Raw genomic sequence first — 72,089 nt, forward strand, 5'->3', positions numbered from 1 at the left:
TTTACAAGGACTATATTTCGACTCTAGGCGTAGAACCGCCTAAGTTGCGCCACGTTCCGTGGGTTTGGCTCCTCCACCTGTCTTCTTGTCCTTTATCCTGTATGCTCCTCCTCCGATTACTTCCGTGACGATGTAAGGGCCAAGCCACGGTGACTCGAGTTTTTCATGACTTTTTTGCGTGAGCCGAAGAACTAAGTCGCCCACCTGAAAAGATCTTGGCCGCAAACGTCGACTGTGGTAATTCTTCAAGTCCTGTTGATATTTGGTTACCCGAGATAATACTTCATCTCGAGCTTCATCAAGTGCGTCGACGTCGTCCTCTAGCGCTCTTCTCGATGTTTCTTCATCATATTCAGCGACACGTGGAGAATTGTGCTCTATCTCGATTGGTAGTACTGCTTCTGCTCCATGAACCAGAAAAAACGGAGTTTCTGCGTTCTTTGTGTTTGGTGTTGTTCGGATGCTCCACAACACGCTTGGTAGTTCTTCTGGCCAGGTATGTCGAGCTTTTTCCAGTGGTCCTAACAAGCGCTTCTTGATGCCATTGCAGATGATACCATTGGCTTTCTCGACTTGCCCATTGGTTTGAGGATGTGCTACTGACGCAAAGTTCAGCTTGATACCCACCTCTTCGCAATAATCTTTGAATTCATGGGATGTGAAGTTACTGCCGTTGTCTGTGACGATGCTATGGGGCACTCCAAATCTGAAGACGAGGCCTTTTACGAATTTTACTGCGGATGCTCCATCTCGGTGAATTTATCGGCTTCGCTTCTATCCACTTTGTAAACTTATCGACAGCTACTAGCATGTACTCCTTTCCTCCTGGCCAGGATTTGTGTAACTTACCCACCATATCAAGTCCCCATTGAGCAAAGGGCCATGACAATGGTATTGGTGCTAGCTCTGCTGCTGGAGAGTGAGGTTTTGCGGCAAATCTTTGACATGCGTCGCAAGTTCTTACTATGTCCTTAGCGTCCTCGATTGCTGTCAACCAGTAGAATCCTGCCCAAAAAACCTTGGCTGCGATAGCTCGACTACTTGCGTGGTGGCCACATATTCCTTCGTGTACATCCTTCAGAATTATTCTTCCTTCTTCGGGTGTGACGCATCTTTGCAAGACGCCTGAAATACTTCGCTTATACAGTTCTCCCTTGACCACCGTAAAAGCTTTGGAGCGTCGAATTACTCGCCTTGCCTCAACTGGATCGTCGGGTATTTCTTTCCTCAGGATGTATGATATGTACGGCTGCATCCACGGTATCTGTATCACCATGACCAGGTCCTGATCTTCTTCTTCGTCCTCTTGCTTTTCCTTGGTAGCCCCCGAGGGTTTCTTCTCCTTCTTTTTTGATTTTGTCGACTTAGTGGATCTCTCTGTTATTTATTCCCAGAATACACCTGGCGGGACTGCAAGGCATTGCGACCCGATGTTTGCAAGAACATCGGCTTCGTCGTTGCTCAATCTGCTAATATGGTTTACTTCGCATCCATCGAACAACTTCTCGAGTTCGTTGTATACCTCCTTGTATGCCATCATGCTATCATTGATCGCGTCACATTGGTTCATAACTTGCCGTGCCACCAGCTGTGAGTCGCCAAAGATTTTTAGTCGAGTTGCACCGCAGGCTTTCGCCATCTTCATCCCGTGTATGAGAGCCTCATATTCTGCTTCATTGTTAGATGCGTTAGGGAACGTCATCCGAAGGATGTACTTCAACTTGTCGCCTTCAGGTGATATGAGTACTACTCCTGCGCCAGCCCCTTCTAGTCTCTTGGACCCATCAAAGTTCATGGTCCAGGTTCTCGATAAGTCTGGAGGTCCTGTATTTTGCAACTCCATCCACTCTGCGATGAAGTCCGGCAGTATTTGCGATTTTATTGCTTTTCTTTTTTCATACGTGATGTCCCGAGGGGAAAGTTCTATTCCCCAAAGGGAGACACGACCCGTAGCTTCTGGGTTGTTCAGTATATTTGACAAGGGAGCTTCATTGACCACTATGATTGGATGTGCCGAAAAATAGTGGCGCAATTTTCGTGCTGTCGTGAACACTCCATATGCTATCTTTTGGTACTGCGGATACCTTTGTTTTGATGGCGATAAAACTTCGCTGACGAAGTATACTGGCCTCTGCACGCCGTGGAGTTTTCCTTCTTCTTCCCTTTCGACAACTAGCACCGTGCTCACCACTTGGGGCGTGGCTGCGATATATAGCAGGAGAGGTTCCCTTTCTTTTGGTGCCACCAGAATTGGCGGTGTCGAAATTGTGCGCTTCAAATCCTCGAAAGCTCTGTCGGCTTCTTCGTTCCACTGGAATTTATCTCCTTGTTTTATCAAAGCGTAGAACGGCAGTGCTTTTTCTCCCAGCCTAGCGACGAATCTGCTCAGAGCTGCGACTCGCCCCGTTAGCTGTTGTATCTCCTTCAACTTTGTTGGCTTCCTCATTGTTACGATAGCTTGTATTTTGTCGGGATTTGCTTCAATCCCTCTTGCTGAGACTAGAAACCCCAAAAGTTCTCCTGCTGGGACGCCAAAGGAACACTTCGTCGGGTTCAGTTTGAGGCAGAACTTATCAAGGTTGTCGAAGGTTTCCTTGAGATCCTCGATCAGCATTGCCCCCTTTTTTGATGTTATGACGACATCATCAATGTATACTTGCACGTTCTTCCCAATCTGTGTCGCCAAACACTTCTGCATCATCCTTTGATATGTTGCTCCCGCATTTTTTAGACCAAAGGGCATTGTTCTGTAGCAAAACACACCGTAAGGTGTAATAAACGCGGTCTTTACTTCATCTTCTTCTTTCAATCTGATCTGATTATAACCAGAATATGCATCCAGGAAGGAAAGACGTTCACATCCAGCCGTGGAGTCGATAATTTGATCGATCCTCGGGAGGGGAAAGTGATCCTTTGGACAATGTTTATTGAGACACGTAAAGTCGACGCACATGCGAAGGACCTTAGTGTTTTTCTTCGGCACCAGCACAGGATTTGCTACCCATGTGGCTTCTGTGAATATCTCTTTGATAAAACCAGCTTCTTGTAGTCGATTGATTTCTGACAGCATGGCTTTGCGGTTTGGTTCCGAAAAACGCCGCAAAGGTTGTTTGATTGGTCTCGCTAGTGGATCCAAGTTTAGGTGGTGCTCGGCAAGTTCCCTGGGTACTCCTGGCATGTCGGCTGGACACCATGCGAAGATTTTCCAGTGCTCATGGAGGAACTCGACGAGCGCGCTTTCCTATGCGATATCCATGTCGTTTGCGATAGATGTCGTCTTTTTTGGATCTGTCGGATGAATCTGCACCTCTTTTGAATTTTTCTCGGTACTGAAAGTTGATTCTTTGTTTGGCCTTCCAACGTCTGGCAGTACGTCGTAATCAGTCATGCTTTTTGACGCCAAGTACTCAGCTTGCATCCCGAAAGTTTCTGACAACCGGTGGAAATCCTTGTCGCATTTATCGGCTAAGGCAAAGCTTCCTTTAACTGTGATTGGTCCCTTTGGTCCAGGCAACCTCCACAATAAGTATGTATAGTGTGGCACTGCCATAAATCTAGCATATGCTGGTCGTCCCAACAGAGCGTGATATTGCGACGGAAAATCCACGACTTCAAACTCGAGCCTCTCGATTCTATAATTTTCTCGGGTCCCAAACTGAACGTCGAGATTGATCTTTCCCAATGGATAACTTGGTTTCTCCGGTGTGATGCCGTGGAACCTTGTGTCTGTTGGTTTCAAGTTTGCTAAGGATATGTTCATCTTCCTCAATGTATCTGCATACATAAGGTTTAAGCTGCTGCCGCCGTCTATGAACACTCGAGAGACATCAAATCCCGCGATAGCTTCTTTGGCAGAATAAGTGCTGATCGCCCTGGTCGAGGAACTTGCTGCGGATGATCTGCTATTGTGAAGCCGATATCTTGTCCTCGACCAATTAAGGTACTCAATCGTTGGTGGAGGCATTTTCTCTGCCATAAACACCTGTCGTGAGATTACTTTCTGAGCTCTATTAGACGGCCTTCCTTTCGAATCATCGACACTTTGCCTCCGTTGGAGTTAGGATCAACATAAGGTGGTGGTGGAGGTGCTGCCGCTATTCTGAGCTGATGCCGATTGTCGTCTGTAATCGCGGGAGGAGGCGGCAAGTGAATCTCGCTTCGGGTTCTCGAGGATTTCTTTGTGCTGCCCGCGCATTAGCGTTCTCTCGCATACCGCAACATTGCTTGAAAATTTCGACAATCTTTCTGCAAGTGCCCTGACTGTCTTTTACCGTTGCTGTCGAGGAAAAAATGCATCTGGCACGGTCCATTCATCATCTCCTCAGGGGAGACAAAAGGTCTTGGGAACCTAGGCCCGCTATTTTGCCTGTTGCGTGAATCATCCCTGTTATCACCTCGCTGTTCACTGCTTCTTTGGTAATCATCTCTGTTGCTTCCTCCTGTGTTTGTCCGAAAACCTGCCGTAATTTGTCCTGGAGCGTCGTACTGCATCGCCGAGGAAATCTTCGCCTCGGTTGATAGTTTCGACCGCGGTCCTCCTCTGGCGACCTGTGTCGTTTGTTGTGGACAGCGTCTTCTCCATCTGCCCATTTATTTGCTATCTCCATTAACGTGGATACTGTCTTTGGATTGGTCCTTCCCAAGTCCTCGACAAAATCTCCACGCCTGACTCCTGCGACAAACGCATCTATTGCTCTCTCGTCAGATATATTTTCTGCCGAATTTTTGATGATATTCCACCTCTGGATGTACTTCCTCATTGGCTCATCTGGCTTTTGTCGACACGCTCTCAACTCCTCTAACGACGCGGGTTTTTTGCACGTGGACCTGAAGTTCTTGACGAACACATCCTCGAAACTTTCCCACTTGTCGATGGATCCCGGAGCGAGTTTCTTTATCCAAGATCGTGCGGCTCCACTCAAATGCACCTGGATGCTTTGCATGGCTGTTGCCCTAGTTCCTCCTGTCAGCTTCACCGTCTCTAGATAGTCGACTAGCCAGTCCTCTGGATCTTGAAGGCCGTCGAACTTCTTGAAATTATCGGGTAACTTGAATCCTGAGGGGACTCGAGTTTTCCGGACTCTCCTCGTGAAGCATGGCAAGCCACACATATCTTCGTCGGTCAGCTCCGGAGATTGTCGATGATCCCTTCTGCTCTGCCGCGCTCTGTCGACTCTTGCTTGTGCTGCTGTGTCTCTTGCTCCACTTGGTCCTTCAGGTGCTGCCGCTGTTGCTGCTGCGGGTCGTGGACTATTTTGTCTTGCCGCTCCTTCGGGAGGCGTTGATACAAACGCTGTCCCCATAGCTCCAACTCCTGCTACCGCCATATTGTATAGTGTTTCCCTTGGGTCTCCTGGAGGTGGTTTAGATGCAAGGATAAAAGCATGTGTCGCCATATACCCAGCCTCTGGTGTCTTAGGGATGATATTTCCTCTTGTATCTATCGACATAAAGGACATGTCGAGGTTTTGGACCAAGTGCTCTCTTTCTGCTTCGGGTATATGTTGCAGCCTTGATCTTGCTCTGTTCCGCGCCTCCCGGTGGCTATCACCCGTAGTTCTAGATTGTCGACTTAGATCTGTCCTTCTCCTGCTGGATGCAGAAGCTGCCTCCTTCCTCCTGTTCAATTCAGCTGTCTGTTTTTCCAATTCCCTGGCAGCTCGTGCGAGCCTATATTGATATGCTTGCAATTCTTCTGGTGTGGCTGTGGTAGCCATTGGTTCTGTGCCGTTCATAGCTCTCGCGGCTCTGTCCCACGCTGCTTGTGAAAGTTGAACTCTATCTCGCGGCTCTAGCCCGACGTATTTGTTGCCCAGGCCTTGCCGCAGATTGGAGGGATCGACGTATGGATTTCCCAGACTGTCGAAAGCCTCGGATGTCTCCTCTTGATCTTCAATGGCGTAAATCTGATGATACTTTGTACTCAGATCTACGTTGGGTTTGGTGACATCATCGTTGAGATTGATGAAGACCTTGCCCATTGTGAGAGATTTGTCGATAAAGTCGTAACTATCGACATCGCTTGAGCCATCGCTTATATATGAGTCCGCAGATGACTCAAACGACATGTCGTTGAAGATCTTGGCGAGTTTCTCTCTTGTTCTGGTGCTGACGTAACGTGTCGCCGAGGTTTCTTCTTCTCCTGACTCGGTTGACGATGCATAGCTTGAAAAATCTGAATCGACCACCGACGATCCCGACGAAATCGGAATCTCGACACGATACGATCCTTCCTTCTCGACGCGAAAGTGAAACCTTCCGAACGTCATCTCCATGGGCTCCGCCAGATACGCATATGCATCCAAACGGGAGGGTGGGTGAGGAACAAAATCGACAAGACCAGCAGCGATCTGTTTACCTCGATCCATTGTGTTGCTTGCGGTTGACGATGTCGAAGATCTTGAGCGTGCCATCGAGATCAGCTCCTTACGCCTCTAGTTCCCACAGACGGCGCCAATTGACAAGGTATCAACTTGTCAATGCCTATGGATTGTAGGCTAGGGTTTAGTTGGAAGTAGAGGGTAAGTAGATCTCGAAGGTTTCAGCCGAAAAGTACTCGACGATTATGAAAACTGAGGTTTGCAGACAATGATTCGATTGATTCTTCGTCCCTCGACTCCCCCTTTATATAGGAGGTGGAGCTGAGGGATTCGTGCTATACAAGTTTACAGAGTCCGGGACGGTTTCTAACTCATCCCGCCAGATTACAAACAACACTTCCTATTACAACTCTATCTTTCCTTAGTAAATCTTGGGCTCCCGAATCTTCTTATTCTTCGGGTATTGGGCCTCCAGTAAACCCCGGGTACCATCTTCGGCAGGCCCATTTGGGATGCCTATGTCACCAGCATGCATCTATGCCTAAAAATTCCACCTTCAGGTTATCATCCGAACCCCCTCCAGTATTAAGTTGCTAACAACAGACAATTGCATTAAGTATTGTGCGTAATGTAATCAGTAACTACATCCTCGAACATAGCACCAATGTTTTATCCCTAGTGGCAACAACACATCCATAATCTTAGAGATTTCTGTCACTTCCCCAGATTCACGGAGACATGAACCCACTATCGAGCATAAATACTCCCTCTTGGAGTTACAAGCATCTACTTGGCCAAAGCATCTACTAGTAACGGAGAGCATGCAAGATCATAAACAACACATAGACATGAATTGATAATCAACATAACAAGTATTCTCTATTCATCGGATCCCAACAAACGCAACATATAGAATTACAGATAGATGATCTTGATCATGTTAGGCAGCTCACAAGACCCGACAATTAAGCACAATGGGGAGAAGACAACCATCTAGCTACTGCTATGGACCCATAGTCCAGGGATAGACTACTCACACATCACTCCGGAGGCGACCATGGCGGCGTAGAGTCCTCCGGGAGATGATTCCCCTCTCCGGCAGGGTGCCGGAGGCGATCTCCTGAATCCCCCGAGATGGGATTGGAGGCGGCGGCGTCTCAGTAAGGTTTTCCGTATCGTGGCTCTCGGTACTGGGGGTTTTGCGACGAAGGCTATTTGTAGGCGGAAGGGCAGGTCAGGGGGCCACACGAGGGGCCCACACTATAGGTCGGCGCGGCCAGGGCTTGGGCCGCGCCGCCCTATGGTTTGGCCACCTCGTGGCCCCACTTCGTCTCCTCTTCGGTCTTCTGGAAGCTTCGTGGCAAAATAGGACCCTGGGCGTTGATTTCGTCCAATTCTGAGAATATTTCTTTACTAGGATTTCTGAAACCAAAAACAGCAGAAAACAAAGAATCGGCACTTCGGCATCTTGTTAATAGGTTAGTTCCAGAAAATGCACGAATATGACATAAAGTGTGCATAAAACATGTAGATAACATCAATAATGTGGCATGGAACATAAGAAATTATCGATACATCGGAGACGTATCAGCATCCCCAAGCTTAGTTCCTGCTCATCCCGAGCAGGTAAACGATAAACACAGATAATTTCTGGAGTGACATGCCATCATAACCTTGATCATACTATTTGTAAGCATATGTAGTGAATGCAGCGATCAAAACAATGTATATGACATGAGTAAACAAGTGAATCATATAGCAAAGACTTTTCATGAATAGTACTTCAAGACAAGCATCAATAAGTCTTGCATAAGAGTTAACTCATAAAGCAATAATTCAAAGTAAAGGCATTGAAGCAACACAAAGGAAGATTAAGTTTCAGCGGTTGCTTTCAACTTGTAACATGTATATCTCATGGATATTGTCAACATAGAGTAATATAATAAGTGCAATATGCAAGTATGTAGGAATCAATGCACAGTTCACACAAGTGTTTGCTTCTTGAGGTAGAGAGAAATAGGTGAACTGACTCAACAATAAAAGTAAAAGAAAGGTCCTTCAAAGAGGAAAGCATCGATTGCTATATTTGTGCTAGAGCTTTGATTTTGAAAACAAGAAACAATTTTGTCAACGGTAGTAATAAAGCATATGTATCATGTAAATTATATCTTACAAGTTGCAAGCCTCATGCATAGTATACTAATAGTGCCCGCACCTTGTCCTAATTAGCTTGGACTACCGGGATTATCGCAATGCACATGTTTTAACCAAGTGTCACAAAGGGGTACCTCTATGCCGCCTGTACAAAGGTCTAAGGAGAAAGCTCGCATCGGATTTCTCGCTATTGATTATTCTCAACTTAGACATCCATACCGGGACAACATAGACAACAGATAATGGACTCCTCTTTTATGCATAAGCATTTAGCAACAATTAATTTTCTCATTTGAGATTGAGGATATATGTCCAAAACTGAAACTTCCACCATGGATCATGGCTTTAGTTAGCGGCCCAATGTTCTTCTCTAACAATATGCATGCTCTAACCATAAGGTGGTAGATCTCCCTTACTTCAGACAAGACGAACATGCATAGCAGCTCACATGATATTCAACAAAGAGTAGTTGATGGCGTCCCCAGTGAACATGGTTATCGCACAATAAGCAACTTAATAAGAGATAAAGTGCATAAGTACATATTCAATACCACAATAGTTTTTAAGCTATTTGTCCCATGAGCTATATATTGTAAAGGTGGAGAATGGAAATTTAAAGGTAGCACTCAAGCAATTTACTTTGGAATGGCGGAGAAATACCATGTAGTAGGTAGGTATGGTGGACACAAATGGCATAGTGGTTGGCTCAAGTATTTTGGATGCATGAGAAGTATTCCCTCTCGATACAAGGTTTAGGCTAGCAAGGTTATTTGAAACAAACACAAGGATGAAGCGGTGCAGCAAAACTCACATAAAAGACATATTGAAAACATTATAAGACTCTACACCGTCTTCCTTGTTGTTCAAACTCAATACTAGAAATTATCTAGACCTTAGAGAGACCAATTATGCAAACCAAATTTTAGCATGCTCTATGTATTTCTTCATTAATGGGTGCAAAGTATATGATGCAAGAGCTTAAACATGAGCACAACAATTGCCAAGTATCACATTATCCAAGACATTTTAGCAATTACTACATGTATCATTTTCCAATTCCAACCATATAACAATTTAACGAAGAAGAAACTTCGCCATGAATATTATGAGTAGAGCCTAAGGACATACTTGTCCATATGCTACAGCGGAGCGTGCCTCTCTCCCACACAAAGAATGCTAGGATCCATTTTATTCAAACAAAACAAAAACAAAAACAAACCGACGCTCCAAGCAAAGCACATAAGCTGTGATGGAATAAAAATATAGTTTCAGGGGAGGAACCTGATAATGTTGTCGATGAAGAAGGGGATGCCTTGGGCATCCCCAAGCTTAGATGCTTGAGTCTTATTGATATATGCAGGGGTGAACCACCGGGGCATCCCCAAGCTTAGAGCTTTCACTCTCCTTGATCATGTTGTATCATCTCCCTCTCTTGATACTTGAAAACTTCCTCCACACCAAACTTAGAACAACTCATTAGAGGGTTAGTGCACAATCAAAATATACATGTTCAGAGGTGACATAATCATTCTTAATACTTCTGGACATTGCACAAAGCTACTGAAAGTCAACGGAATCGAAATATCCATCGAACATAACAAAACTGGCAATGCGAAATAAAAGGCAGAATCTGTCAAAACAGAACAGTTCGTATTGACGAATTTTATCGAGGCACCAGACTTGCTCAAATGAAAATGCTCAAATTGAATGAAAGTTGCGTACATATCTGAGGATCACTCACGTAAATTGGCATAATTTTCTGAGTTACCTACAGAGAATTTTGCCCAGATTCGTGACAGCAAAGAAATCTGTTTCTGCGCAGTAATCCAAATCTAGTATGAACTTTTCTATCAACGACTTTACTTGGCACAACAAAACACTAAACTAAGATAAAGAGAGGTTGCTACAGTAGTAAACAACTTCCAAGACACAAAATAAAAACAAAGTACTGTAGTAAAATAAACACATGGGTTATCTCCCAAGAAGTTCTTTCTTTATAGCCATTAAGATGGGCTCAGCAATTTTAATGATGCACTCGCAAGAAATAGTATTTGAAGTAAAAGAGAGCATCAAGAGGCAAATTCAAAACACATTTAAGTCTAACATGCTTCCTATGCATAGGAATCTTGTAAATAAACAAGTTCATGAAGAGCAAAGTGACAAGCATAGGAAGATAAAACAAGTATAGCTTCAAAAATTTCAGCATATAGAGAGGCATTTTAGTAACATGAAAATTTCTACAACCATATTTTCCTCTCTCATAATAACTTTCAGTAGTATCATGAGCAAACTCAACAATATAACTATCACATAAAGCATTCTTATCATGAGTCTCATGCATAAAATTATTACTCTCCACATAAGCATAATCAATTTTATTAGTTGTAGTGGGAGCAAATTCAACAAAGTGGATATCATCAAATATAGGAGGCATATTGTAATCATAAAAGAAAATTTTCTCCTCAATGCTTGGGGGACTAAAAAGATCATGCTCATCAAAGCCAGCTTCCCCAAGCTTAGAATTTTCCATAGCATTAGCAACAATGGTGTTCAAAGCATTCATAGTAATAACATTCCCATTAGAATGCATATAAAGTTTCATGGGTTTTTTAATTCTCTCTTCAAACACATCATGTCCTAATTCAAGATAAAGTTCATAAAGATCTCTCATATTTTTGTTGTTTTCCATTATGCTTAACTAGTGAAATAAAAACATGCATGATATTAAGTAAAGTAAAACAAGTAACTAATTTTTTTGTGTTTTTAATATGGAGAATGCAATAAAGTAAAGCTAGCAACTAATTAGTTTGTATTTTTGTTTTAGTGCAGCAAACAAAGTAGTAAATAAAGTAAAGCAAGACAAAAACAAAGTAAAGAGATTGGGATGTGGAGACTCCCCTTGCAGCGTGTCTTGATCTCCCCGGCAACGGCGCCAGAAAAAGTTGCTTGATACGCGTACAACACGCGTCCGTTGGGAACCCCAAGAGGAAGGTGTGATGCGTACAGCGGCAAGTTTTCCCTCAGTATGAAACCAAGGTTTAATCGAACCAGTAGAAACCAAGAAGCACGTTGAAGGTTGATGGCGGCGAGATGTAGTGCGGCGCAACACCAGGGATTCCGGCGCCAACGTGGAAACTGCACAACACAAACCAAGTACTTTGCCCCAACGAAACAGCGAGGTTGTCAATCTCACCGGCTTGCTGTAACAAAGGATTAGATGTATAGTGTGGATGATGATTGTTTGCAGAAAACAGTAGAACAGTATTGCAGTAGATTGTATTTCAGTAAAGAGAATTGGACCAGGGTCCACAGTTCACTAGAGGTGTCTCTCCCATAAGATAAACAGCATGTTGGGTGAACAAATTACAGTTGGGCAATTGACAAATAGAGAGGGCATGACCATGCACATACATATTATGATGAGTATTGTGAGATTTAATTGGGCATTACGACAAAGTACATAGACCGCTATCCAGCATGCATCTATGCCTAAAAAGTCCACCTTCAGGTTATCATCCGAACCCCCTCCAGTATTAAGTTGCTAACAACAGACAATTGCATTAAGTATTGCGCGTAATGTAATCAGTAACTACATCCTCGAACATAGCACCAATGTTTTATCCCTAGTGGCAACAGCACATCCATAATCTTAGAGATTTCTGTCACTTCCCGCATTCACGGAGACATGAACCCACTATCGAGCATAAATACTCCCTCTTGGAGTTACAAGCATCTACTTGGCCAGAGCATCTACTAGTAACGGAGAGCATGCAAGATCATAAACAACACATAGACATGAATTGATAATCAACATAACAAGTATTCTCTATTCATCGGATCCCAACAAACGCAACATATAGAATTACAGATAGATGATCTTGATCATGTTAGGCAGCTCACAAGACCCGACAATTAAGCACAATGGGGAGAAGACAACCATCTAGCTACTGCTATGGACCCATAGTCCAGGGGTAGACTACTCACACATCACTCCGGAGGTGACCATGGCGGCGTAGAGTCCTCCGGGAGATGATTCCCCTCTCCGGCAGGGTGCCGGAGGCGATCTCCTGAATCCCCCGAGATGGGATTGGCGGCGGCGGCGTCTCAGTAAGGTTTTCCGTATCGTGGCTCTCGGTACCGGGGGTTTCGCGATGAAGCCTATTTGTAGGCGGAAGGGCAGGTCAGGGGGCCACACGAGGGGCCCACACTATAGGTCGGCGCGGCCAGGGCTTGGGCCGCGCCGCCCTATGGTTTGGCCACCTCGTGGCCCCACTTCGTCTCCTCTTCGGTCTTCTGGAAGCTTCGTGGCAAAATAGGACCCTGGGCGTTGATTTCGTCCAATTCCGAGAATATTTCTTTACTAGGATTTCTGAAACCAAAAACAACAGAAAACAGCAACTGGCACTTCGGCATCTTGTTAATAGGTTAGTTCCAGAAAATGCACGAATATGACATAAAGTGTGCATAAAACATGTAGATAATATCAATAATGTGGCATGGAACATAAGAAATTATCGATACGTCGGAGACGTATCACATCCCCGAACGCTTTATCCTCTTCAGGAGTAAGCGGACCTCTGGGAGTACCTTCCGCAACCCGGTGCACGCCCATAGAAGTGAGCCACAAGAGGGTCTTACTCTGCCATCTCTTGAAATGAGAACCCGTAAACGGGCTCGGTTTGAGCGCAGCAGCAAAACCAGACGGTGAAAATTGCCTAAGCAAATAAGGTTTTTGGATTGTTGGATTATTAGGCAATTTCCGTGTGAGTTTAATTACCGAAAGCAACATTACAGATGCACAAGCATACTTAACCATACACATCAGACTAAGCACATGCATCAGATCTGAACATGGAATAAGTAGCAGTGCAAGGTAGGAGAGGGAAATCACGTACATCGCGACCGGGAAGGTCGCACCAGCAGTAGCACCACCACCACCATGGGAGTTGTTGATGTCGCCCATGGTGTAGTCGTAGTCGTTGATGAAGCAGACGGACCGGCGAAGATGAACACGAACAGCGAGCGATCGCGCCGAGACGCTCCCCAAAAACCTTATCGCCCGTCTCCCGGTGCAGGATCTCAACGGACGGAGTTTCGGAGGCCTGCTCTCCCGGACGGCTGTGCACGCAGTCGCCGGGATGGGGAAGACTAGAGAGTAGCACAGCAAAAGGAACTCCACGAGAGAGAGAGAGATCTAAGAGCCCTGTTTTCAGATCTGATCGGTCTCCTTGTATAGCCTGGAAGGAAGCCAACCCGCCCGCGTTGACACGCGTAGGAAGCCAGGGACACGCGGCGAGCATGCACATGCAGGTCGACACGTATCCAACACAGTTGGTGCACCAAGCAAAAATTTAGGCTTCCTTGAGTGTGTCTCGAACTCGAACTCGAGTCACGAAACGCGACGTGCGTGTGTGTCGTGTCATGACGTGCCGTGCTGAACCGAGACGGGCGGGCGGAGGAGGAGGAGTGCGCGAGGGCTCTTACTATTCTCACTCACTTGGAATGACTAGAACAGCAGCCCTTATATATCACTCCAACTCTCTCCCAACTAGCAATGTGGGACTAAACTTTGTTCCCCAAGGCTGTCCCAAGCTGCCAACGTGATGGGCCTTGAGATTTCAGGAATTGTAGATCACATGGACTGCCTTATTGGGCTGCAGCCCATCTACATTCAACATATACACCATTCAATACCGTTTTTAGGCCTCCACATGGTACTGTAAAAGAAAAAATGAGCATTCTTCCAACAGAAAAGCAAAATACTCCAATATATGAAAGACCAAACGGAAGTACACTACAAGTACGTTGACATTGGTGATCGATCTGGTGTTCTTGTTCTTGGAAATTGTACGTGGAGGGAGCGCCAACATTGACGACCCCTGAAACTCTCCCAAAGTCAACCCGAGTTAGCTGTAGACATGGCCGCACTCCCAGCTTTAGCTAGCTAGGCCGCCGTCCTGTGCAGCTGCACTGCACTGCACCGCACCGCATGACAGATATCTCGGTCGACCAATTGACTTTGCTTGGCGGGCGGCGCTGGCAGCCGGCAAGCAACCCAGTGACCGTACTACAAGCTTGTTGGGAGGCGGCGTCGCATTTATCGCAGCGAGCAGATGCTTTCCAGTTCGGGCAGCCTATTATAGGCTTGGGCTCTCTCGTGACTGACTGTCCAGGGAAACCGTGGCCTGAAAACATGGCGACCTTCAGGAGAAAGGATTGCACCGGAATGCACTGACATGCATGGCAACAAAGGCAATACTACACTGTGAAATGATGCTATTATCGATGTGGACCGTGAGTCTATGACAAGTTCGAATTTGTGAGTTTTTCAACGATTTTCTCTAAACAACAACCCTGGAAATTCAGCTCTACTGTACATCGGACCATTTTGTGTCTTCCACAAAAGAAGTGATCACCTTTTCCTTTAACACTTGAGATATTTGAATTGATTTTCTTTCACCACCACTATCATAGCACATAGATTTCTATCCGCTTTCAATCATGGTCACTTTGGTTCAGCACTACGACGCAATCGGCCAAGTATTGAGTTTCTGTTAGTTTATCACATAACCCACAAGTTTCGGAAAACGGAACAGAGAACCCCATCAAGTCGAAATCGGCACACATAACCCCTGAAGTTTGTAAAAACGGACAAAGCATCTCCTGGATCAAGTTTAAGCGGTTTCTAGACATGCTTTTGTGTAACTGGCAATGGGATGGTAAAACAATAACGGTGCAGTGGCCATTTGGAAGTCCAAAGCTCCTGTCAAGTGCCGGTTCTTTATGTGTCTCCACAAAAGAAGTGATTACATTTTCCTTTTACGTTGATACTATATCATAACGCATAGATTTCCGCTCACTTTCAATCACAGTCACTTTACCTAAGCACTGTTTTAGTCGGAGAATTGTTGAGTTTCTCCTATAGTATATCACATACCACGGAAGTTTTGGAAAACGCGCAGAGAACCTCACAAGTTAAAATTGTGTGTTCCTCTGAAGTCACCCACCACCGATCCAATTTCAGCGGTTTCTGAAGATGGTTTTGGTGTACTGGCAATGGGATGGTTAAAAACATTCAAAGGCGTGTTCTGCTCTTCCCGTTCTTCCCCAAACGACTGCATGGCGTGGTTCATTTGGACTCTAGTCATCACACGCCACTGTGTTTTACCCTATTGGATCGATTCGTCGACGTCTTCGACTGCCCCACATCATGCCACTCCACCGCAGCCCGCTGCGAAGAGATACTTGTCACAACGAGAAGCAAAGTGGGGCAAAGGGATAAAAGAGAAGGCTATGAGAGAGGTGGGATGTCTTAGTTTTTCCTTTTTTTGGAGATTCGAAATTTCAAAACGAAATATCCTGAAAATCGTAAATCACAGAACCGTATTCGCTTTTGAGATCCTCGCTTCCAGATTCAAAAATAGATCCTATCTTGATAGGTTTCGCGTCCAAAACCGACGCAACTGTACTTTGGGTGTACGTGGGTTTTCAACGTAGCTGTACTTGGGGTTTCTTGTGTGTTTTGTACTTTGGTTTTCACTATGGGCCTTCACAATGAAGCTGTTCAGCGCCCCAAGGAGCTATTAGGCGGGCTGGTCCGGCCGGGCCCTCCTATAACATTCATCGTGCAACCGGCCCACATACAGGCCCGCACACATGCTCGTTCGTATAGGTGGATTCGGGCTTGGCCCAACCGACCCCGACGACGCACTCGCTCGCACGCTACGTTACGTCCGGTGTTAACAGGAAAGCCCAGACCTGAAGCAAACCATCCCGAGACGAGACTAGACAGAGAGCCCTCGCCGTCGTCCGCCGGAGCAGAGCAGAAGGGAAAGAGCTAGGGAGCGTTGGAGATGGCGGCACCGCGCCCGCAGCAGCTGCTGCTCCTGCTCCTCGTCTCGCTCCTCGCCGCCCGCCGCGCCGAAGCGTGGGGCAAGGAGGGCCACATCATGACCTGCAAGATCGCGGAGGTGAGCTCCGCCCGCCCACTCGAGATTTCGCCTGCGGGAATGCCGGTGCTGAATTGAAAGGATTCTGAGTTGTGCGGTTGCTTGGCGTGGAGTGCAGAGGTACCTGTCGGAGGACGCGGCGGCGGCGGTGCGGGAGCTGCTGCCGGCGTCGGCGGGCGGGGAGCTGTCGACCATGTGCCCGTGGGCGGACGAGGTGCGCTTCCGCTACCACTGGGCCAGCCCGCTCCACTACGCCAATACACCCGGCGTCTGCAGCTTCAACTCCACCCGTCGGTTCCTCCTCCCTCTCCCTCCTCGTGCTTTCTTTCTACAGTAGCACATTGAACCATGGTTTTCTTTTCTCTCGCTTAAACTGAACAGAGTTCAATTACGCGCCATTGATATCGAAAAAATGCACTTACAGTACTTTTTTTTTTGGCTCCAGTTAAAGCCATGCATCTGTCTTTGGAGATGAGGCAATTTTGCTTTTTTTCAACAATTGGCCAGAATTATCTAGACTTTCGATCACATCTAAATATGTCCAAATTGCACTTTTACATACTGTTCTCTGTTCCCGTTACCGAGATTTAGCCAAACCCGGATACAGTTGGTCGTGTCGACAAAAAACAATTGCACTGACTCCTAGCTGGAATGCGAGCTTTCACTTGTCAGTCTCACAAGTATGCATATTTTCCCTTCCATCCGTAGCAGTTAGGAGGAGTTTGACATCCAAAATAAGGTATCTATGATGGTACTTCCTTTTTCCCTACGAGATGTTGTAGACATTGGTCTGTTCTGGTGGTACCTTTTTTCTTTTCCATCCAAGTATCAGTAGCAGACGTTGCTTGTAGGGGAGGACTTGGAGGTTGAGTAAAGCTAAAACAACTCTCTGACTCTACTCTGATGAGTTTGGTTCCTTGCTTCACGCATTGCCCACATGACACGACGATGCCATCCTTTCCCATTTACATGATAATGTTCCATGTGCCCCCACGATATCGCATTTTCGTGTTAGCAGTTGGATCATAAATGGGCATGCTATATTCGTGAATGAAACAAGACGATCGACATGATAATGTGCTATGATTTCTACCATGCTAGAGAGCTCATGGCTTGAGTTACCTGTTACATCTCAGGGGACTGCCACAACTCCAACGGCGTGCAAGGGATGTGCGTCATCGGAGCCATCAACAACTACACGGACCAGCTCCTGACCTACAAAGACTCCACAAAGAGTTCATGTAAGTTACCATCCCATGAGCTAGCTTCATCTGTCCAAGAGGCAAAACAGTTCTCAACATTGATTGGTCCCCATTTACACCAATCCAGATAACCTGACGGAGAGCCTGATGTTCCTGGCGCACTTTGTCGGCGACGTGCACCAGCCGCTGCACGTGGCCTTCGAGGAAGACGAGGGTGGGAACACCATCAACGTCCACTGGTACAAGGCTAAGGCCAACCTGCACCATGTATGTGCTCTTCTGTTCCATAGGACATTCCCTGTCTAAAATTTCAGGCTTGTGTTCCGAATTGAACTTTTGTAAATGTTATGGTTTGCTAGGTGTGGGATGTGAGCATCATCGACACGGTGATGAAGAACCTTTACAACAAGGATCTGGACACCATGGTGGAAGCCCTCCACACAAACATGACAGTAAGTAATACTAGTAGGCTTAGCTATTCCTCTACTTGTTTCTTCATCCAGTTCGAAGTATGCTAGCTTTCCTGCTTCTGATGCTGTGAATTGCAGAATGGATGGTCTGAGGATATAAGTCAATGGAAAAACTGCACGAACACGCAGACAACCTGCGCAAATGAGTAGGATTCATATCCAAACTGTCCAATTTTTTTACTTCATCTTCCTGTGCAACTGATTGATCGCAAAATTTTACATGATAATCTCTCATGCAGCTATGCAGTTGAGAGCGTAGGATTGGCATGCAAGTACGCCTACAAGGATGTAGAGGAGGACATTACTCTAGGAGGTAATTAATTAAGTTTTTATATTCACAGTAAAACTATGCATGAAAACTATGAATTTAGCCCTAGAATCCAGTACTGATGGTAGGCAATTCTGAATACACTCTGGAATGATGCAGATGAGTATTACTTCTCCCGGTACCCGGTTGTGGTGAAGAGATTAGCACAGGGCGGCATCAGACTGGCGCTGATACTCAACCGGATATTTGATAAGAAGAAAGTAGATGCTATACCGTTATATGCACAGTGAGGCTATAATTGCCACACATGAAAAACAATTGTTGTATATGTACTTATGACCTCTCTATTTGTTTGAACAATAACGTGCAGTTCAAAGCAATGCTTATTTTGTAATTATATCGTGTTCATTATTGACATCTGATTTAGAGTTAAATGTTTGTTAGAGATCATATTCATATATGAATTGATTTACGAGCATCTGTTCTAGCCTTCTTGGGATCCCTCATGATAAGTAAATTTTCTTACTCAAGCCACTCCAATGGAATGGCTAAATATACCAATCTGAATCAATCATTTACACAATGCTAACATGCAAAGTACATTTACAGTGTGGGAAATGCATCTCATGTAACAAAAAAATCGTCAAAACCTATCAACATGATGGAGTGAACAGTTCTATTTAAAAAATTAATCTTGATAAAAAAATACATGTGCCACAACTCACCCATCTTGGGAAGTTACACACTAGTCCTGCCAAATGGGAAAGACACACTTCCACATGGAAATTGCACGCATAGAGTCATAGCAACTTAGTAATCACACGTGCACTAAAACGCGAAGTACACGTACACTAGCGGGTAGTACACCTCACATAAAAACACTTTGATCCAAATTTAGTTTTGAAGATCTTGACATGAATAGCGCAATGGTGAAAGTAATTTTTTATTAGTCGGACAAGCAGTTCTAAATATACTTTGTTTTAAATTTTGAATCCCGGAAAAAGAGATGTACAACATTCCACCCCCTCCCCCACCCACAAGAACTCTCTACTTATACACTTGTCAGAACATATCCAACAAAATGACTCCAAATCCTAATCTCAAACTCCCAAAAATCACTCCAAAAGGTGCTCCAACAGAAAGAAATAATATACATCATTCCCTAAAATATTCCTATTTTGTCGGCGCATTCGTGTATCACCTCTCCGCAGTAGTCGGTCCACACGAGTCTGGTCTGTAGTAGCTCTGGCGGAATTTGGGGTTTCAAATTGAAGTGTCGGATCATAATTGCCTCTAGATAGCCCCACTCGGTGCGATCATACAACTTCATCATGCCTAGCTTTAGAGCACAATAGTTGTTCCTTTTCGATATGTTTCTCCACATAAAGTGCCGATATGATGTTGTCAGTAATCAGTCTCCCGGAAACAAAGACATATTGCTCCTCAAAAATAATGTAGAATCAAGTTAAGCCGCTTAGCCATCACCTTTGAAGCAGTTTTATAGAACACAACGCAACAAACTTATAGGTCGAAAAGGTAAGAAAAAAACTTATAGGTCGAATACTATTGCGCCAGAGGCCCAGCTATTAGATGGGCTGAATTGACTTGGCCCTCCTAGAACATTCATCGCGTAACCGGACCACATAGAGGATTCGGGCTTGGCCGATCTGAGCGAGAGACCACGACGACGCACGTTACGTTGCATCCGGACCAACGCTGGTGATAATAAATAGGAAAGCCCAGACCCGAAGCAACCATCGCCGGGACGGACAGACAGAGAGCCCTCGTCGTCGTCCGCCCGAGCAGAGCAGAGAGGGAAGGAGCAAGGAGGGAAGGAAGGAGCGTTGGAGATGGCGGCACCGCGCCCGCAGCAGCTTCTGCTCCTGCTCCTCGTCTCTCTGCTCGCAGCTCGCAGCTCGCCGCACCGCCGCGTGGGGCAAGGAGGGCCACATCATAACCTGCAAGATCGCCGAGGTACGTCCGTCGTCCGCAAGCCGCACGTTCACTCACTGAGATAATTCAGCTAGATCGAGCTGTTTGTTTGCTCGTACGACGGGGAGGAGGTTACAAATGGATGAATGCGTTAGTCCTTGTGCTGAATTATGCGTTGCGTGCGTTGCAGAGGTACCTGTCGGAGGACGCTGCGGCGGCGGTGCAGGAGCTGCTGCCGGAGGCGGCGGGAGGGGAGCTGGCGACGATGTGCCCGTGGGCGGACAATGTGCGGTTCCGCTACCACTGGGCCAGCCCGCTCCACTACGCCAACACGCCCGGCGTGTGCAACTTCAAGTCCACCCGTCGGTTCCTCCTCCTCCTTCCCTCCCGGCCCCTTCAATTCTTCCTCGATCGTCGCTACTAGCTTCTTTCCTCTTTACTTACACTTCTTTCTTTCTAGTGGAGTACTACTAGCACAATTCTTGTACTCTCGCGTAAACAGAACAGAGTTCAGTTGCGTGCGGGCCATTTATATCCACGACCGCCATGAAAACGCGCGCACTTTCAGGTTTTTTACTCCGGTAAACACCACGCATGCATGCATGCCATTAGAGTTTGAGTATGCTGACAATTTTGCTTGATTTTTAACAACTGGTTAGAATTAGTATATATACTTTTCAATAATCATCTCTAAATATGTCCAACTTAATTGGGATGTTCTTTGTTCCCGTTACCCACAGATAGGCCATATTTGGTCGCGTGGACCAAAAAAAACAATTCTACTACTCCTAGCAGAAATGCGAGCCTTCACTTGTCAAGTCTCACAAGTGCGCGCGCATATTTTCCCTTACATCTGTAGCTAGCAATAATTAGTAGGAGTTTGACATCCAACTATGATGGATTTTCCTTTCCCTTACAAAAAGTTGTAGACGCTGCTGCTCTCTTCTGTTTTCATGCTTTTTTCCAATCGAGCATCAGCAGACGTTGCTTGTAGGGGGAGGGGACTTGCAGGTTGAGTAAAGCTAAGAACAACTCTCCGACTACACTCTGATGAGTTTGCTTGCTTGCTTCACGCTTCGCCCACATGGTGCTGCCATCGTTGCTCAACTCGGCATACATACACACATTTAGAAACTGTTGCTGGATCAGATCAGAACAAAGTATTCGCTTCACTAGTCATAGCTCAGTTAGGATCTTAGGATTATGTTACACTGAAATTCGTTGTTGTTATGCTAATTAAACAACATGATAAGGCACATGTATGATTGTATTATTTTAGACAAGGGAGTGCATCTCTCTCCTCCCCAACCAATTGATGCGCCTTGTGTCAGTCTTTTTTTTTTGAAACGAGGCAAAAGCTTTGCCTTTCATTGATATAGGAGAAAAGAGTTGGCCCGTTTATGAGGAGAAACTGGCCGAAAAACCATTACAACACGACACCACACGCCAGCCCCGGGGCTGCGCTCCACACGGGTCGACGACCAACCAGGTCCTTGTGTCAGTCTTCAGGCATCATGCACATGATCCCGTGTGATCCACCCCACGTTCTTCTCGGCCTAAGACTTTCATCGGATGGGATCGCACAATTGCTCTCATAAATTATGAGAGGATAATGACTACTATCATTCTGTTTCACAATATATGCCGTTTTTAGCTCCCCAAAATGGCTTATATTATGGAACGAATATAGTACTAGAATAATTTGCACGAGGGTGAGCGTGATGGATATGTTATTTGTTTCTCGGCCAACGACTTTCATCAGATGGGATCGACACACAATTGCTCTCATAAATTAGAGGATAATAACTACTTGAATAATTTGCACGAGGGCGAGCATGATGGATATGTTATTTGTTTGTGGATAGGATAGGATAGGATAGGTGGATCAGATCATCAGAACCGAATATCTTAAGGGCATGCACGTTCCCATGGTATGTCCATTTGTGAGGACACGCAATAATCACATGCGCATGTTAAGAGTTCAATCATAAATGGGCATGCTATATTCGTACGCGATGGTGGAATGAAATAAGACGATCGACATGATAATGTGCTATATGATTTCTACCGTGCTAGCAGCATGCATGGTAAGCTCATGGATGTAACATTTCAGGGGACTGCCACAACTCTAAGGGCGTGCAAGGGATGTGCGTCATCGGAGCCATTAACAACTATACGGCCCAGCTCCTTACCTACGGAGATTCACCAAAGAGTCCATGTAAGTCCCACAAGCTTCATCCAATCACACTGCCAAAACAGGCAAAGGGTTCTCAAGACGACTGACTGATTCCCAATTAATCCAGATAACCTGACGGAGAGCCTGATGTTCCTGGCGCACTTCGTCGGCGACGTGCACCAGCCGCTGCACGTCGCCTTCGAGGAAGACGAGGGCGGGAACACCATCAGCGTGCGCTGGTACAAGAGGAAGGAAAACCTGCACCATGTCTGTCCTGCTCTCCTCTTCCATAAGACATCATCTGCCTATATTCATACTTGTGTCCCAGAAATGAAGTTTTGTCAAATGTTCAGACGTGGGATGTGAGCATCATCGAGACGGTGATGAAGAACCTGTACGATAGGGACCTGGACACAATGGTGGAAGCCCTCCAGACGAACCTCACAGTAAGTATACTTACATAATAAAGTCACTTATTCATTATTTTCTTTTCGTGTTTCTTCATCCAGTTCAAACTATGCGCTGTGAACTGTAGAATGGATGGTCGGACGACATAAGTCAATGGGAAAACTGCGAGAACAAGAAGGCAACCTGCGCAAATGAGTAGGATTCATACCCAAACTATTCAGTTCACTTCAGATTCCTGTGCAACTAACTAATCGGAAAATTTGACATGATATATCATATCAAATCTCTCATGCAGCTATGCAGTTGAGAGCGTAGGTTTGGCATGCAAGTACGCCTACAAGGACGCAGCGAATGGCACTGTTCTAGGAGGTAATTTATAAGTGCAATATCTACAGTGCAATATGCAATTTACCCTATGGAGTCCACTACTGACGGTTTGGCAATTCTGCTCTCTGGAATGCAGATGAATATTACAACTCCAGGTATCCGATTGTGGGGAGGAGATTGGCACAGGGCGGCATCAGATTGGCGCTCATACTCAACCGCATATTTGACAGGACCACGAAACTAGATACTTTACCGTTATTACAAGTACAGTAAGGCTACTATCACCACACAGAGAATGCAGAAAAGTTTTATATCAGGCCTCTGATACAATGTTATTTGGTCTACTTCAGCAAGTTCGCTAATTCTGTAATAAGGATCACGTATTCATAGCACAGCATTCAAAAGGCAATTGTTGTATGATTTGTAATATTTATAGCCCCTTTATTTGCTTGAACAATATACCAATCCAAGAGCGCAGTTCAAAGCGATGTTTTAGTTTGTCTCATCTTCTTCATTTGTTTACATTAGATCGAGAGTTTTTAGTGTTTGTCTTGAGATCATATTCATACATGGATTAACTGTATGTACATATATCTTCGTAGCAGACTGCTCTACCATTCTGTGAATCCCTGATGATGAGTAAATTCAGTTGCTCACGCCAGTCTGTTAGAATGGATGAAAATAATCAATATGGGACCAAGTGGTGCATCAAATTCTTTATTCATGTCGGAATCACATACAATGAATTTCTTAGAATTTTGGAAACACACAAATTAAAGAATCCAATCTTAAAATATTGGCAGTAGTGAGCTCTCAAAAGGCCTGCAAATACTGATACTACTTCAGCACTAGAAATACGACAAATGATTTGAGATTCTTTTTGAAAATTTACAAGTCATTTTCAATGAACTTTATACAACTTTAAGGGCGTCGCCACGTTATAGTTTCTCCATTGTTTCCTAACCGTCTACTTACTTACAAGTAAACCACTGATAAATTACATATATATAGTTCTACGAAAAATCATTAGCACTTCGCCAACCTGTTCGTGGAGTACTACAATTGTCGATCTAACTAGTAGGGCATCCTTGCAGGCCCGGAGGATGACCTGACGATTTCTGAACCAAGCTCGCTTATCTTCCGCAGGAGCGCGGCCTTCTCCCGCTCCAGCTGCTGGATGTACACTTCCTGCTCGTCCTGGACGCCCTCCACCTCCGTCAAGGCCAACGACATCGCCTCCGTGTCGCCGCCTTCGTCAACCAGGCCCGCACATTTCTTCAAGCTGTCCCGCATCTGTTCAGAGTTTCAAAGGATGTTCATCATTCATCAACACAAACATACAAATAATAATGGATGTCACAGAGACATGAATGCATTGACTCACCTGTGCTGATATATTGTGTCCTTTGCCAAGGGCCGACACATCTGTCTCTAGGCTGGTTTTCTTCCCTGAGTCCGCAACTCTCCGCACAATCTTCACATGGATCTCTCCGCTCCGCACTCCTTGCAGTGGTATCCACTTATCGGCAGGTTCGTTCGGAGAGAGCATGCTGTATTCGACCGTGCAGTTGCCTATGCTGGCGGTCGGAAGGACCGCATTATGGTCCTTGACGTGCAGGATCAGGGGTTCTCCGGTCTGCGCAAACTCGAATGTCTGGTTCCACTGCGGAGACAGTGTCTTGTAGATGACCTGCGTCGAAGGAATTCTTCAGTTTCATCTGGGGAATAGAGTTTTTTTTTTTCTACAAGGAACTGGGGGTTTCATCAGCAAAACAATGGAACTTTTTGATTGACAAAAAATAACCTTGGTCCGCTTCTTGTTATTCCCATAATGCACCCTGACATAAGGATCACTAGTTCCTCTCAGATCAGCAGCAACAAGATCCCTGGCTTCAATTATTACTAGCTCAATCCACCCAGCTTCAACTTTACTGCTTGATCTCTGAAAAAACGAAGCACAATTGAGGTTCAACAGGAACAAAAGCAGTTGACAAAACAGTCCGCTAAGAAAACCATACTTATGAGGCTATCTGACTAAAATAATCAAGGACACACAACTTAGTAGTTGAATGGCTTCATGTTTACTACTCCCTCCGATCCATAATAAGTGTCGGGGATTTAGTACAAAGTTTACTGAGCATAATTTAATTTCCTACTAGGGTCCCTAGATGGTACTACTCTTTCACAATACAAAAAATGAATGATTACAAATGCATACCTTCAGATTGTCATTCTGATCATTTTGTATTCGCTCTATTTCGAGCCTTATCTCTCCTGAATCTACTTTTTCAAGTGGTACCCAAACATCTCGGCTAGCACCATCTAGAAGTCCCTCCAGATTTACTCTTGCGCTACCAATGCTGTCATCACTAAATGTATCTAAATTATAGCATTTGATCTTCAGATATTCACCACCAGCAATCTCATCAAACTCAAACTTGTCATTCCAAACTGGTTGGGCTGTACGAGAGAGCGTCTTTGTTCTGTACAGAGCCTAGTGACATAATCCGAGGTTAGAAGAATACACAATTATCTTAATTGGATATGAGTTTGGTAGTTGGACAAAAGTTGAGTAAGGTAAAAAAAATAAAACCTTTCCATACTGGAGCTTCACATAAGGATCACATTTCCCAGATTTACTGTTTACTGCTAGGGCCCTACCCTCCACTACTTTCACTCTGAGCGTGCTTCCTGTCCTAGGTTGAAGCTTTGGCGATCCATCAAGAGAACTCTGAAATCCATTGCTCAGAGACTTGCTTACTGTAACAGACCCATCAGCGAATTGCCATTCATTTAGCACAAGGCTGACAGTTAACTGCAAACAAAAGCAAATACAGAATTTCAAACAGTTTGAAGTACCATCCATAAGTAAATAGTAAACTAAAACAAGAAAGGCAAGAAATGGCATAGCCAGCCAATCCTAGTTAACCAGTTTGTATTCAAACAAGTAAGCACCCATAGAACTTATTTATAATTAGTATTATGCCAATATGTTATCACCATACTGACAAGATCTTTCAACGTTTCAATCTTTAAGGAAAGAAGTGTAGAACGTGTGCCATGCAGCCAGGTTGTACCAGTGTGCCATGTTGGGGTGTTCGTGGGACTAAATATGAACCACTTATACAAGTTCCTGGCTGTCAATGTGCAAGCTATGAAGTTCGTGGACCTAATTGACCGAAGTGCACAATCTGATGGACAAGGTAGCAAGGTCCTAATGTGCAATTTTATGCATAAGGATAACCTCCAACAGACATATGCAGTGGCAGAGCTAGCTCAAACTTTGAGCCTGGGCAAGATTAAGGCATGGCCATCTTGACCACAGTTTGCCTAACAAATGAGTACTTAAGCTAGCAATTTTCGTAAAGCATCAAAGGAGTTCGGGTGCCAGAGCCCGGGCATGCCGGTCTGTAGTTCCACCACTGGAGGATTCTTTATTTATTTAGACAGCTTATGAAAGTTTGCCAGCAAATACTATTTTTTGAAACGGAGGCAAAAGAATTGCCTTCATCCATTAAATAAAAAGAAGAGAGATGTCCAGTTAATTAGCGGAAAATCAGGCTAAAACTGTTACAACATGGCCAGGAAAGGCCACTAAGCCACAACTCAACCAGGCAATCGAAACGACTCCCTAGCCAGCAAATACTAATTCATGCATTACAAGTTACAAACTTATATCAGGTCTGGAAACACATACTATGTGAAAATAACCGATAGGTACTATAGAAGAAATGGCAAGAAATAGGTGAATTACCTCGCCTGTATTATCCTCAAATGGAACAACCATTCCAACTTCTTTCCCACAGTTCTCAGCATGCCTTGCAACCACACCAGAATTATGCCCTATAGCCCAAAATATTGTCGAACCATCTAGTACATACTTGACCTGTTTAAATCGATTTCTTAGTGTCCTCAGATATGCAGATAGAACCTCAAATTCCAGTGATGAAAAGTAAGCAAAATAAGAAGAGCATTATCTCTACCCTACCTTTATCTCGCAGCTTGTAAGGTAATTGAAGTTAACACCACCAGAATCCAGTTCATACAGAAGAAACTTGACAACTCCTGTCTCTCCATGCAGTACCATGTTAAATGTGCTATTCCATGTAGGATTTGGACCCTCAGATTTACCAGTTTTTCTCATCAAATTGCCAACTTCTACCTCAACAAATGCATGTACTACCTTGTTATCAGCAGTCCCAGATGTAGTGCTTCCACTTGAGTTTTGTCGGTTCCCTAACTCATTGGCTGTGCCTTTTTTGCCAAGATTACTAGCTGATACAACAGTAACGGAAAGAACACCACCAACTGCCTGTTTCTTTAGATCTACTGGTGGCAAAGAAAAACAGAGACGTCGTGGCTCAACCATTGTCTTCGCTATGGTTTCAGTCAAAAGCTTTACCTGGATGATTCACGAAGCAAGCATTAGATACGTCAACTGAATTTAGCTTCCAAATGTCAGTACAAATGACCTCCACCATTACGTAATGAATCTGTAAAGATATAAAAACCCGGACTAAATGGTCCATACAAACCCACCAGCCATGTTGAGACACCCGGTAACTCCGTACCAGGACCAGCTTGGCTTCCACCACTTCCAAATGCTACTCCTATCCTGACTTCTGGAGTAGATTCAAAAGAATAGAGAACAGCTTCACCATCAAGAATGGGACTTAGTAGGAGCTGCAACAACATAATGTGAATCAGGGGTAGTACAATAACTCGATCCTACGGTGCTGCAACTCAGGAGAATCAACTGTTATCCATTAAGATTTGCTATACATATATTGTAGTCAAGACAAAAGCAGATAACAGTTTTAAGTTAACTGTTGCAGTCACAAAAAAAATTTACACAAAATCCACTAAGCTTCGCAAAAAAATGTTTCATGTGAAACAATACAAGACACCATGTCTTTGCTCTAATAACCAACAAGTGCTTATGAATTCAATGCATGCTAAAGCTTTATTTCCTATGTCAATCACTCAGAATATCAAATGGCTTTACAAAACACATTTTCCATCCTTGATGCTAATAGTAGCCTCTTGATGTCATCAAACAAAGTTGGAAAGATTCTACATTCAAATTAGATATAATGGTTGGAAAGAGCATAACCAATGGAGAGAGCAGAAGACATACATCTCCCTTGATGTGGATGCTGTTTATAACAACGCGAGCAGTGCCCATTAGTGGCTTTGCTAATTTCGCCATAAACATTACACTCATCTCCTTGCTGTCCCAGTCAAAGCCCAAGGTCATGACTTGCTGCATATTCCAAAAAATTATAGGTATAAGTTGTGCACCCAATGAATGTACTGTAAATAAATACAGCTTCCTGGTACCCATCCTACTTCTTAGAACATAACATCTTTCAAAATAACCAAGGCTACTTCATGAATGAACATAGTATCTTCATTATCAGCTCGTATGTGTATACAATATTACATAATCATAATAAGAATCACTATATAGTTACTCTTTATGTTTGGCTTTGGACATAAGATGGGTTTTAAGCATCTGGCTTACGAATCACTGAAGACATCATTAATGATACTGATGAATCTAAAGATAAACCTTTTCACTAAATTAGTTTTCAGTCTGTCATTGATAAGTTTGAGTATTTAAATATACACTGGCATGATATGATTTTTGGATTCAGCAAAGATCCATGAGCAAATAAACTAAAACACTGGATACAGGTCTGCACTGCAGACAAAACTGCATAATATGGACAACTGACCTGTTCACCTGAAGTCATCCAGCGCATGCCCTGTTCTCCCAAGGTAGGTGGACACGAGCCCAGTGAGAATTCCTGTAATTCTATTTTATCCTGGGGATGTGAGACCAAGGTTTTACTTTTAGTACAGCAATTATCTCCATTAAAAGGGTTCAGTACTGCAATCAGAATAACAACAAAAGAAGATAAACGATTAAAGAGAACTTACTATTAGTTTTGGTCTTCGACTCTTTAAACGTCTCTGTAAAATTATGGAGCTCAGGTCAGCTACTTATATAAACAATGCAGTATATATACCAGCACGCAACATAATTTGCAATACATATTGACTATATAAATTAATGGAATCGCAGGAATTTGCTAATAGCTTTGACTCTTGAACCATCAACTTCCACACATCAAACGCATATAATCTGAAGGACAACCTGCTCAGATGTCAGATGCTTGTCTATCCTTTAATGATTAGAAGTCATAAGTATACCTAGATATGACTTTGTAAAACTTTATGAACTACTTATTGCTAAATTACATCCAAGCACAAAATATAATATGCAGAAACGATGCAGAAGCTGACCTCAACAGTAGATTGAAACTTCCTTGATAGTTTCGGTTCCATGTAATTGGGCCAAACCTCTATCAAAAGCTTGTTTAGCCACTCGCAAGGTTCTATTGGTGTGGTAGGCTACAACATACGTAAATGAGCATTGGCTGGATGTTGATGAATAAAGAGGAACCGATACAAAGTAAGTAAACAGAACATACCGTTGTGTTCAGTATAAGGTGCTTCCATCTTTTGTTCAAATCTTCAATGGCCATATTTCTTTTAAACCTCCCATACTGCATCAACCATAAAGGGTAAGAGCTAAGAAGACGAACAAAGTATAGTGACATAGATAAAACGGTGTTTGCAGTTAATCTCATATCCAAAAAGTAGCAACTAACAGAGCAAAACAGATCAGAAGTTCCTAATATTAATCAACGCTATATTTTCCTCGAAAAGTAGTTCGCGATTAAATGCAAAGTAGAGTGTGAATGCGCAATCACAGAGATAATGCTCCTAGAAATTCCAAATGCATAAAACAGAACTGAGCTGAACTCACCACAACCTATGAACCTATTCATTTGAACAGCATGGGGGGAATTATCAAATAAGTACCTGAATGGTCGCCCAAACGGCGGCCACGAGGGGAACCCAGTTGGAGAAGGGCACGACCCAGCGCTCGAGAAACCACGCGAAGAGGCCAAGTGGGATCAGGAAGGGGAGCAAGGGCTGCTCCACCATGACCTGGTTGAAGAACTCCAGCGCGTCCTTGGCGTGCAGCTTCTTCATCCTCCTCTTCGCCATCTCTGCCCCCCTAGCTTGTTTCTCTGAGGCTTCAGCAACAAAGTTGTTGCCTTACTGCTGTTCTAGGATCCCAAACACACAAACACGCACCTTGGTATGGTAGCAGATACCTTTGGTGCTTTATGCCTTTGTCCCCACTGGCTCCTGTGCTCCAAAGTTCATCTCATCTTTTGCTCCCATAACAACCCACACATCCTCTTCGGTCTTGGGGCACTGTTGGTTATGGATGCCAGACCTGTCCACCACCTGCAATTAGGGTACCGTTAATGGCCACAAGAAGATACGCCACCAGCAGCATGAGACGGTTAGGACCCCCACTTATGAGATCTTTCAGTTCCACCCGACCTTTCAGCCCCCATCTAGATGGCCTCTAGATAGAGGGGAAAAGTAGACATTCCCGCAATAAAATCCATGGCAGCAACTAGTATCATGAAGAAGAAAATGACCCAGATGAGCCTCTCCACCCAGGTCAATGCCTGAATTACGAGCCTTCTAGACCACGGAAAAGTAGTAGAGAGGACAGCCTGAGTGTATAACCTGCCTACGTGCTACGGGGCCGTCGCAATCTACCCGCGCGCACAACTGAACGGTCAATGATCGGATTGGAATATGCTAAAAAGTAGTGGTAACTGGCGCTGAACAGAGAAGCGAGATTGGAACGAGAACGACTCCATGAATGCGGGGAAAAGCTTACCCAGGCCGGACGAACCAGCGGAGCGCTGTAAAATTCTTGGCTCTTGGGCAACTGCCTCGGCTCCTCTTTCTCAAAGAAGAGGAAGAGGAAGAAGACGGCGGCTTCTTCCCAATTCAGTTGACCGCGGATCAGATTGGGCGCCGGAGACTCGATCTCCCCGCCGCCAAGGAACCGCCTTTTCTCCTCCGCCGCTGAGCAGAGGAGTTGACGCCCAGAAAAAGATCGCCCAAGCAAACAAATTGGGCAAGTGCGGGGCAGGGAAGGTGGAAAATTTAGGGGTGGTTGGACTTGGAATCGGGGCAGGTTTCGTTGGCTCGCTCGCTGGGTTGGGAACTTGGAAACTTTGGGCTGGAAAGGAATGCGTCAAATTTGGGAGCGACGGAGTGGAGGGAGTTCAACCGCGCTCCTCTCCTCTGCTCTGACACCACGAGGCCGCCTGCTGCCGTCCCCGTCTGCTCCAAACTGCAGAAACAAAACCAAAGGGAAAAAAAAGTCGGCGTCTGTGTCGCGGTCGGGAGAAACGGACAACTCGCCGTCCGTCGACCTGTCACGGCGACGTGGGCTGCTTCGCGCTGACATGGTTTCGGTGTGCAGGGCGTCCGCGTACGGACTTGGCTCCTCCCTGTCTGTCTGGCCCCTCTAGCGAAATCGCACAAACCGCCCCATGGATCATGGATGAGCTGTGCCACCGATTATGCATTTGCGCGGGCTTGAAATGCATCAATAAGCAGGTCCAGCGGCTCGACGTGACGCGGAGACACAAATTTAGCCTAAATATGCGTCTCGGATGTGTCTTCGTGGACGCACCGAGTGTTCGCTCGCGTCTGGTGGATGTTTCGTCGGGCCCGCTTGGCAGCGACCTAGGCTCGATGCATCTTCTCAGCCACGCCAGTACTGACGCCGAGTCTGCGCCACGTTAATGGCGATGTCTTACCTGCCGAGCGGCCGCCGCCTACCACTGCCAACGCGTGTCGCACCCCCTCGGCTGCCTTCGGCGTAAATAAAGAGGGGCGCGCGCATTCCATCTCCTCCCACACAAACCCTAGCCGCCGCACAATCTCCACCGTAGCGCCGCCTCCACACAGCCCTCCGCCTTTGCCATGAGCAGCGCCTGGCGCGGCTAGGCTACTACGTCTCCACATGCGGCTCCACCTCCCCCGGTCGAGAGCTCCGACGAGGAGGAGGAGGACGACGAAAGCACGAACAACGTCATCGACGCGGCTATGGACGCGAAGTTCATGGCTGGCGCGGAGCAGGAAGTAGAGGAGAAGCGGGCGGCCCACGCGGCGTTCGACGCCAAGATGGAATGCCACAGGGAGGTGGCCGCCGCAGAGGATGACTCCTCCGAATTCGACTGGTCCTCTGACGACGGGCCTGACCCGGAGGAGAAGGCGGCGGAGCCGATGGCTCTAGTAGAGTTCTTCGAGACGCTCAAGAAGTCCAAGGATGCCGCCAACAAGACGATGTGGTAGCGCCTGCTAGAGGACGCGACGGCCAACCGAGCTCTAGCGGTCGTACGGCAGGCGACGGAGAAGCTGAGGATGGAGGGAGGCAACGACCGGGCCGGGTCGTCGGACGGCAAGTAGCCTACTATAGTACAAGGAAACCCGAAGTAATTAATAAATATGATAAAGTTCCTTAGACCAACTAGCGACTGATATAAGCACTCTGAACGATCGAGGAGATCGAAGGCGCGCCCCAGTCCTCGCACCTCTCTCGTTTGAGTCCGGAAAAAGCTTGTCGTACTAGAGCTTTTTGTAGTAGATAGAAGAAGTGAAGTCGTCGTGCTAAGACCCTAAATAACCAATGTATGGGAGCAACAAACCATCGTCGATGGTGAAAGAACGATAAGCATAAGCCAGAGGGATCACAAAAGCAAATCCAGTGAGATCCATAGGAGAATTAACAACCTCCAGACACCCTTCAACGACACTAGACGCATTATCGGAGGGGATGATAGTGTTCTTCGGAGAGGACTTATTCTATCTTCAGGAAGAAGTAGCTAGGACACAAACCCTAATGGCATGGGTTTAGGGTGTAGGGTGTAAGAATTGGAATTATATATAAAAATATATGATGTTAATGCATGTGCAGCGACACATGATTGTTTTATAGCACAAGAATTTACGAAATTAGGTGTTTGATTTTTAGGAATAGAAAAACACACCCGAAATCCCTAAAACAATAATCAAATCATTATTTTTAAAGTATATGTAAACATAAAATTAGATCATCATCATGAAATTTATATTATGACCTTTGTCTCGATCTTTGTGCATAGGAATGTAAAAGAGAGATTTGAGGGGCTCTTTGATTTATATGATTTACATAGTAACTAGGGTTTAGGGTTTAGTGGCTAGGACCTTAGATCGAACCCCATACTAAAAGAAGTATGGACGGGAAAGTACGCCCGATTGTGCAACATGGCTAAGTTCTCTTATGGGAAAAGTAACACACCTCTACAGAGTATCAAATTGTGGCTTGTCAATCCTTGTTTCGGGAAGGAACTACGAACGTGTTAGGAAAGGAACTCCATGAAGTTCTAGACACCCTTTGAAGGCTCACGAACATAGGTTTTCAGAATAAAAGCAACCTTTTAAAGAAATGTTTATCAAAACCTACATTGCCTATGACTTTCTAGTCCATGATTAGATTGCCTGAAGTTGTTGAGTACATTAGACCCCTTTTTCCTATCACGAACTTGCTGAGTACGCTCGTACTCATCCTACTTTGAACCCCATGCTTAGATTGGTTGAACCACTCGAAGGCTGATGAGGAGGTTCCTTATGTTGAAGACATCAACTACGAAGAACTAGACCTGAATGGAGTCGTTGAGGAGGTGGACTACATGATAGTCTATGGACTTCAGGAGACCAACAAGGAATCAGAAGCGTAAATGTCACATTTAAGTAGTAGTCAAACAACATCGAACTCTATAGAACAGCCGTGTTTGAGTACTCATGGTATTAAGTTTATTAGTACCTCTTGCTCGCAAGTTGGGTCAGGTTAAACTTAAGTCATCAAGTGATCCTCTCTGGATCCTGGAGGATCTCAACTGTGAGGTATATATTTGGCTTGTAATATTAAGTGAGTGAACAAAAGACCAGCTATATTTCTATTGTATCACTCTCAGAGATGTAATATTTGTCAATTGGTACTTCCAACAATTGTATCAATGATTGGTGTACTACAACATTAAGTGGTATGCAGGGTCACCACACAATGGTCAGAAAAAATTTGGCACACGTGCAAACGATAGCACGAGCCAGCCGCTTGGTAAGGAACATAGGATCTAGACCGCCAAAAATTTACGTGTCACGCGAACAAAAATCACGGCGAAGCTCAAAATTTGGAGAAAGTTGGATGCTATGTAACTTAGTATATAATATATGATCTTCAACATAAATCCCATGCTCAAGATTACAAGATCCCACTTTGGGAAATACATTTGTACTTACATGTATGGGTGTGGATGTTTTCGTCGCTATCCGTTGTGCTTTGAGATTCGGATAAAAAGATGAGAGAGAAAGAAATCTTTTAATCTACCATGGTGAGCACGAATCTCGAGGAAAAAATGAACGGTGATGAAAACACCCACACCCATGCATGTAAGAACAAAATCCACTATAGGAAACTTAGTTTGAAATAAGAACTTATATGTTATAAGTGAATTAAAAATATTTTGACATATTTCATGTTTATATTTGAGATATATTCATTGTTATTAGTGACTAGTAAATATTTATCTAGTTGTCCAACCATTAATAATTGGCCCTTATTACGCGGTACTTTCAAATTTATATTTGGGGAAAAATGTTTTTCAATATCATTCTTGTCAACCACCAACCCATTTCTAACCCATTTGTCAATACTTCACACAATTAAAACTAGATACCTATGATATACAACTGCTTCCTATTTGAATGTTCGATTGTTTTATTTATTGTAAATATAACGGATGGTCGAATATATTTCTTCTCAGACCAAACCTACTTGTAACCCCCTTTTAATATTTGACCCTACTTGGTGTAGTTGTTCAGAAGTCTATAGATGGTGCTAATTATATGTTTCAGTGATAGTATTAATTTTTAAAGATTGTATAATCTTTACATTTCATTAATGTACTTATTAGTTGGTTCTTTCACTTTTGTATTCATATAAGAAGATACTTTGGTAAAATAATCTTTATCGACCACCAACCCCCACCTAACCCATATATCAATACTTCAAAACGATATATAGTCGCACTCATAACAAAATTAATATTACTATTTAATTATTTAATTGTTGTATTAATGGTCACTATCATGTACCCTCACATTTATTCTTCCTCTACCTCTAGCATGCATGTAACCCCAGAAACTCAATTCAGCTCCCAGGTGCGTATGATCCCTCTACCATAAAAACGTATTTCCAAGTGTTGAAAAATTTTGACAAAAAAATTTACATGTACATCTCCATAATATATGTGTATTCTTCAAGTTTCACGAAAAAATAATATTTTTTGTAGTGTAAGAGAAAAAGAGAAAATTTATCTTGTGACAAGTCTTTGTTTCAGCACCGAATTTTGTCTTTTTTACACACGCCACATGACATGTCGATTTTTCATGAAACGACTTTGTGAGCGTGTAGCATATGAAGATGTACGTGCGAAATTTTTGTTTCAATTTTTTGACATTTTAAAATGTGTCTAACATGTATTTGAAAATAAAGGGAGCATATGATCCCATGTGCCAAAACATCACTCCCCATGTAACCCCACTCTAACTACTTGGCCCTATTCTAACTACTTGTTCCTAGTTTTAAATGACCCTTATTATTTGGCTCAAATCTACTATTTATGTCAAATATTATATTTTACTAAATTTATGAAATGACCTTTATTATTTGGTTCTTTAACTTTTGTATTAATGCAAAATATATTTTTTCTAAAAAAAATCTTCTCAACCACTAACCCCATCATAACCGTCTATCTAGTTGTTCACATCATAAAATGGCGTCTTAATATTTGTTTTATTGGTGGTTGTATTTACAGTATTCCCTCCATTTCAATGAGTAAGGCGTCCTTGTGTTCTGTGTTTTCTTTGACTAAGAATTTCTCCAAATATATAAGTATTATTGGTATCAAGTTAGAATTTTTAGAAAGTGTTTTAATACGAATCCAAAAATACTAATTATGTTCAATATAATAAAGATTATGTTGCTCAATTTTTCTAGTCACATTTCATCTTAGAATGTGTTCTCCTTATTCATTAAAACAGAGGTAGTAATATCAAGTAGACTCCAATTTATTAATTCTTGACCACCAATGCTCCCTAACCCCAATCTCAGTAATTCAATTATATCATATTGCATAAAGTGTATTAATGTCCCTCATTATTTATTTCAACTTTAGTATTGATGTTGAAGATTGTACTTTATTAAAACTTTATTCCTTATCAAAAGCCAGCCCCCACCTAACCCTTCAGGACACTTCAGCCTATTTAAGCGAGACACTGCTATACATCATGTTTCAACTTTTGTCCCCAATAAAAATGGAAAAATCAGATCAACATATTGCAGTTTGTTGTGTGTTTATTATTGCTAGCGCAACTATAGGAGGATGCTTTCCTGACATCAACAGGTAAATGTTATCCTTTCATAAGATATATCCAAGATCCATTTCCATATATGTGGTTAGTTGCGATTTTATGTTGAAATAATGCTTATTTTTCTTTATTTCATACATTATACTCTCATGAAAAAATGAAGGGACAAAACTGGACGATTCCATGGCCACAAATTCATCCTACCAATGAAGAACACGCCATGTTTCATGATTCCGTGGACTACTTACGTCATGTGAGTCTTATGCTTGTATCTATTGTTTCATTATCTTTTGTTTTTCATTATTTATGTTTTAATATGGAAATATCTAAAATAAGACTAAGCAAATAGTGTTTCGGCAGTTTGCAATTCACTTATGGAATCCAAGTAGAGATGGAAAAAAGTATCTTGGGTTAGAAGCTACGATGGATGTTTATGGATATAACTTAGAACCTCAACAACAAAGCTTGGCTGCAATTTGGATCTATATTGTTGGAGAAAGAGAAAAATCATCTATTACTGGATTTTCAGTTGGATGGCATGTAAGTAAGAAGTTTTCATATTATGTATATATATTGGTTTGTTGAGTAAAGAAGGTCTATATTTTTTTGTGTTGACATCCTTATTTTTAAAATGAATTATATTTCCCTCATTTCCGATTCTCGATCCTCACTCTTTTCCTAGAAACAAACCTTCCACGCATTGTTTCTACCCCTCTTAATGGAAATATACCCCTCTTAATGGTGGTATATTTCCATATTTTTCTAGTTATAGACGTCATCCAAGGATCCCTTAACTTAACACATTGTGAGAAATAAATTAATGGTTTTTGGCAAGGTCGATATTTCTTTTGGAACTGATAGTCAAATGTTTGCCTAATGTATTCCAATGGATCAAATAACGTGGAAGAAAGGGGTACACTTCTTTGATCCTTATAACTGTTAAAAGAGCGTTTAGTGGTAGTGCACGTCAAGAAATGGTACTCCTCATACATTAATAGGCATTATGATAACAACAAATTTTATTAATTTTCTCTTGAATTATATGTTCTAGACTCACTATCTATGGCTTCATCCCATGATAATATTTATATATAAGATTGTGTTGGTTTCTTTATAGGTCTATCCAGAACTCTACAATGATTCGGAAACACATTTTGTCACGACATGGGCCGTAAGTTTACTCTTCATCAACACAAGTTAATTCAATGATAGAAGTTCTCATAACAACTAATCTTATATTTTTGTTTTGACTAATTTATTGTAGACTTACTATTACTGGTGTTCTGTCATAAGAGTATTGATATGTTATCTACTATGAAATTAATGTGATTACATAATTTATTTTCATTTATATTGATATACTAAATAAATTTATTTACTATAAGGTTTTGAAAACATTAGCCTAGACATGAATAGATACCTAAACTCCAAAATAGATAAATGTGAATGGCCTTACAACTAAAGATTCTTTATGACCATGCATGATGGTTGGCTAAAATTATTTTCAATGGACTTGGTTCAAAATTAAATGAATTGAAGTTTGATTTTAGTCTTACTCTTTGACTTGTATTGTTATTTCTTGTCAGGGTAATGGATCGCCTCCAAATGGTTGCTACAACATGGAGTGTGCTGGTTATATACGGACAAATTCTATTATAGCTCCTGGGGATGTGATTAAGCCAGTTTCTAGCTTCAAGGGTGAAAAGCAATACATAACAATACGCGCGCTAAAGGTAAGGACTATTAAACACTTCAAGAAAATAAATAATTGATGACTCAAGTTGCAATTATATTCTTCTAAAAATTACTAATGGAGTTTCTTATCATACTTGATATTTCAAGATATTAGTACGTTATAAAGCAAAATTCGAAATTCCCTACATGTCGATCATAAAAATTTCAATTACCTATGTACCTTTGAAAAATAGGCTATTTCTTAGATGCAGTTATAAGGTTTTTTTGTATACTATTGTTATAATGATTTAGTTCGTCACTCAGTGGAAAATATTATTTAAGTTTCAGATATATAAACTTCAGTAGTTTTTCATGCACAGGAGAACAGCTGAACATTTTTTTCCTAAAACTTATTTCCTTTCTTAATATATTTTTATCAATTAAACAGATGTTTTCCCATCCTTTTTTTTCTTCTTCATCGAATACAACAATGCCAAAAGTACCTATTTACTGATATAGATGGAATAGATCATTTTGTGGTGGCAAAGATAATTAAGCATGATAAAATTAACTAGATAGAACACTTGATAGACCTTATTTTACGTAGTGCTAACGAAAATAAACCAAGAAAACTAAAAGAACTCATTAGTTTCATACAGACAATAAGTATTTAATCTTGGAATGGGGTTTGAAGTGAGATATAGGGCATTATCTCTACAACAAAAATAAGAAATCATCTAGTATTGTGTCCCATAGCACGATGCTAACATGTGAAGCTCATTATATATTTATGCTAGTACAATTATGATATCAAAAACATTTAAAGATGAATGATTAAATCCATCTACCCAACCCCATATTTAGCTACATAAAATTTCAACATGATTTTACAAAAATGGGAACTCAAATGGATTCATGTTGTACTAGATGTATTACTCTTTATCTCTACAAGTAACTATAGCTTATCATCCATGGAGTAAAACAGTGGATCAATTTAGTACTTTGGTAGGTATACATGGTAATTTACTATTATATTTTAAATAATTAGGAAGTTATTAAATAATTATATGCCAAATATTTCAATATACAATGTAATACAATTGTTTCAAGAAACATGTGCGAACAATTAATTTCCTGAATGTAAAAGGTATCATCCCCATTGTGACTACTAGACCAAAACTAATAGATGTTTCCAAATAGTTTGAGTGTGTGTAACTGAATCAATTAGAATTAGAAGAATTTTCATGCTATTAAATAAGCACACACAAATTATATAATACCTATTATGAATTAACTCATTCATTATTTTTATTGTAGGACAAGACATCTGGTAACTGGCAGATCCACTATGGATTTAATGGTCCCCCGCAATTAATTGGTTACTTTCCACCATCCTTATTCCGCGACATGGAAAAGAAACAGTTGATAATTTCATTTGGGGGATATGCAAGTCACACAACTAAACAAGCAAGTCCTGTAATGGGAAGTGGATTCTTTCCTGTGAGAAATGCCGCCTCCTTCACCGATTTGAAGTTTATTGATGCAGAAGGCCATGCCCATGATATTGACAAAGATATACCGATTCATCAGTCTTCTGCTAGATGTTATCGTGTTACTAATATCATTTCTAATGTGTTCTTCTACGGCGGACCTGGTCATTGTGATATTTGAAAACCAAATGAAAACCAAGGCTTCTATGTTGTATTATATTAAGAATAAATAAAGGCACCCTTGAAAAATAATTAATAAATTGGTTTAAGGTTTAATTTTATTTACCAATGATATGTGTTAATCATGTTAATTTCAATGTCTATCGTCTGTTGTACACCCTACATCCGGTTCACAACTATGCAAGTGACGGGTTAAGTTTGACCAATAGAGTACTGATAAAAAAAATCTATGTGACAAAGACATTATCATTGCACTCATACCATGCATAAAAATACTCACCATTCATCAATACCATTTTTTGAGACAAAAATAGTAGGGAACCCCTACTGTGTCATTTTGTATAAAACTGAAATAAGTACAAACAAATATAGTATCAAAATAAAGGAATTACAGAGTACCTCTAGCAATTGCGGCATGCCCTCCTTAATGTATTGCTTTGACCTATACATAACAAGGGAAAGTGATTCTTTGAAGAACCTACACCATTCCCTGATGTCAAGGTCCGAATCATACAAACTGGTTCTATTTCGGTGCTTCCATACACTTAGGCACACCATTCTTTCAGTTCGGAGTTTTTGTTGGAGATATTCCCAAGTGGCAATAATAAAAAGGTTATTATTATATCTTTGTGTTTATGACAAATGTTTGCATACCATGCTATAAGTGTATTAACCGAAACATTGATACATGTGTGTTATGTAAACAACAAGGAGTCCCTAGTAAGCCTTTTGTATAACTAGCTTGTTGATTAATAGATGATCATGGTTTCGTGATCACGAACATTGGATGTTGTTAATAACAAGGTTATGTCATTGAGTGAATGATATAATGGAGACACACCCAAATAAACGTAGCATGAGATCAAGTCATTAAGTTCATCTTGCTATAAGCTTTCGATACATAGTTACCTAGTCCTTCGACCATGAGATCATGTAAATCACTTACACCGGAAGGATGCTTTCATTACATCAAACGCCATTGCGTAAATGGGTGGTTATAAATATGGGTTTGAGTATTCGGAAAGTGTGAGTTGAGGCATATGGATCAAGAGTGGGATTTGTCCATCCTGATGACGGATAGATATACTCTGGGCCCTCTCGGTGGAATGTCGTCTAATTAGCTTGCAAGCATGTGACTAGGTCACAAGAGATGACATACCACGGTAAGAGTAAATAGTACTTGTCAGAAATGAGGTTGAACTAGGTATGGAGATACCGATGATCGAACCTCGGACAAGTAAAGTATCGCCTGACAAAGGGAATCGGTATCGTATGTAAATGGTTCAATCGATCACTAAGTTATCGCTGAATGTGTGGGAGCCATTATGGATCTCCAGGTACCGCTATTGGTTATTGGTCGAAGAGGAGTCTCGATCATGTCCGCATAGTTCACGAACCGTAGGGTGACGCGCTTAAGGTTCGATGTCGCATAAGTAGATTCAGAATATGAGATGGAGACCGAAGTTTGCTCGGAGTCTCGGATGGGATCCAGGACATCACGAGGAGGTCCGGAATGGTCCGGAGAATAAGATTCATATAAGGGAAATTGATTTCTAGGTTTTGGAAAAGTTCAGGATTTTTCCGGTGGAAGATCGGGAATGTTCTAGAAGGTTCCGGGGGTCCCACCAGTGGGCCCACGACCCTAGGAGGGCTAGCATGGTCCGAGGGGATGCACCCTAGCCTAATGGGCCAGGGGCACATGCCCCTCAAGGCCCAGCCGGCCAACCCCTTAAGGGTTTCCCCAAACCCTAGGGGGATTAACTTGGGGGGGAGGGGGAAGAAATCCCCTTTCCCCCACTTGGCCGCCGGCCCTAGCCCTAGATGGGCAGGGGGCCACCCCAACCAACCTCCCCCTATATAAAGAGGGGATGGGGCAGGGGCGCAGCCACCCATTCATACCAAGCTCTGCCCGCCCCCTCTCTCTCCTCCATAGTGCTATTCCGGCTTAGCGAAGCCCTGCAGCTTTTCTCCTCCACCACCACGCCGTCGTGCTGCTGGGATTCCGAGGGGATCTACCACACCTCTGCTTTCCACTGGAACGGGGAGAGGACGGGCTTCATCGACACCGTATGCACGACCGAGTACGGAAGTGATGGTGGATTGCAGCACGGGACGATCGACTACATCAACAACGAGATCTAATCTCGTAAGCTTTGTAATCTTCGAGGGTTAGTCTCCCATACATCTCGTTGCTTCGATCTTCGTAGATTAGATCTTTCTTCTTCCTAGATTGGATATTGGTTTATGTTCATGTTCACGGTAGAAATTTTTTGTTTTCCATGCAACGAACCCATCAGTGGTATCAGAGCCGTGTCTATGCATATATCTGTTGCACGAGTAGAACACAATAGTTTTATGGGCGTTGATGCTCTTGTTGTTTTTAGTTAGTGTACTTTGCATCTTGCGGGATGGTGGGATGAAGCAGCCTGGGCTACTTTACATGACCGCGTCTCATGAGACTTGCTCCACGCTTGACATGCAACTTGTATTGCATAAGTGGCTTTGCGGGTGTCTGTCTCTCTCACCATAGTTAAGATTCAATCTACTCTTTCTATTGACAACACTAGTATCACCGTTGTGGTTCATGTTCGTAGGTAGATTGGATCTTACTCGAAAATCCTAAACCACGTAAAATATGCAAACCAAATTAGAGGCGTCTAACTTGTTTTTGCAGGGTTTGGTGATGTGATATGGCCATGATGTGATGATGATTATATTTGATGTATGAGATGTTCATTATTGTATTATGGCAACCGACAGGAGCCTAATGGTTGTCTTTAGTTTTTGTTAAAGACCTGCATGTCTATTCATCATGTAATAGCTTTATTTCAAGTAGTTGTTATAGTAGCTATAAGTGATGGACAACCATGAAGCTGCGCCACTGACCTTGACGTCATGCTGGTGATGATGGAGATCATGTCCGTGCTTTGGAGATGGAGATCAAAAGCACAAGAAGAAAGGCCATATCATATCACACATTATGAATTGCATGTGATGTTAATCCTTTATGCATCTTATTTTGCTTAGATCGTGATGGTAGCATTATAAGATGATCCTTCTCACTAAATATCAAGATAATAAAGTGTTCATCCTTAGTATGTACCGTTGCTAAGACTTGTCGTTTCGAAGCATCGCGTGATGATCGGGTGTGATAGATTCTACATGTGCATACAACGGGTGCAATCCAGATTTGCACACACGGATACTAAGGTAGGCTTGACGAGCCTAGCATGTACAGACATGGTCTCGGAACACGGGATACCGGAAGGTAGAGCATGACTCATATGAATTATATGATGAACACTTTGAGTGTTTGCCTTTGAAACTACATCTTTTCTCGTGAAGATCGGACTTGGTGTAGTGGATTTGGTTCGTGTAATCACTAAGACAATGTGAGGGATGTTGTTTTGAGTGGGAGTTCACTTAGTTATTTAAAGAATTAAAATTGAACTCAATTTATCATAAACTTAGTCTAAACTCTTTGCAAATATATTGTAGATCATGGCGCCCCCCTCCATCAATTTTAACCAGTTCCTAGGGAAAGAAAATCTTAAAAGCAATGGAAGCAACTTCACTGACTGGTCCTGTCATGTTAGGATTTTCCTCACTGGTGGAAACCTGCAATATGTGTTGGATGCACCGCTAGGTCCCCCACCTTCCTCGACTGCTACCGATGAAGTAAAGAATGTTTACTAGACTCGGAAACCTCAGTACACCCAAGTTCAGTGCGCCATCCTGTGTAGCCTAGAGGCAGAGCTCCAAAAGCGTTTTGAGCCCCACGACTGACATAGGCATCCTAGATGGGCCTACCAAAGATAGTACCCGGGGTTTACTGAAAGCCCATTACCCAAAGATTATGAAGCCCGGAAGCCCATAAAGACGTCGACTATGGCAAGTAGAGTTAAGTTAGGGATAAAGATTTGTAACTTTACGGGACGGATTCAAAGAGCCTCCCGGCAATTGTAACTTGTGTAATACGAAACCCTCGGCTCCGCCTCCTATATAAGGGGGAGTCGAGGGACAAAGAAAGGATCAATCTCATTGTCAAACTCAACCCTAGTTTTTAGCAGTCGAGCACCTTTTCCGGCTGAAACCTTCGAGATCTACTTGCCCTCTACTTCCTCGAAACCCAAGTCTACAACTTATAGGCATTGACAAGTTAATACCTTGTCAATTGGCGCCGTCTGTGGGAACTAGAGGCGACAAGGAGCTGATCTCGATGGCATCGTCAACATCTCCGGCAACATCGTCAACATCATCGATAGCAAGCAACGCGATGGATGGAGGTAAACATATCGAAACTGGTCTTGTCGATTTTGTTCCTCACCCTCCCGCCCGTGTGGATGCATATGATGGGATTCGTAGCATAGAAAACAAAAAATTTCCTACCGCGAGAACGCAATCCAAGCCAAGATGCAATCTAGAAGATGGTAGCAACGAGGGGATGAACGAGACTAACCCTTGAAGATTTCCAAAGCCTACAAGATTAGATCTCGTTGTTGCAGAAGATGATCACTTGCCGCTTTCAAAAGCGCGTAGAAGATCTTGACGGTGCCACAATCGGGCAGCACCTCCGTACTCGGTCACACGTTCGGTGTTGATGAAGACAACGTCCTTCTCCCTGTTCCAGCGGGCAGCGTAAGTAGTAGATCCTCCTCGGAATCCCGGCAGCACGACGGCGTGGTGGCGGTGGTGGTGGAGAACTCCGGCAGGGCTTCGCCTATGCGCTGCTGGAGTAGTATGTGGAGGAGGGGTGCTAGGGTTTGGGGAGAGAGAGAGGGGTAGGGCGCCGGCCATGGAGGCCCTAGGTGGAAATAAGGAGTAGGAAAACCCAGAGCGCGCAGGTAAGAGGGGTTTATGTGCATGAGGTCACTACAAAGGACCGTGAGGTCGCCTCGCATTCCCAAGCATATGGGTAGGCCAAGCAACAGCTCGACACGCCCATGCACACAACACCCACCTCAAAGGCTCACGGTAGGCTTTCCAGGCCTGAGTGCTTCACCTTCATGTGCACTTCACACATACACACACTGTGCACAGGGTACAAGGGTAGAATACAGCTTGAATATCACAACATGACTATGTATGACACAAAAGATGGAAATAAGGTTCATATATATAGCAACGCTCTAATGAGCAAGATCCAAATGACACTCAATAGGGAAACATATCCCATCAGTACATCATACATAAGATAGCCAAATAGTCTGGGTACAGACAAGAACCAAATGGGACTAAGAGTCCTGAAGATAAACAAGCGGTGTTCCCATAACCAACAAGCCACAGGCTGCTGCCTTAGGAACGATCCTGCTACGCAACGAAGTCGTCGTCCGTGAACTCGACAAAGTAGCCACCTGCGTACTGCTCATCATCTGTCGTACCTGTTTGTCGAAAAGCGTGTTCCGGAAAAGAGGAAGAAAAACGAGGGTAAGTACCGTTGGCACGTACTTGCGAGACAAGACCAGCTATGCTTGCTGGTGGGCGGTGTAAACTTCGCCCGACTATATGGTGGAGTTTAGCGGCAGCAAAGCACTATCCAATAGAGACACGCTACAACATCCGTCTAATAGAGAAGGTGAGAGAGCGCATATTCTAGCAATTCTATACTCTGCAAACAACAACCCAGCCAGTGCGATCCCCCTTAGCCAAGAGGTACTAACAAGGCACTCACACAGTTGACAATTTTATATTCATTCCATTATAATAGGGCTAACTTACTACGCAAGTAATTAGCAAGTTATTAGCGACAACATTAGGTGTAAGTTGTTCTATGATCGAGTTAAACAGCTCCAAGTCGTCCATAACCGCGGACACGGCTTTCCGAAAAGATTTAACCCTGCAGGGGTGCACCAATGTTACCATACACGCATGCTCGAACCCGCATAGCAAGTGCGGAGTCTCACAACAAGACCGTTCCCAAATCAACAAGAATGCCTAGGGGGGCCACCCGACTAAGCTACCCGAAACGAAGTTCGGCCGTACTCCGATGCGGACTCAGGGTTTGCGTCGGCGGCTAGGCGTGCGAACCACACGCTTCGCTAAACGTCCCGCGGGGTACAGTACAGAATATAAACACCCGAAGGCAACAGGAAGTAAACACCCGAAGGCAACAGTAAGTAAAGCATGGCATACATGGCATAGGCAAATAAAACCAAGGTTGTGGCCCCCTTTTCAACAGACTTGAGAAATGGTAATGGGTGATGGGGGGTCCCGATAAAACCTCCCACGAGTGGTTAGCGCGCTCAGTCTTAGAAACAGATAACAAGAACTCGGATCCTAGGGGACATTAGCAAGTCAAAGTTCCGATGCTTTCGCAAAGGGGCTCACAGATGCCTCTGCAAATTATTATCCCTTAGCAATTTTAAGTTGTAGCAAAAGTTATCCACTTCATTTTCGAAAAGGTAGTACATGTGTCAACATCCCAACAAGATATCCCGAACATTTCGAGATATCAACAAAAAACCCTAAACTCGCCTACGACTCGCAAAGCTGGCAAACAACAAACAATAGGTAGGGCGAGGAGGTGTATCTCGGACATATAGGTAACAGGTGGAATAGGACACGTGACACAACAGAATCGCAATATAAGGATAGCAATAGATCAAAAGAGCATGTAAATGTAAAATAGGTGAAGGAGTGGGCTCGCCTGTCAGATCAGAGGTAGAAGCACCGACACGATCCTTCAGGGGGTGCTCGTACTGCTCTGCGTCGACGTCTACTCGAGAAGAACCAAATAGCACATACAAGAAGAGTAGGGCACAAATCAATACAAGTAAATGCAATGCGCAATATGATGCATGATGGCATGGCAAGATGATTTGTGCAAGGCAAAATTAAGTGGGGTGCTCATAATTCACATGAAATGATAAACACCCTCACATATAGTTTTTGTCCATGTTGCATATTTAATTTGGACAATTCAGAGATGATGCCAATGATGCATGAGGATGCAAGATGTGAATTCTTCGTGTTTTTCTGATGCATTTAGATATAAATTTTACTAGATTTGGAGTTGTAGAACTCAAGTTAGGAATTATGCAAGATTGCACTATTGAAAACCCAATTAAAATCTTGTCAAATTTTAATTGCTCAAAAGTTCAAACAAATTTTATAAACGTGTAGTTTAGGTCCTTCTAATGTCCCTGAATGTCAAGTTTGTATGATTTGAAGTTTAATAAGTAGGTTTTTAAAACGAAACAAAAATGTGCTGTGAGCATAAGCCAGAAACAGTAAAAAGAAGGGCAAAAATTGGAGCTCCAGAAATTCTCCAAAAAGTTTGTTTAGTGCGCCGGCCAGGATTTGAACCCAGGATGTGCTGTGAGATCAGGGGCACAGCCAGTGTGCTATGTGACAGGTTTTGAAACTACACGAGTAGCATACAAGGTAAGCTGTAGCAACGGGTTAACTGAATTTTGGACAGATGCAGACTGAAGAACGAACAGCTGCAGTTTCTGTAGACGCGTTCCTGCACAGATTTTAAAGCATCGGGAACGAAGAATCTGGGTGGCCAAAACGAGAAAACTCGACGAGTTGAGTAAGATGAAAGTAACGAGACTCTAATGAAACAGGTTTGACGCGATTTGGTTCACTGTGGCGACGACGATAAGCGAAGGAAAACGGACCCGTGACAACAACGAACAGCAGCTGAAAAACTGAAACTGTTTTCGGGTTGATTTCGATTTGACGTGGGCGTCGCGATTCTTCGTGGATTTGAATGATTCAAAGCTCTAAACTGTAGCCCGTGATGGTGGCTATCCAACGGTGCCCTGATCTTGCTCTGGGGAGGAGTGAAACGCCGGAGGGAAACGTCGGAAGGTAGGCACCGTGACAGATACGAGAAACGGCAGTAAAACAGCAGATTCACGGTCACGTTTTGCGTTGAAGATGGCGTCGCGTACAGGCCTTGAAAACTAGTGACTCCAAAACAAAAGTTGTAGATCTATGTCCCAGCTTTGCAACGGTGCCAAGATCTCGCGCATAGGTGGAGTGGTTCGCCGGAGGGACTCGTCGGAAGTCAGGACCGTGAAACAGCAAAAGTGGAACCTTCTGTTTTTTATTTCGAAAACGATCTCGTTCTTCCTCTCGTTTCTGCCTCGAACCAAGGATGCTGTGGCATGAAGGGGAGGTGAGAGGAAGTGTTTCTCACCCAGGGGTGGTCGGAGACGAGGAGGAGGGCTGCCGGCGACGAGGACGAAGGAGAGGCCGGGAGTAGATGAAGCAGATGGTGGAGAAGGCGAGCGGTACTTGGCGTCTTCAAGTCCTTGACGGCGTCCAGGAAGTAGAGGAAGGAGAGAGGAACCGATTCCCCAGCTCAGGTGGGAGCATCGTCGGCCATGGCGACGGTGGTGGAGGCAGACGGCGAGCGGGGTGTTTGGTCTCGGTAGATTTTTCGTTGGAGAAGAAGAGAGGTGGCGGCGGCTTTTTGGGGAGGAACACAAGCTAGGGTTCGGAGGGGTGCGGTGCAGCTTATAAGCGAGGAGAGGAGGCCGGTGGATGGCGAGGACCAGGGACGTGGCGAGCTACAGGCATCTCCATGCCTGATACGGAGTGCATCTCCTACGTGGAAAGGGAGAGGGACGAGGGGTTCTCGTACCCCTTCGGGAGAGGGTGGTCTTGGGCCACTGGTGGGCTGGTGTGTGAGAAGGAAGAGGGGAGCTAGCTGGGTTGGGCTGCCGGCTAGGTTAGTTAGGATAGGGTTTATTTAGGTTTTTGTATTTTTCTTTATCTCTTCTTTGAATTCTGATTTTATTTTGTTTTCAACTAAAAACCAAATTGTATATTTTGATAACAGATGGTGTTTGAGAAAAAGAAGGAGAGGAAAAAGTATGAGGAGAAACCACCATATCACATATGATGGTACGAGAAAATTAAAAGAAGGTTGCACATAGGGTTTGAAAAGAAGAGATGGTTTGAAGGTGACACCAAATTATAGAAAAATTTGGCATGACCTATGTGTATTAGGGTTAAAGAGGGGAAAGGAAAGGTGTGTGCTTTTCTTGGAACATCACAAGAGTAAGGGGATGAACCAAGAAGAAGAAGGAGGAAGGAAGAAAACCAACAAAGAAAAACCAAAGGCAAATGCAATTTAGTAAAACCAAAGTGGTGATATGCATGAATGCAACATGATGGCATGAACAAAATGCAAGAAAGGAACAAAGGGGTCTATGTATTACTCTTGGGATGTTACAGGCTGCCCCTCCCTCTCCTCCTCATTATATAGGTGCAAATCCCCAAGAGTTGTAGTCCAAGTCTTCGAATAAGACCCCAACAACAAAACCTCCCATAGGTGGGAAACCTACTCAAGGAGGGAGTCCTACCCAAGGTGGGACTCCCACCTTTCCTTTAGGTGGGGTGGCCGGACACCTATGGTGGAGTCCACCTGGGACTCCACCCCCTGAGGGCTGGTCGGCCATGCTAGGTGGAGTCCCTCCGGGACTCCGCCTTCCATAGTGATTTCTTCCGGACTTTTCTAGAACCTTCCATAAATGCAACAGATCATTTTCAAACTTATAAAATGACTTCCTATATATGAATCTTATTCTCCGGACCATTCCGGAACTCCTCGTGATGTCCTGGATCCCATCCGAGACTCCGAACAAAACTTCGAACTCCATTTCATATTCCATATCTACTTAAACGACATCAAACCTTAAGTGTGTCACCCTACGGTTCGCGAACTATGTAGACATGGTTGAGACCTCTCTCCGACCAATAACCAATAGTGGGATCTGGAGATCCATAATGGCTCCCACATATTCAACGATGACTTTAGTGATCGAATGAACCATTCACATACGATACCGATTCCCTTTGTCACGCGATATTTTACTTGTCCGAGGTTTGATCATCGATATCTCTATACCTTGTTCAACCTCGTCTCCTGACAAGTACTCTTTACTCGTACCGTGGTATGTGGTCTCTTATGAACCATTCATATGCTTGCAAGCTAATTAGACGACATTCCACCGAGAGGGCCCAGAGTATATCTATCCGTCATCGGGATGGACAAATCCCACTATTGATCCATATGCCTCAACTCATACTTTCCGAATACCTAATCCCATCTTTATAACCACCCATTTACGCAGTGGCGTTTGATGTAATCAAAGTACCCTTCCGGCATAAGTGATTTATATGATCTCATGGTCGAAAGGACTAGGTAACTATGTATCGAAAGCTTATAGCAAATAGAACTTAATGACGTGATCATATGCTACGCTTAATTGGGTGTGTCCATTATATCATTCATATAATGACATAACCTTGTTATTCATAACATCCAATGTTCATGATCATGAAACTATGATCATCTATTAATCAACAAGCTAGTTATACAAGAGGCTTACTAGGGACTCCTTGCTGTTCACATAACACACATGTATCAATGTTTCGGTTAATACAATTATAGCATGGTATGTAAACATTATCATAAACATAAAGATATATTATAATAACCATTTTATTATTGCCTCTTGGGCATATCTCCAACAGTCTCCCACTTGCACTAGAGTCAATAATCTAGTTTACATTTGTAAAGATATAACACCTTGGCCTTCCGGTGCTTTATCATGTTTTGCTCACGGGTGAGGTTTTAGTCAACGTATCTGACACGCTCAGAAACGTATGTATTTTGTAATTCATTTGCGTCTCAACGCATCACTGATTTTCCAAATGAGTCGGCATTAAATATGTTTGGTCTTCTGGTGGAACCTTAATCCCGCGGTCTGAAATATGTCACTAATACTGTCACACACAATATAGCTTCAAAGTTCTGACATTATCGGAACTACACCAAGTTCTCAAAGAACTTCTCGACTTAACATCCTCAATCATTGTCAAAACAATGACATACTCTGCCTTCTTTTGTAGAATTCGTCACAATATTTAGAACACATCTAAATCTAGCATAGACTTATTCTAGCTCATTGTGCTACCTTTTAAACAACACTTAGCCTAATTGAGATTGAAATTTATTTTTATATGCGACCAAACTAATATCGGTGCAACACATTATAGTGATTTGTTTGTTATTACACCATACAAAATTATATATATATATCCTTGGTTCTTCTAAAGTACTCAAGGATATTCCTACTGTTTGTCCAATAATCATCACATGAATCATTCTGGTATATGCTCCTAACTCTTTAGAGCACAGGACATCTAATTTTGTACATATTCTTCATGATCTAAAATCGCTCATGTGTTTTTACTCATCGAGTGTCAAATACACTCAAGTGTTGTTAAAACTTGCATATGAAAAAAACACCTTCTTAATATTTCTATATTGAACTTCTTCAATATCCATTCTATGTACTTTGACTTTAAGTTATTATGTGTTCCAATCTATCTTCATAGATCTTGACATTAAATATGTTTCAGTCCATATTCTTTCATTGAAGTTAATTCTCAATGAAAACTTTTATAATCAAGTATATAATTACATCATTTATAACCAACTATATGTCATCTACATAAGTATTATAAATATGTCTCAGCGCTCCCACTTAATTTCTTGCAAATGCAAGTATCTTCATCGTTTCTGATGAAATCAAAAACTCTTTGACTATTTCATCCGGTGAAGATTTCCAACTCCGCGATACTCACTTCATCTAATTTAAGTTCATATACCTATCTAGTATTCCACGGAGTAGCAAAACTCTTGGTTGTATCTTGTATACACCTTTAATACACACTTATGTTAAGTAATGTATTTTGTCATCCTACTAGCATATCTCATAAAAGAAATATGTAGCGATTACTAGAATAATCCACATAGACTATAAGCATTGCTACGGAAGATCTAATATTATCGTAGTCAACTCTTTGAACTTTGTCGTAAACAACTTTTCGACAAGTTGAGCTTCTTCAAGGATATTTCATCAAGTCCATCAATTTCATAGATCCATTTACTTTCAAGAAGTATTCATCTATCTTTGGATTTCATGGCGTATAGCCATTTTAATGGAGTCGAGGCCCATCATAACTTCTTTGTATGTAGTTGGTTTATCATTATTCAAAATCAATCCTTTGTCCACAAATTATTTATTTGATCACAAAGTAAACCATACCTACAAGGTTCAATAGGTACTTTGATCTCCGTGACTATAACATTTTGTAGACATGGGAGCCATGATCGTCGTGGCCGCTTCCGGAACCAATCCTGATGCTGCGCTACTCTGATCATTATGCTTAGGTTCATAATCCTTATCAAATTCTATTGTCCTCCCACTCAATACTTCGCTAGAAACAATTTCTTGGAAATAAATAAGAAACATTGACAAACACTTTTGTCTTTGTATCCATAGTGGAAAGAATTCCCAATCAATACTTTGGGATAACCAACAAAGACATTCATCCGATTTTGGTTGTAAACTCTTAGACCAAAATTTAAAGAAAGGACTATTAGGGTTTATACCCATGCCATAACTCGTATGGTGTCATTTCAACGGATCATGATGATGCTCTATTCAGTGTAAAAGCAGTAGTCACTAAAGCATAATCCACAAAAATATAATGGCATTCAATATTTTATCTCATCATTGACCCAACAAGGTTTGGATACATCTCTCAGATACTCCATCATCACTATGATACTCCAAGAAATGTGAGTTGTAAAACAATTTCATAACTCTCTTAGATGTTCGCTAAAAACTCGTAATTCAAATATTTCTACCATGATCAAATCATAGATATTTGACTTTTCTATTACGATGATTTCCACTTCATGCTGAAATTTATTTGAATCTATTCAAATGTTTCAAACTTCTTCCTTATCGAATATATCCACATATATATACTCAATTCATTGTTGGAAGTTTTCATGAAGTAGAAGAATCTCCCGCACACAACTATGCCCAGTGAACCATATACATCATCATGTATGTTTCCACTAAGATAGTTGCCCGTTTCAACTTTTGGCCTATGAACGGTATTTTAGTCATTCTCTTTAGAAAAGATTTGCAAGCGCCAAACGATTCAAAAATTAAATGACTCCAAAAATCCATTTGCATGGAGTTCCTTCATGCGTTCCTTTCTAACATGACCTAAATGGCGGTTCCACAAATAAGTGGAATTAAAATCATTTGCCTTATGGTATTTTAGCGTCAGTGTTATGTGTGTGTGTTTCACCATTAAGATTTATAATAACTTATCCATCGTACATGGAGTAATATCATAATTTTGAACAACTCATTGTTTTCATTTGACCAGAGCAAAATAACAATTATTAAGTTCTTTATTATAAATTCTAAGGGCTAGATAGAATGCCAACTACAAACATAATAACACTTTATTTTTGTTCCAGACGTGCATTCCTATCATATTCCTTGTCAGTCACTTAGGCCATTGTATTCTTGTATTGTGTTGTTTTGTATGACACTTCATACCAACCAATATGGTACTAATACCCAAGAATTTCATTGTGTGACCTAACCAGGAATACAACCATAATATGTATATCATTTATATACACCTGAGCTAGACTTTCTAGTCTTATCTTTTCTTTCTGCCAAAATATATTTTGTAGTTTCTCTTTTAGCTTTCCTCATTATTCAGAAAACACTTCATCTTTAATAACTTCTAGGTTTGTTGGTCAAATACCAATAACCTTGAGGTTCTTACTTTGAAGTTGATCATCATATGACAAGTGTTCTATATTTCATTATTAGTAACTTTGTAATATGATGAACAATTTCACTCATAATTTTATCCATCAATTCATGACGACTTTCCGAGACCATGTCTGTACATGCTAGGCTCGTAAAGTTTAACCTCAGTATTCGCATGTGCAAATCTGGCTTGCACCCGTTGTATGCACACGTAGAATCTATAACACCCGATCATCACGTGATGCTTCGAAACGACGAGTCTTAGCAACGGTGCATACTAAGGACGATCACTTCATGGATATGCGAATATCGTTAGTGCCCAACCTAGTTGGAGGATTGAGACGCCGGGCGTCTTCAACCTTTGTACATTCCCATAAAACTTATGAGTTTATGTAGTCTCACTAGAATATATTCTATCATCTTGCAGTAAGGTCTTAGATATTGCATATATCTCATACCTCGCTTATTTCTGAAAACAAACTTTTCAGCTCCTTACTTTTCAAACGGATTTGAACTTCAAGTTTCACGGAGACAAGATGACTTTAGGTACTAATTGAAACCATAGCTCTTTGAATCAACAATGTGAGGTTTACTAAAAGTTTTCAATAGGACTTAATCATTTCTTGATTCTTTAACAGTACGGTACCAGTCCGTAAAGTTTCTTGTCAGACTTAACAGTATTTCTATCTCAATTACAAGACTAGCGCATGGTAGAAAACGGATGCCAATACTACAAAATTAATTCAAAATACTACTCAGACTATGTTCATGATAATTAGTTCATGTTTTAATCTAATTACTAATGAACTCCCACTTAATACAACATCCCTCATAGTTGTTAAGTGGTACACGATCCACATCCACTACATCAAAACCGTCATCACGTGAGATGATGTAGCTTCAATGGTGAACATCAACATGTTGATCATATCATCCATATGACTCGTGTTCAACCTTTCGGTTTCCGTTGTCCCGAGGCCATGTCTGTACATGCTAGGCTCGTCAAGCAAACCCAAGTATTCCACATGTGCAATATGGCTTACACCCGTTGTATATGAACGTTGAATCTATCGCATCCGATCATCACGAGATGCTTTGAAACGACGAACTTTGGCAACGGTGCATACCAGGGGAGAACACTTTATTATCTTGATATTAATGTGAGGGATCATCTTATAATGCTACCGTCGCGTTCTAAGCAAAATAAGATGCATAAAGGATTAACATCACATGCAATTCATATGTGATATGATCTTTGCGCCTTTGATCTTCATCTCCAAAGCACGAACATGATCTCCATCATCAACGGGCATGATCTCCATCATCGTCGGCGTAGCGTCAAGATCCATGGCGCCGTCTTCATAGTTGTTCACCTCATGTAGAAACTATTACAACTACTTTGAAATACTACTCAACATGAAATTTAAAGAAAACCATAAGGCTCCTGCCGGTTGCCACAATACAATAATGATCATCTCATACATATTCATCATCACATCATGGCCATATCACATCACCAAACCCTGCAAAAACAAGTTAGACGTCTCTAATTTGGTTTGCATATTTTACGTGGTTTAGGGTTTTCGAGTAAGATCCAATCTACCTACAAACATGAACCACAACGGTGATACTAGTGTTGTCAATAGAAAGAGTAAATTGAATCTTCACTATGGTGGGAGAGACAGACACCCGCAAAGCCACTTATGCAATACAAGTTGCATGTCGAACGTGGAGCAAGTCTCATGAACGCGGTCATGTAAAGTTAGCCCGGGCCGCTTCATCCCACCATGTCGCAAGATGCAAAGTACACGAACTAAAGAAAACAAAGCATCAACGCCCACAAAACAATTGTGTTCTACTCGTGCAACCAATCTATGCATAGACACGGCTCTGATACCACTGATGGGATTCGTAGCATAGAAAACTGATACGTCTCCAACGTATCGATAATTTCTTATGTTCCATGCTACTTTTATGATGATACTCACATGTTTTATACATACTTTATGACATATTTATGCATTTTCTGGCACTAACCTATTAACGAGATGCCGAAGAGCCAGTTGCTGTTTTCTGCTGTTTTTGGTTTCAGAAATCCTAGTAAGGAAATATTCTCGAAATTGGACGAAATCAACGCCCAGGGGCCTATTTTTCCACGAAGCTTCCAGAACACCGAAAGGGAACCGAAGTGGGGCGACGAGGCACCGCCACACTGGGGCGGTGCGGCCTAGGAGGGGCCCGCGCGGCCCTAGCGTGTGGCCCCCTCGTCAGCCCTCCGACTCCGCCCTTCCGCCTACTTAAAGTATTCGTCGCGAATACCCCAGTACCGAGAGCCACGATACGGAAAACCTTCCAGAGACGCCGCCACCACCAATCCCATCTCGGAGGATTTAGGAGATCGCCTCCGGCACCCTGTCGGAGAGGGGAATCATCTCCCGGAGGACTCTTCACCGCCATGGTCGCCTCCGGAGTGATGAGTGAGTAGTTCACCCCTGGACTATGGGTCCATAGCAGTAGCTAGATGGTCGTCTTCTCCTAATTGTGCTATCATTGTTGGATCTTGTGAGTTGCCTAACATGATCAAGATCATCTATTTGTAATGCTACATGTTGCGTTTGTTGGGATCCGATGAATAGTGAATGCTATGTTATGTTGATTATCAATCTATTATCTATGTGTTGTTTATGATCTTGCATGCTCTCTGTTATTAGTAGAGGCTCTGGCCAAGTCGTTGCTTGTAACTCCAAGAGGGAGTATTTATGCTCGATAGTGGGTTCATGCCTCCATTAAATCTGGGACAGTGACAGAAAGTTCTAAGGTTGTGGATGTGCTGTTGCCACTAGGGATAAAACATCAATGCTATGTCTAAGGATGTATTTGTTGATTACATTACGCACCATACTTAATGCAATTGTCTCTTGTTTGCAACTTAATACTGGAAGGGGTTCGGATGATAACCTGAAGGTGGACTTTTTAGGCATAGATGCATGCTGGATAGCGGTCTATGTACTTTGTCGGAATGCCCAATTAAATCTCACACTACTCATCATAACATGTATGTGCATGGTCATGCCCTCTTTATTTGTCAATTGCCCAACTGTAATTTGTTCACCCAACATGCTATTTATCTTATGGGAGAGACACCACTAGTGAAATGTGGACCCCGGTCCATTCTTTTACATCGAATACAATCTACTGCAATACTTGTTCTACTGTTCTCTGCAAACAATCATCATCCACACTATACATCTAATCCTTTGTTACAGCAAGCCGGTGAGATTGACAACCTCACTGTCACGTTGGGGCAAAGTAATTTGGTTGTGTTGTGCAGGTTCCACGTTGGCGCCGGAATCCCTGGTGTTGCGCCGCACTACACTCCGCCGCCATCAACCTTCAACGTGCTTCTTGGCTCCTACTGGTTCGATAAACCTTGGTTTCTTACTGAGGGAAAACTTGCCGCTGTACGCATCACACCTTCCTCTTGGGGTTCCCAACGGACGCGTGTTGTACGCGTATCAAGCTCTTTTTCTGGCGCCGTTGCCGGGGACGTGAAGGAAAATTACACCACATAGATTTCTAACTCCCACGTCAACTGCACGCCAGCAGCTATTTTTCTGGCGCCGTTGCCGGGGAGATCAAGACACGCTGCAAGGGGAGTCTCCACCTCCAATCTCTTTACTTTGTTTTTGTCTTGCTTTACTTTTATTTACTACTTTGTTTGCTGCACTAAAACAAAACACACAAAAATTAGTTGCTAGTTTTACTTTATTTACTATCTTGATCTCCATATTAAAAACACAAAAAAATTAGTTACTTGCATTTACTTTATCTAGTTTGCTTTATTTACTATTGCTAAAATGGGTACTCCTGAAAATACTAAGTTGTGTGACTTCACAAACACAAATAATAATGATTTCCTATGCACACCTATTGCTCCACCTGCTACTACAGCAGAATTCTTTGAAATTAAACCTGCTTTACTGAATCTTGTTATGAGAGAGCAATTTTCTGGTGTTAGTTCTGATGATGCTGCTGCCCATCTTAATAATTTTGTTGAACTATGTGAAATGCAAAAGTATAAGGATGTAGATGGTGACATTATAAAATTAAAATTGTTTCCTTTCTCACTAAGAGGAAGAGCTAAAGATTGGTTGCTATCTTTGCCTAAGAATAGTATTGATTCATGGACTAAATGTAAGGATGCTTTCATTGGTAGATATTATCCTCCTGCTAAAATTATATCTTTGAGAAGTAGCATAATGAATTTTAAGCAATTGGATACTGAGCATGTTGCCCAAGCATGGGAAAGAATGAAATCTTTGGTTAAAAATTGCCCAACCCATGGACTGACTACTTGGATGATCATCCAAACCTTTTATGCAGGACTGAATTTTTCTTCACGGAACCTATTGGATTCAGCTGCTGGAGGTACCTTTATGTCCATCACTCTAGGCGCCACAACAAAGCTTCTTGATAATATGATGATTAATTACTCTGAATGGCACACGGAAAGAGCTCCACAAGGTAAGAAGGTAAATTCTGTTGAAGAAACCTCCTCCTTGAGTGATAAGATTGATGCTATTATGTCTATGCTTGTGAATGGTAGGACTAATGTTGATCCTAATAATGTTCCGTTAGCTTCATTGGTTGCTCAAGAAGAACATGTTGATGTGAACTTCATTAAAAATAATTATTTCAACAACAATGCTTATCGGAACAATTCTAGTAACAACTATAGGCCATATCCTTATAATAATGGTAACGGTTATGGTAGTTCTTATGGGAATTCTTACAGCAATAATAGGAATACACCCCCTGGACTTGAAGCCATGCTTAAAGAATTTATTAGTACACAAACTGCTTTTAACAAATCTGTTGAAGAAAAGCTTGGGAAAATTGATATACTTGCTTCTAAAGTCGATAGTCTTGCTGCTGATGTTGATCTTTTGAAATCGAAAGTTATGCCTAATGAAAATAATGATATTAAGTCATTTGCTACAGAAAACGCCATCCAAGTTAGAATTAATGAGAATATAAGATTGATGGCCGAATTGCGTGCTAGGTGGGAAAAACAAGAAAATGCTAAAGAAGATAATATAGCTAAAGTTTGGACTATTACCACCACTAGTAACGCTAATGCTCCACATGTTGCTACACCTCCTACTATCAATGGTAAAATAATTGGTGTTGGCAATGTTTCTACTCCTAATGCAAAGCTTGCAAAACTGCCTGAAACTGCTAAAACTTCTGAAATTGCTTGTGATAAAACTGCTGCATTTTTTTCCAATATTGGGGACAATGATCCCATTGCTTTAGATCAAAATGGTTTAGATTTTGATGATTGTCACATCTCTGAAGTTATAAAGTTCTTACAAAAACTTTCTAAAAGTCCTAATGCTAGTGCTATAAATTTGGCATTTACGAAACATATTACAAATGCTCTCATAAAAGCTAGAGAAGAGAAATTAAATCGTGAAGCTTCTATTCCTAGGAAGTTAGATGATGGTTGGGAGCCCATCATTAAGATGAAGGTCAATGACTTTGATTGTAATGCTTTATGTGATCTTGGTGCAAGTATTTCCGTTATGCCTAGGAAAATCTATAACATGCTTGACTTGCCACCATTGAAAAATTGTTATTCGGATGTTAATCTTGCTGATAATTCTACAAAGAAACCTTTGGGGAGAGTTGATAATGTTCGCATTACAGTTAACAATAACCTTGTCCCCGTTGATTTTGTTGTCTTGGATATTGAATGCAATGCATCTTGTCCCATTATATTGGGAAGACCTTTTCTTCGCACTGTTGGTGCTATTATTGATATGAAGGAGGGTAATATTAAATATCAATTTCCTCTCAAGAAAGGTATGGAACACTTCCCTAGAAAGAGAATGGAGTTACCTTTTGATTCTATCATTAGAACAAATTATGATATCAATGCTTCATCTCTTGATGTTACTTGATTCACACTTTCTGCGCCTAGCTGAAAGGCGTTAAAGAAAAGCGCTTATGGGAGACAACCCATTATTTTACTTCTGCAATTTTGTTTTATATTTGAGTCTTGGAAGTTGTTAGTACTGTAGCAACCTCTCCTTATCTTAATTTTGTTGCATTGTTGTGCCAAGTAAAGTCTTTGATAGTAAGGTTCATACTAGATTTGGATTGCTGCGCAGAAACAGATTTCTTACTGTCACGAATTTGAGCAGTAGTCTCTGTAGGTAACTCAGAAAATTTTGCCAATTTACGTGAGTAATCCTCAGATATGTACGAAACTTTCATTCAATTTGAGAATTTTCATTTTAGCAAGTCTGGTGCACCTAAAAAATTCGTCTTTACGGACTGTTCTGTTTTGACAGATTCTGCCTTTTATTTCGCATTGCCTGTTTTGCTATGTTTGATGGATTTATTTATTCCATTAACTTTCAGTAGCTTTGTGCAATGTCCAGAAGTGTTAAGAATGATTATGTCACCTCTGAACATGTGAATTTTGATTATGCACTAACCCTCTAATGAGTTGTTTTGAGTTTGGTGTGGAGGAAGTTTTCAAGGATCAAGAGAGGAGGATGATACAATATGATCAAGGAGAGTGAAAGCTCTAAGCTTGGGGATACCCCGGTGGTTCATCCCTGCATATTTCAAGAAGACTCAAGCAGCTAAGCTCAGGGATGCCCAAGGCATCCCCTTCTTCATCGACAACATTATCAGGTTCCTCTAGTGAAACTATATTTTTATTCCATCACATCTTATGTGCTTTACTTGGAGCGTCTGTATGTTTTTATTTTTGTTTTGTTTGAATAAAGTGGATCCTAGCATTCATTGTGTGGGAGAGAGAGACGCTCCACTGTTGCATATGGACAAATATGTCCTTAGCTTTACTCATAATGTTCATGGCGAAGGTTGAACTGCTTCGTTAAATTGTTATATGGTTGGAAACGGGAAATGCTACATGTGGTAATTGGTATAATGTCTTGAATAATTTGATACTTGGCAATTGTTGTGCTCGTGTTTAAGCTCTTGCATCATATACTTTGCACCTATTAGTGAAGAAATACATAGAGCTTGCTAAAATTTGGTTTGCATGATTGGTCTCTCTAAGGTCTAGATATTTTCTAGTAAGGGTCGAATAACAAGGAAGACGGTGTAGAGTCTTATAATGCTTGCAATATGTCTTTTATGTGAGTTTTGCTGTACCGGTTCATACTTGTGTTTGTTTCAAATAATCTTGCTAGCCTAAGCCTTGTATTGAGAGGGAATACTTCTCATGCATCCAAAATCCTTGAGCTAAACACTATGCCATTTGTGTCCACCATACCTACCTACTACATGGTATTTCTCCGCCATTCCAAAGTAAATTGCTTGAGTGCTACCTTTAAATTTCCATTCTTCGCCTTTGCAATATATAGCTCATGGGACAAATAGCCTAAAAACTATTGTGGTATTGAATATGTACTTATGTATTTTATCTCTTATAAGTTGCTTGTTGAGCGATAACCATGTTCCTGGGGACGCCATCAACTACCCTTTGTTGAATATCATGTGAGTTGCTATGCATGTTCGTCTTGTCTGAAGTAAGGGTGATTTATCATGAGTTGAATGGTTTGAGTATGCATATTGTTAGAGAAGAGCATTGGGCCGCTAACTAAAGCCATGATCCAAGGTGGAAGTTTCAGTTTTGGACAACTATCCTCAATCTCTTATGAGAATATTATTTGTTGCTGAATGCTTATGCATTAAAGAGGAGTCCATTATTTGTTGTCTATGTTGTCCCGGTATGGATGTCTAAGTTGAGAATAATCAAAAGCGAGAAATCCAATGCGAGCTTTCTCCTTAGACCTTTGTACAGGCGGCATAGAGGTACCCCTTTGCGACACTTGGTTAAAACATATGTATTGCGATGATAATCCATGTTAATCCAAGCTAATTAGGACAAGGTGCGGGCACTATTGGTAATCTATGCATGAGGCTTGCAACTTGTAGGATATAATTTACATAATTCATATGCTTTATTACTACCATTGACAAAATTGTTTCTTGTTTTCAAAATAAAAGCTCTAGCACAAATATAGCAATCAATGCTTCCCTCTGCGAAGGGCCTTTCTTCTACTTTTATGTTGAGTCAGTTTACCCATTTCTCTCTATCTTAAGAAGCAAACACTTGTGTTAACTGTGCATTGATTCCTACATACTTGCTTATTGCACTTATTATATTACTTTATGTTGACAATATCGATGTGATATACATGTTACAAGTTGAAAGCAACCGCTGAAACTTAATCTTCCTTTGTGTTGCTTCAATGCCTTTACTTTGAATTTATTGCTTTATGAGTTAACTCTTATGCAAGACTTATTGATGCTTGTCTTGAAAGTACTATTCATGAAAAGTCTTTGCTATATGATTTAATTGTTTACTCATTGTCTTTACCATTGCTTCGAATCGCTGCATTCATTACATGTGCTTACAATAGTATTGATCAAGATTATGATGGCATGTCACTTCAGAAATTATCTTTGTTATCGTTTACCTACTTGGGACGAGTAGGAACTAAGCTTGGGGATGCTGATACGTCTCCAACGTATCGATAATTTCTTATGTTCCATGCTACTTTTATGATGATACTCACATGTTTTATACATACTTTATGACATATTTATGCATTTTCCGGCACTAACCTATTAACGAGATGCCGAAGAGCCAGTTGCTATTTTCTGTTGTTTTTGGTTTGAGAAATCCTACCCGGAATTGGACGAAATCAACGCCCAGGGGCCTATTTTTCCACGAAGCTTCCAGAACACCGAAAGGGAACCGAAGTGGGGCGACGAGGCGCCGCCACACTAGGGCGGCGCGGCCCAGGAGGGGCCCGCGCGGCCCTAGCGTGTGGCCCCCTCGTCAGCCCTCTGACTCTGCCCTTCCGCCTACTTAAAGTATTCGTCGCGAATACCCCAGTACCAAGAGCCACGATACGGAAAACCTTCCAGAGACGCCGCCGCCACCAATCCCATCTCGGGGGATTCAGGAGATCGCCTCCGGCACCCTGCCGGAGAGGGGAATCATCTCCCGGAGGACTCTTCACCACCATGGTCGCCTCCGGAGTGATGAGTGAGTAGTTCACCCCTGGACTATGGGTCCATAGCAGTAGCTAGATGGTCGTCTTCTCCTAATTGTGCTATCATTGTTGGATCTTGTGAGCTGCCTAACATGATCAAGATCATCTATTTGTAATGCTACATGTTGCGTTTGTTGGGATCCAATGAATAGTGAATGCTATGTTATGTTGATTATCAATCTATTATCTATGTGTTGTTTATGATCTTGCATGCTCTCCGTTATTAGTAGAGGCTCTGGCCAAGTCGTTGCTTGTAACTCCAAGAGGGAGTATTTATGCTCGATAGTGGGTTCATGCCTCCATTAAATCTGGGACAGTGACAGAAAGTTCTAAGGTTGTGGATGTGCTGTTGCCACTAGGGATAAAACATCAATGCTATGTCTAAGGATGTATTTGTTGATTACATTACGCACCATACTTAATGCAATTGTCTCTTGTTTGCAACTTAATACTGGAAGGGGTTCGGATGATAACCTGAAGGTGAACTTTTTAGGCATAGATGCATGCTGGATAGCGGTCTATGTACTTTGTTGTAATGCCCAATTAAATCTCACACTACTCATCATAACATGTATGTGCATGGTCATGCCCTCTTTATTTGTCAATTGCCCAACTGTAATTTGTTCACCCAACATGCTATTTATCTTATGGGAGAGACACCACTAGTGAACTGTGGACCCCGGTCCATTCTTTTACATCGAATACAATCTACTGCAATACTTGTTCTACTGTTCTCTGCAAACAATCATCATCCACACTATACATATAATCCTTTGTTACAGCAAGCCGGTGAGATTGACAACCTCACTGTCACGTTGGGGCAAAGTAATTTGGTTGTGTTGTGCAGGTTCCACGTTGGCGCCGGAATCCCTGGTGTTGCGCCGCACTACACTCCGCCGCCATCAACCTTCAACGTGCTTCTTGGCTCCTACTGGTTCGATAAAACTTGGTTTCTTACTGAGGGAAAACTTGCCGCTGTACGCATCACACCTTCCTCTTGGGGTTCCCAACGGACGCGTGATGTACGCGTATCAAAAACAAAAAAATTCCTACCGCGAGAACGCAATCCAAGCCAACATGCAATCTAGAAGATGGTAGCAACGAGGGGATGAACGAGACTAACCCTTGAAGATTTCCAAAGCCTACGAGATTAGATCTTGTTGTTGCAGAAGATGATCACTTGCCGCTTTCAAAAGCGTGTAGAAGATCTTGACGGTGCCACAATCGGGCAGCACCTCCGTACTCGGTCACACGTTCGGTGTTTATGAAGACAACGTCCTTCTCCCCGTTCCAGCGGGCAGCGGAAGTAGTAGATCCTCCTCGGAATCCTGGCAGCACGACGGCGTGGTGGCGGTGGTGCCGGAGTGCGCTGCTGGAGTAGTATGTGGAGGAGGGGTGCTAGGGTTTGGGGAGAGAGAGAGGGGTAGGGCGCCGGCCATGGGGGCCCTAGGTGGTGCGGCCAAGAGTGGGCTGCCCCTCCCTCTCCTCCTCATTATATAGGTGCAAATCTCCAAGAGTTGTAGTCCAAGTCTTCGAATAAGACCCCAACAACAAAACCTCCCATAGGTGGGAAACCTACTCAAGGAGGGAGTCCTACCCAAGGTGGGACTCCCACCTTTCCTTTAGGTGGGGTGGCCGGCCACCTATGATGGAGTCCACCTGGGACTCCACCCCCTTAGGGCTGGCCGGCCATGCTAGGTGGAGTCCCTCCGGGACTCCGCCTTCCATAGTGATTTCTTCCGGACTTTTCTAGAACCTTCTAGAACCTTCCATAAATGCATCGGATCATTTTCAAACTTATAAACTGACTTCCTATATATGAATCTTATTCTCCGGACCATTCCGAAACTCCTCGTGATGTCCTGGATCCCATCCGAGACTCCGAACAAAACTTCGAACTCCATTTCATATTCCATATCTACTTAAACGACATCAAACCTTAAGTGTGTCACCCTACGGTTCGTGAACTATGTAGACATGGTTGAGACCTCTCTCCGACCAATAACCAATAGCGGGATCTAGAGATCCATAATGGCTCCCACATATTCAACGATGACTTTAGTGATCGAATGAACCATTCACATACGATACCGATTCCCTTTGTCACGCGATATTTTACTTGTCCGAGGTTTGATCATCGGTATCTCTATACCTTGTTCAACCTCGTCTCCTGACAAGTACTCTTTACTCGTACCGTGGTATGTGGTCTCTTATGAACCATTCATATGCTTGCAAGCTAATTAGACGAAATTCCACCGAGAGGGCCCAGAGTATATATATCCGTCATCGGGATGGACAAATCCCACTATTGATCCATATGCCTCAACTCATACTTTCCGAATACCTAATCCCATCTTTATAACCACCCATTTACGCAGTGGCGTTTGATGTAATCAAAGTACCCTTCCGGCATAAGTGATTTATATGATCTCATGGTCGAAAGGACTAGGTAACTATGTATCGAAAGCTTATAGCAAATAGAACTTAATGATGTGATCATATGCTACGCTTAATTGGGTGTGTCCATTATATCATTCATATAATGACATAACCTTGTTATTAATAACATCCAATGTTCATGATCATGAAACTATGATCATCTATTAATCAACAAGCTAGTTATACAAGAGGCTTACTAGGGACTCCTTGTTGTTCACATAACACACATGTATCAATGTTTCGGTTAATACAATTATAGCATGGTATGTAAACATTATCATAAACATAAAGATATATTATAATAACCATTTTATTATTGCCTCTTGGGCATATCTCCAACAGCATATGCATATCTGGAGGAGCCAATGGAGATGACGTTCGGAGGTTTTCACATCCGCGTCGGGAAGGAAGGATCGCATTGTTGGAGATATGCCCAAGAGGCAATAATAAAATGGTTATTATAATATATCTTCGTGTTTATGATAATGTTTACATACCATGCTATAATTGTATTAACCGAAACATTGATACATGTGTGTTATGTGAACAACAAAGAGTCCCTAGTAAGCCTCTTGTATAACTAGCTTGTTGATTAATAGATGATCATGGTTTCGTGATCATGAACATTGGATGTTATTAATAACAAGGTTATGTCATTATATGAATGATGTAATGGACACACCCAATTAAGCATAGCATAAGATCTCGTCATTAAGTTATTTGCTATAAGCTTTCGATACATAGTTGCCTAGTCCTTATGACCATGAGATCATGTAAATCACTTATACCGGAAAGGTACTTTGATTACACCAAACGCCACTGCGTAAATGGGTGGTTATAAAGGTGGGATTAAGTATCCGGAAAGTATGAGTTGAGGCATATGGATCAACAGTGGGATTTGTCCATCCCGATGACGGATAGATATACTCTGGGCCCTCTCGGTGGAATGTCGTCTAATGTCTTGCAAGCATATGAATAAAGTTCATAAGAGACCACATACCACGGTACGAGTAAAGAGTACTTGTCAGGAGACGAGGTTGAACAAGGTATAGAATGATACCGAAGATCAAACCTCGGACAAGTAAATTATCGCGAGACAAAGGGAATTGGTAATGTATGTGAATGGTTCATTCGATCACTAAAGTCATCGTTGAATATGTGGGAGCCATTATGGATCTCCAGATCCCGCTATTGGTTATTGGTCGGAGTGAGTACTCAACCATGTCCGCATAGTTCTCGAACCGTAGGGTGACACACTTAAAGTTGGATGTTGAAATGGTAGTACTTGAATATGGAATGGAGTTTGAATATTTGTTCGGAGTCCCGGATGAGATCCCGGACATCACGAGGAGTTCCGGAATGGTCCGGAGAATAAGATTCATATATAGGATGTCATTTTATGTGAATAAAAATGTCGCGGAAGGTTCTATGGAAGGTTCTAGAAGGTTCTAGAAAAGTCCGGAAGAAACCACCAAGGAAGGTGGAGTCCACATGGGACTCCACCTCCATGGCCGGCCAGCCCTAGATGGGGTGGAGTCCCAAGTGGACTCCACCATAGGGGGCCGGCCACCCCCCACATGGGAGGTGGAAATCCCACCTTTGGGTGGGAGTCCTAGTTGGGCTAGGTTTCCCCCTCTTATGGAAGGTTTTGGGTTCGGGTCTTATTCGAAGACTTGGACACCACCTCTTGGGGTTCCACCTATATAATGAGGGCCAAGGGGGAGGGGGCCGGCCACCTCAAACACCACCAAGGTGGCCGCACCCCTATAGTGGCCGGCGCCCCCCTCTCCCCAAACCCTAGCCGCCCCGCTCCTCCACTTCCCGCACGCTTAGCGAAGCTCCGCCGGACTTCTCCACCACCACCGACACCACGCCGTCGTGCTGTCGGATTCAAGAGGAGCTACTACTTCCGCTGCCCGCTGGAACGGGGAGGTGGACGTCGTCTTCATCAACAACCGAACGTGTGACCGAGTACGGAGGTGCTGCCCGTTCGTGGCGCCGGAACCGATCGTGATCAAGATCTTCTACGCGCTTTTGCAAGCGGCAAGTGATCGTCTACCGCAGCAACAAGAGCCTCATCTTGTAGGCTTTGGAATCTCTTCAAGGGTGAGACTCGATACCCCCTCGTTGCTACCGTCTTCTAGATTGCATCTTGGCTTGGATTGCGTGTTCGCCGTAGGAAAATTTTTGTTTTCTATGCAACCTTATCCTACAGTGGTATCAGAGCCAGGTCTATGCATAGATGGTTGCACGAGTAGAACACAATGGTTTTGTGGGCGTTGATGCTCTTGTTGTCTTTAGTTTGAGTACTTTGCATCTTTGTGGCATAGTGGGATGAAGCGGCTCGGGCTAACTTTACATGACCGCGTTCATGAGACTTGCTCCTCGTTCGACATGCAACTTGTATTGCATAAGAGGCTTTGCGGGTGTCTGTCTCTCCTACTATAGTGAAGATTCAATTTACTCTTCTATTGACAACACTAGTATCACCGTTGTGGTTCATGTTCGTAGGTAGATTAGATCTTACTCGAAAACCCTAAACCACGTAAAATATGCAAACCAAATTAGAGACGTCTAACTTGTTTTTGCAGGGTTTGGTGATGTGATATGGCCATGATATGATGATGAATATGTATGAGATGATCATTATTGTATTGTGGCAACCGGCAGGAGCCTTATGGTTGTCTTTAATTTTCATGTTGAGTAGTATTTCAAAGTAGTTGTAATAGTTGCTACATGAGGTGAACAACCATGAAGACGGCGCCATGAACCTTGACGCTACGCCGACAATGATGGAGATCATGCCCGTTGATGATGGAGATCATGTCCGTGCTTTAGAGATGAAGATCGAAGGCGCAAAGACAAAAGGGCCATATCATATCACATATGAACTGCATGTGATGTTAATCCTTTTATGCATCTTATTTTGCTTAGATCGCGACGGTAGCATTATAAGATGATCCCTCACATTAATATCAAGATAATAAAGTGTTCTTCCCTCGTATGCACCGTTGCATTGTTCGACGTTTTGAAGCATCTCGTGATGATCGGGTGTGATAAACTCGACATACAACGGGTGTAAGCCATGTTGCACACGCGGAATACTTGGGTTTGCTTGACGAGCCTAGCATGTACAGACATGGCCTCGGGACAACGGAAACCGAAAGGTTGAACACGAGTCATATGGATGATATGATCAACATGTTGATGTTCACCATTGAAGCTACATCATCTCACGTGATGATCGGTTTTGGTGTAGTGGATGTGGATCGTGTACCACTTAAACAACTATGAGGGATGTTGTATTAAGTGGGAGTTCATTAGTAATTAGATTAAAACATGAACTAATTATCATAAACATAGTCTGAGTAGTATTTTGAATTAATTTTGTAGTATTGGCATCCGTTTTCTACTATGCGCTAGTCTTGTTATTGAGATAGAAATACTTTGTTAAAATCTGATAAGAAACTTTACGGATTGGTACCGTATTGTTAATGAATCAAGAAATGATTAAGTCCTATTGCAAACTTTTAGTAAACCTCACATTGTTGATTCAAATAGCTATGGTTTCAATTAGTACCTAAAGTTATCTTGTCTCCGTGAAACTTGAAGTTCAAATCTGTTTGAAAAGTAAGGAGCTGAAAATTTAGTTTTCAGAAATAATCAAGGTACGAGATATATGTGATATCTAAGACCTTATTGCAAGATGATAGAATATAAATTTGGTGAGACTACATAAACTCATAAGTTTTATGGGAATGTACGAAGGTTGAAGACGCAAGGCGTCCCAATCCTCCAACTATTGGGGCACTAACGATATTCGCATATCTATGAAGTGATTGTCCTTAGTATGCACCGTTGCTAAGACTCGTCGTTTCGAAGCATCACGTGATGATCGGGTGTTATAGATTCTACGTGTGCTTCCAACGGGTGCAAGCCAGATTTGCATATGCGAATACTAAGGTTTAAACTTTATGAGCCTAGCATGTACAGACATGGTCTCAGAAAGTTATCATGAATTGATGGATAAAATTATGAGTGAAATTGTTCATCGTATTACAAATTTACTAATAGTGAAATCTGAAACACTTGTCATATGATGATCAACTTCAAAGTAAGAACCTCAAGGTTATTGGTATTTGACCAACAAACCTAGAAGTTATTGATGTTGAAATGTTTTTCTGAATAATGAGGAAAGCTAAAAGAGAAAGCGCAAAAGATATTTTGGCAAAAGAAAAGAAAAGACTAGAAAGTCTAGCTCAGGTGTATATAAATGATATACATGTTATGATTGTATTCCTAGTTAAGTCACACAATGAAATTCTTGGGTATTAGTACCATATTGGTTGGTATGAAGTGTCATACAAAACAACGCAATACAAGAATACAATGGCCTAAGTGACTGACAAGGAATATGATAGAAATGCACGTCTGGAACAAAATAAAGTGTTATTATGTTCGTCGTTGGCATTCTATCTAGCCCTTAGAATTTATAATAAAGAACTTAATAATTGTTATTTTGCTCTAGTCAAATGAAAACAATGAGTTGTTCAAATTATGACATTACTCCATGTACGATGGATAAGTTATTATAAATCTTAATGGTGAAACACACATACATAACATCGACGCTAAAAATGCCATAAGGCAAATGATTTGAATTCCACTTATTTGTGGAACCGCAATTTAGGTCATGTTAGAAAAGATCGCATGAAGGAACTCCATGCAAATGGATTTTTGGAGTCATTCGATTTGTTGAATCGTTTGGCACTTGCAAAATCTTTTCTAAAAGGTAATGACTGAAATACCGTTCATAGGCCAAAGAGTTGAACGGGCAACTAACTTAGTGAAAACATACATAATGATATATGTGGTTCACTGGGCATAGTTGTGTGCGGAAGATTCTTCTACTTCATGAAAACTTTCAAACAATGAATTGAGTATATATGTGGATATATTCAATAAGGAAAAGTTTGAAACATTTGAATAGGATTCAAATAAATTTCAGCATGAAGTGGAAATCATCGTAATAGAAAAATCAAATATCTATGATTGGATCATGGTGGAAATATTTGAATTACGAGTTTTAGCGAACATCTAAGAGAGTTATGAAATTGTTCTACAACTCACATTTCTTGGAGTATCATAATGATATAGTATCCGAGATATGTATCCAAACCTTGTTGGATTAATGATGTGATAATATATTATGACGCCATTATATTTTTGTGGATTATGCTTTAGTGACTACCGCTTTTACACTAAATAGAGCATCATCATGATCCGTTGAAATGACACCATACAAGTTATGGTATGGGTATAAACCCTAATAGTCTTTTCTTTAAATTTTGGTCTAAGAGTTTACAACCAAAATCGGATGAATGTCTTTGTTGGTTATCCCAGAGATTTAATTGAGAATTCTTCCCACAAGACAAAGACAAAAGTGTTTGTCAATGTTTCTTATTTCCGAGAAATTGTTTCTAGTGAAGTATTTGAGTGGGAGGACAATATAATTTGATAAGGTTTATGAACCTGAGCATAATGATCAGAGTAGCGCAGCATCGGAATTGGTTTCGGAAGCGGCCATAACGATCATGGCTCCCATGACTACAAAGTATTTTAGCCATGGAGATCGAAGTACATATTGAACCTTGTAGGTATGGTTTACTTTGTGATCAAATAAATGATTTGTGGACAAAGGATTGATTATGAACAATGATAAACCAACTACAAACAAAGAAGTTATGATGGGCCCTGACTCCGTTAAAATGGCTATACGCCATGAAATCCAAGATAGATGAATACTTTTTGAAAGTAAATAGATCTATAAAATTGATGGACTTGGATGAAATATCCTTGAAGAAGCTTAACTTGTCAAAAAGTTGTTTACGACAAAGTTCAAAGAGTTGACTACGACAAGATTAGATCTTCCGTAGAAATGCTTAAAGTCTATATGGATTATTCTAGTAATCACTACATATTTCCTTTATGAGATATGTTAGTAGGATGGCAAAATACATTACTTATCAGAAGTGTGTATTAAAGGTGTATACAGGATATAACCAAGAGTTTTGCTGGTCCGTGGAATATTAGATAGGTATACAAACTTCAATTTGATGAAGTGAGTATCGCGGAGTTTGAATCTTCACCAGATGAAATAGTCAAAGAGTTTTTGATTTCATCAGAGGCGATGAAGAGGCTTGCATTTGCAAGAAATTAAGTGGGAGCGCTAAGACACATTTATAATACTTTATGTAGGTGACATATAGTTGGTTATAAATGATGTAATTATATACTTGATTAAAAGGTTTCATTGAGAATTAACTTCAATGAAAGGATATGGACTGAAACAAATTTAGTGTCAAGATCTATGAAGATAGATTGAAACACATAAATAAGTTTAAGTCAAAGTACATATGATGGATATTGAAGTAGTTCAATATAGAAATATTAAGAAAATGTTCTTGTCATGTGAAGTTTTAACAAGACTTGAGTGTATATGACACTCGATGAGTAAAAACACATGAGTGATTTTAGATCACGAATAATATGTACACAATCAGATATCATGTGCTATAAAGTGTTATGAGCATATACCAAGATGATTCATATGATGATCATTGGACAACAGTAAGAATATCCTTGAGTACTTTAGAAGAACTAAGGATATATATATATATTTTTATGAAGAAATGACAAACAAATCGCTGTAAGGTGTTACACCAATATTGGTTTTGTCACATATAAAATATAATTTTAATCTCAAATTAGACTAAGTGTTGTTTAAAAGGTAGCACAATGAGCTAGAAGTTGTCTATGCTAGATTTAGAAGAGTTCTAAATATTGTGACGGAATCTACAAAAGAAGGCAGAGTATGTCATTGTTTTGACAATGACAAAGGATAGAGGTTCTTTGAGAACCTGGTGTATTTCCGACAGAGTCAGAACTTTGAAGCTATATTGTGTGTGACAATATTAGTGACATATTTCAGACCGCGGAATTAAGGTTCCACCAGAAGACCAAA

At 42.1% G+C, this 72,089-nt stretch overlaps 3 protein-coding genes, 1 long non-coding RNA gene and 1 pseudogene across 4 annotated transcripts; 3 read left to right on the forward strand and 2 right to left on the reverse strand.

The window, feature by feature from the left end:
* The first annotated feature begins 16,217 nt into the window (after window positions 1-16,217).
* Window positions 16,218-18,797, forward strand: LOC127340945 (endonuclease 2-like). The gene is made up of 8 exons (XM_051366713.1): window positions 16,218-16,444; window positions 16,542-16,713; window positions 17,560-17,664; window positions 17,753-17,892; window positions 17,985-18,077; window positions 18,174-18,241; window positions 18,335-18,408; window positions 18,523-18,797. Exons 1-8 carry the CDS (start codon window positions 16,328-16,330, stop codon window positions 18,651-18,653), a joined length of 900 nt encoding a protein of 299 aa, XP_051222673.1. The 5' UTR covers window positions 16,218-16,327; the 3' UTR covers window positions 18,654-18,797.
* Window positions 18,798-20,132: 1,335 nt separating this feature from the next.
* On the forward strand, window positions 20,133-23,711 carry LOC127340944 (endonuclease 2-like; annotated as a pseudogene).
* Window positions 23,712-24,073: 362 nt separating this feature from the next.
* Window positions 24,074-31,450, reverse strand: LOC127340943 (uncharacterized). Its single transcript, XM_051366710.2, has 16 exons — window positions 30,981-31,450; window positions 30,397-30,532; window positions 30,098-30,315; window positions 29,704-29,778; window positions 29,516-29,623; window positions 29,150-29,182; window positions 28,945-29,034; window positions 28,344-28,469; window positions 27,746-27,889; window positions 27,195-27,608; window positions 26,961-27,092; window positions 25,800-26,021; window positions 25,425-25,700; window positions 25,011-25,148; window positions 24,591-24,896; window positions 24,074-24,499 (listed from the first exon to the last, which is right to left on the reverse strand). The coding sequence occupies exons 3-16, from the start codon at window positions 30,284-30,286 to the stop codon at window positions 24,281-24,283; spliced, it is 2,472 nt and encodes an 823-aa protein (XP_051222670.1). The 5' UTR covers window positions 30,287-30,315; window positions 30,397-30,532; window positions 30,981-31,450; the 3' UTR covers window positions 24,074-24,280.
* A 5,541-nt stretch (window positions 31,451-36,991) lies between these two features.
* On the forward strand, window positions 36,992-39,913 carry LOC139837818 (protein neprosin-like). The gene is made up of 3 exons (XM_071827108.1): window positions 36,992-37,108; window positions 38,155-38,301; window positions 39,560-39,913. Exons 1-3 carry the CDS (start codon window positions 36,992-36,994, stop codon window positions 39,911-39,913), a joined length of 618 nt encoding a protein of 205 aa, XP_071683209.1.
* Window positions 39,914-45,010: 5,097 nt separating this feature from the next.
* On the reverse strand, window positions 45,011-48,399 carry LOC139838379 (uncharacterized). Its single transcript, XR_011754685.1, has 3 exons — window positions 48,059-48,399; window positions 46,559-46,627; window positions 45,011-45,293 (listed from the first exon to the last, which is right to left on the reverse strand). It is a non-coding gene; the product is annotated as an uncharacterized lncRNA (long non-coding RNA).
* Window positions 48,400-72,089: the final 23,690 nt, after the last annotated feature.

This window comes from Lolium perenne, chromosome 3, assembly GCF_019359855.2.
Source record: "Lolium perenne isolate Kyuss_39 chromosome 3, Kyuss_2.0, whole genome shotgun sequence".
In the NCBI taxonomy this organism is placed as follows: Eukaryota; Viridiplantae; Streptophyta; class Magnoliopsida; order Poales; family Poaceae; genus Lolium; species Lolium perenne.

Excerpts from the sequence above, each read along its gene's own strand:
- LOC127340945 (XM_051366713.1), top strand. The coding sequence starts at position 16,328 with ATGGCGGCACCGCGCCCGCAGCAGCTGCTGCTCCTGCTCCTCGTCTCG. Across the intron at positions 16,445-16,541 it reads TGACCTGCAAGATCGCGGAG|AGGTACCTGTCGGAGGACGC; the intron begins GTGAGCTCCGCC and ends CGTGGAGTGCAG. Across the intron at positions 18,409-18,522 it reads GGAGGACATTACTCTAGGAG|ATGAGTATTACTTCTCCCGG; the intron begins GTAATTAATTAA and ends GGAATGATGCAG.
- LOC139837818 (XM_071827108.1), top strand. The coding sequence starts at position 36,992 with ATGGATGTTTATGGATATAACTTAGAACCTCAACAACAAAGCTTGGCT. Across the intron at positions 37,109-38,154 it reads GATTTTCAGTTGGATGGCAT|GGTAATGGATCGCCTCCAAA; the intron begins GTAAGTAAGAAG and ends ATTTCTTGTCAG. Across the intron at positions 38,302-39,559 it reads TAACAATACGCGCGCTAAAG|GACAAGACATCTGGTAACTG; the intron begins GTAAGGACTATT and ends TTTTTATTGTAG.
- LOC127340943 (XM_051366710.2), bottom strand. The coding sequence starts at position 30,286 with ATGGCGAAGAGGAGGATGAAGAAGCTGCACGCCAAGGACGCGCTGGAG. Across the intron at positions 27,609-27,745 it reads CGGGTGTCTCAACATGGCTG|GTAAAGCTTTTGACTGAAAC; the intron begins GTGGGTTTGTAT and ends TGAATCATCCAG. Across the intron at positions 24,500-24,590 it reads GACACAATATATCAGCACAG|ATGCGGGACAGCTTGAAGAA; the intron begins GTGAGTCAATGC and ends AACTCTGAACAG.